The sequence below is a fragment of the Bos taurus genome, chromosome 20 (assembly GCF_002263795.3).
Source record: "Bos taurus isolate L1 Dominette 01449 registration number 42190680 breed Hereford chromosome 20, ARS-UCD2.0, whole genome shotgun sequence".
Taxonomy (NCBI): domain Eukaryota; kingdom Metazoa; phylum Chordata; class Mammalia; order Artiodactyla; family Bovidae; genus Bos; species Bos taurus.
This window is the reverse complement of record NC_037347.1, coordinates 6,245,220-6,317,308: the sequence shown is the minus strand read 5'-3', so window position 1 is coordinate 6,317,308 and position 72,089 is coordinate 6,245,220. Positions and strand designations below refer to the sequence as shown.

General features: G+C 43.5%; 1 non-coding gene and 1 pseudogene across 1 annotated transcript; one reads left to right on the top strand and one right to left on the bottom strand.

Annotated features, from left to right (window-relative positions):
- Window positions 1–26,300: 26,300 nt before the first annotated feature.
- On the top strand, window positions 26,301–27,851 carry LOC785458 (ribose-phosphate pyrophosphokinase 1-like; annotated as a pseudogene).
- A 1,285-nt stretch (window positions 27,852–29,136) lies between these two features.
- On the bottom strand, window positions 29,137–29,209 carry TRNAE-CUC (transfer RNA glutamic acid (anticodon CUC)). Its single transcript has one exon. It is a non-coding gene; the product is annotated as a tRNA-Glu (tRNA).
- Between the last annotated feature and the right edge of the window lie 42,880 nt (window positions 29,210–72,089).

The following is a 72,089-nucleotide window of genomic DNA, read 5'->3' as shown; positions in this document are numbered from 1 at the left end:
CCTTTTACAATGTTTGAATCCAAATGGTAAAATCAATATGATGTATACATTGTCTTAAGTTAATAAGATTAGTGATGTAAAAGATTGTACACTATGCTTATTTTTATATGTTTTAATATATAAATACAGTGATTCAATAAGCAAAAACCTTAAATAAGACAGAAAGGAAAGGTCTGATAAAGGAAAATTATAACCTTGCACTATTTATCTTCTTTCCACGTAAGAAAATAAAGAGGTATTCTTGTCTGATGTAGATTCATTTCTTGAGAGTCTCAGTTTTTAATTTTTACTCCCTCTTTTTATGTTAACTTCTGTTCATCTGTTGCTCTATCTGATGAGGCAGCCAAGGCTTTCCTTTGTTCTGATGACCAACCTACTCTGATGACGTGTTTAAAATATTGCTTCCCCAAAAGTAGATCTCAAATTTAGAGTTATAAAATTCTAAGGATATTATTAAAACATAAAATATCTTTGGGTTTTTCTGGATAGCCAGTGAGGAAACACAAAAACCTTCTCTCTTACCTTATAAAAAGAAAAGACAATAAAAGTAATTAGATTTATCTGGCATTTCCAGATTTTAAGTAACTCAAAATTACTGCAAGAGCTTATTTTATTCACCAACAGTGGTAAGAGTTTGAGTTTGTTATTTTTCTAATGGAATTTCCTTCTAATATCCTTCTAATAGAATGGTGCCCCTTCTATTAAGGTGCTGTGCTGAAAAGGTTATTAGCTGCCACAATAGGACATTCATGGCATTAATTTAATTAATTAATACCTTTACTTGAAAGAATGACATCTACCTGGATAATATTCAACAACCAACTTTGGGAAAAATAATGCTAGCTAAAAAATTTTCCAAGTGTCACACTGTAAAGTTTTGCTCATGGTAAATTATTATTTCATAGGAAATAATTAATAAAGCTCTTTTTGCTTCTTTTTGAGACATCAAAGAATATGTCCTTGTGGTTGTCGAACTCACTATACTATTTTCAGTTAAACTTTATGTATATTTGGTTAAAATAGCACTTTGATGCCTGAGAAGTCTACTTATGATATTTACCAAAACATCAGATGGGGCCCCCTGTGGCTTTGTCAATTTCTACCAAGATATTATCACATGACCCAACATGGGCTGGGGAGAGGGAAAGCTGTCTACCATCTGCATAGGCTTGGCTGTATCCATATGTAACGTGTGCCAATGTTGGGGTTCCACCCAACGACCTGGCTTGCTAGAGCAGATGTCCAGGGGAAGGAGAGCTGCTGCACTTGGTGCATGGGGCTCTCCCCTGGTTTGGGGTTCCTCATCAGAACATTGCTTTAGAAACTGTCCCTAGCAATGGCAGTCATACTGAATGACCTTGTCTAGAAGATGTCTGCTGGTCAAGCTCAACGGTGAGAGCCTTACTCACTTGCTTACTCGCAATGACTTTGGGCAATTGCATTACTTTACGTTATTTACTGACCAAACAAGGTAGCTTTTGTGCACTGGCTAACACCTCTTGTGGTATTTGGAGTAATGTTTCAGAATAAGTCAGGTGGTTCCTATATCAAATTCAAGAACAAGGAATTCCTTGTCCAGAGTGGGATGAACTGACCAATGGAATCTCTCCCCAGGACTACATAAGGGCCCGATTAAGGGGCATTTTAGTGTTAATTATACTGTTCTGTTAATTGTAGCTGTTGTCAAGTGTATTGTTAACAAGGTCTTAAATGCTGTTGCACAGCTACCTTCTTGTTGGTTCATACATCAGATGATTCTATTTCCAAGGAGACTTAAATAAGTGACATATTTAAGCACAATGGGATCTGTGAAAATAGCACTGAAGCAAGACTGTGGTGTGGTCCTGAACACCTGACATGTATCTGTGTTTTATGCTCTCCTTCATTACCTTGAGAAGGAGAACCAATCTGTGGGAAATTTCCATTTACAGTACCATCTGGCTGCTGCTGCTGCTGCTAAGCCACTTCTGTCGTGTCCGACTCTGTGTGACCCCATGGACTGCAGTCCACCAGGCTCCTCCATCCAGGCAAGAGTACTGGAGTGGGTTGCCATTGCCTTCTCCAATCATTTGTCTAGGTGATAACAAAACTGAATATTTGTCATTACAATGGCTCTAAAGAGTTAAAGCAGATGAATTTGAATTGCCTTGAACCACAGATTCTCAGAGGACATCACTGAAGATGTTCCTGACCAATGACAGCAGGACTTGCTTTAACCAGCTGTGTTCAGACCTGTGGCCTAGGTCTGTTCCATCCAGAGGACCAGCCTTCGATGCTAAATTAGACCAACCATCAGGAGCTCCCCTCTTCCAGGACTGACTTTTTTCCACCACACAGAGCTGCTCAGTGAATTTCTCCACTGGTGCATGATCCCTTGTCTGACAGGGATATATGCATAATTCTGTAACTTTCTTTTCTACCTCTGCTATTTCTGCCTTCTTTTTGACCCAGTAGTAACACATATAGTTTCTGAATTGAACAGATCAATCTGGTTGCAGATTCTGCTTCCTCACAAAAAAGAAAAAAATTTTTTTAAAGACAGGTTAACCTTGGGACAATTAAGGTTAAAATTTCCCCAAACTTATATACCTGGGTAACAAAGGTTGAAGTGGGAAAGTTTCAGCTTCATTTATCCATGTTGAACTCAAGTGTTTTGCTTAGTAATAACAAGTCTAGGCAGTGTTTAAAAGATTGTTATTTTTAATATAATATTTAGGACTTTTGCCACATTTATTTCAGATTTTTTTCTTTAAATTAACTCATTTCTCCTCATAAATAGATAGGAGTATTGCAGCATAAGTATAAAGATAAAAACCAAAGTACTTTTTAAAATAAAGATTTGCTTTGTGCTGTCTTTGCTGTTGTTTTAGTTGCTAAGTCATGTCCAACTCTTTGGGACCCCATGGATTATAGCCTGCCAGACTCCTCTGCTCATGGGATTTGTTAGGCAAGAAAACTGGAGTGGGTTGCCATTTCCTTCTCCAGGGGATCTTCTCAACCCAGGGATATAACCTGGGTCTTCTGCATTGGTAGGCAGATTCTTTACCAACTGAGCCACCAGGGAAGCCCTTTATACCGCCAGTGGTGTGGTTATCATAATTTGTAGATAACCATTGTGATCTAATAGCCAAGGCCTTAGGACTGCTTTAAACCATACCAACCCATTGCAATACCACAAGATCAGAAGTCAATAAAAACCAAGCATCCAGCAATCCAGACTACTTCCTCTTTCCCAAAGTCTCTTTCTCCACCAGCACTTGCTTTTTATATCTTTACGAATTTGAATCCTCTGCCTTGTCCCTCTCTCTTTGACCTGTGACCCCCATGGTCTTGAGTTTAGAATCTGATTTCCCAGTTTTAATCTTTCATAGTCAGTATATTCACTGTAACAGTTAAGATCCTGTGATGGCAAGCAATAGAAATCCAATTCTGGCTATTTAAACGACAAAAAAGAGATTTAGCAGAAGGATCAGGGAAGTTTGCAAAACTGAATGAGAAGCTGAAAAAATAAATTCAGTGTAAGGAGAGAACCAGGGCACTTCTGAAGAGCAAGGACACAGCAATTAATGTGCAATCTGTTTAGGAGATACTAACTCTCCTCACTCTTTGACCCTCTTTTGGTTGTTAGGGATCAACATCAAGGCAGATTCATCTTTGGTGTCTGGAACACCATACCCAGCTCTTCTGGTGGGAATATTGCAGAATTCCAGCCTCAGCATTCAAGGACTTGAGTCACTTTGGGCAATTCTCTTCACCTCTTTTAGTCTCAGTTTCCTCGTATGTGAAATAGGAGACCACATACGATTTGGGGAAATAGCTATGAAATGCAAAAGCACTCTAATGCAGCGAATACAAGCAAAGCCAATAAAGCTACACAAATCTAGGTTCAAATCCTAATTAAAACGTAAACACTAGCTATGTGTCTGTGCACAATTTATTATACTTCCATTCCTCATCTGTGAAGTGGGAGCAATAATAATATTTATTTTATTGTAATTAACCTTTTATCTAGCATATAATAAATGCACAGTAATGTAAGCCATACAAGGAAAAGAGGCAGCAGATGTGATAATAACCTCGTGAAGTTATTATCAATCATTCCTTTTTGAAGGTGAGTGGTGAAACCATACCTCCTCCCACATATTATTAATTGAACAGTTATGAGAAATTTCTGTCTTAATGTAAGCTTTTCACATAGGAGAATGGAAGCCCACGGAATGAAGGGTGGTACTAGATTTGCCTCTGTGTAATCAACAAGGATTTGCCTGCTCCAGTCTCATGTCTCTTCTGGAGCCTGAGGTGTTCTTGGCACATCTTTTATAAAAGTCAGCCTTGCTTTCTTCCTGTTGCAAATTGCATGCACATTTCTGCTCCCTGTGACCAGCCTCCATTTCTCAACCATCCTTCTCAAGTCTCCCCTCCCCCTCTCCTAATGAGAACGAGTTGACTTATAATTAAGGTCATATTTTATCTGCAGAGAAAGGCAGTGGCTGGCGTGGCTGGGGCTCCACAGCTCCACTCAGCGTTCCTCTGGCGGATTACTTGTGCGTTGATGACCATCAGTTGTTGTTTCAGGCTAGAGACAGAAGAATGGTTTTGATGGCTTGAAATTAACAGCCTGGTTTATAGCTTGTAAATAGTCCTTGTGGCGAGATTTTCCTTCTCTTCTCTAATCTCCTCTTCCCATTCAGACCTTATTTAGGGATCCCATGCCAGGAGCATGCAGACTGTTTCTAGCATTCCAAGTAGCTTCTGCTGAGAAGTCCATAAAGGGCTTCCGTGGCTTTTTGCACCAAATGTCCCCTTCTGGGATGGGAACAGTCCCACTGGTCCACTGCAGCCTACCTGCCCAGGTCCCCCTAAGATTGTGATCACTCACCTCTCACTCTTTCTCTTCTTGGCTCAGAGTGAGAGAATTTCTGATCCCTTCCTATTATTTTTAACTTATCTCTTAACTTAATGGTTCCTGCAAAAAGACAGGCAGTTTTCCCAGATACCCTGGCTGTTATGGTGATGGAGGAGCTGGTTTGGAAAAATGTGAATTTCCTCCAAACCGCTAAAGTCAATCTAGTGCCGCTCGAGGGATACTGAGAAGCCTGGCTGGCTTTGCCTGTTTGCAAGTTGCACTTGCTTCTCTGGCTCAGACAACTCTGCAATGAGAACTAAGCAGAAGTTGCTGGAGAGATCCCCTCTGGGAAAGGAAGTTTCCCATTAGAAGTGAAAGAAAGAACAATCCACGTCCAGACAGCTTTCTGGTCCACTGGTTGTGAGACTGGCGGATGAGCCAGTGCTCATAAGCAAACTGGACCAACTTGGACAGGAGGGACCCGGGGCTGGCTTTGTCCGAGTCACACAGCTGCAGCACAGTTGGCAGAGTGACTCACCCTAAACAGACGCCCCAAGAGCCAAGCATGGGGGACATTTAGTCCCTGCTTACTTGTTATCGATGGGAGCACAAGAGTCCCCCACCTCCAGCCCTCCTCCCAACCCCAATGTCAAACCAGAATGTTTTAGATTAACATCAGGGCTTTAAATGTGAACAGCATGTCAGCAAGCCCCCTAGACAACATTATTTAGTCTCCCGACGTCAGACGTTTGTAGTCACTGTACATTGTACCAGCACCTTCTTCAGAGTGACATTGACATCACTCTGCTTGAATAAGTTAATTTTCCCATCATGGACTGATTCATTGGGCAGAAACCGCAAGTTCACATGCCGACGCGTGGGCTGAACTCCATGACCCCTCTACTGCAAAATTGAAAGTATATCATTGTGTTTTCATGCAAACAAGCACTGGGAAGCAGTTCTCTTTTACTCAGTTAGGTTTTTATTTATCCTTTTCGTGGCAACATGACCTTTCATGACACCGGCTGAAAGTTAGCTCTTTTTGCAGCATTCTCATGGTGGAATTTGCCAATTACAGCCAATATTTATTGAGCTCATTAACCTGTTGAATTGTGCTGGGCAACTTCTAAATGCTATTTTATGTCGTTGTTAGAGAGACTTATCAGAATGGGTGGCATGGTCCTCTGTGAACCAAAGAAGAAATGGACATTCAGAGATATTAGAGAACTGTCAAACTCATGGATGAGCTCAAAAACTATGGCTATAAATGTCAAAGTCTAACAAATCATTTGATCAGTACAGGTGAATCAAATGTTGTTACTATGCTTCTATTTCAACTCTTCTCGCCTGCATCAAGATCCCAGTTCATTTCCCTTCTGGAAAAGTCTCTGAGCAGTTTGCTCAGGAGAAAGTACCCCAAAGCTTGAGACATCTGGACAGAACAGACGCCATGCTGATTCTTCAGGGTAGATTCTGCCAGCTGCGACTCAGGCTTCAACCCAGCAGGCTTGCCACTAGCTCTTTATCTTTTGACTTTAGTTCAAAAGAAAGAGATGGGTAAGTGTGCCCGACACCAGGGAGGAATGAACGAGCTTCAGCAAACGTGAGCCCACCCACCAGGCCCTCCTCTGATTGTTTAAGCCCGGCCCAAACCCAACGCTGCTCTTTGAAGCCTGCAAACTTTTCCTCATTACTCATCCCTTCTGATTCCCAGCCAACTTTCCACCATGGAAGTGCTGAAGGCCCAGAAGAAAAGTGCCTTCTTATCCTCGGGGAGGAAGTATCCTGGAGAGCTGTGAAAGCGCCTCTCAGGAGATTCCCCCTGCTGGCTTTTCAGATCCACCAGCTTGAATCCTTGGGGAAACATCCAAAAATTCTAGGCTCTCCTCCAAATGGAAACTGAATCCTGAATCTTTGCAACTGTGTCCGTAAGCATTTCAGACCACTCGCTGTGAACTCAGTTGTACCGTGGTGTGAAGTTTTGGTCTGATGGCCCATCATAATACTTTGGTAAAATATGAAATTTCATGCTTTCAGATTACAGTTTCCACATAGCTTCTACTCCCAGATGCCCTGTCTTTCGACAAGTGTTTTTTAAAATTGTTCCGCAGAATCAGCAAAATTAGATTACTGGTTCAACTGCCTGATTCCATTATGTACTTCTGTATCCAAATCCCACTCAAAAATGGCTTTAAAAACAAAGAGGGATTATTGGTTCAGGAAGGTGAAAGGTTCAGAAGCAGTTGTCATCAGGTGAAGCTTGGTCCAGGTGCTCACAGAGCATCATCAAGGCTCAGTTTAGCTTCACTTCTTTCCTCTGTCTTTCAAGATATCAGCTTCATCTTTAAGTCCCACACGCTAGCTTTCAGCAGTTGTAGGCTCTCGACAGCTACAACTCCTAATGCAGGAGGGGAGTTACATACCAAACTATCCAAGAGAAAAAGGAGAGATTCTTCTAGCAGTTCCCATGGAGAGAGGATCTCATACATATCCTGGAAGTTCAAGGCCAGTGTCTCCTTTTACCTCCTTTGACTGTGTTTGTGACCATCATCAAACCAGTTCTCACCATCAAAGGGAGGATATGTATTCGCTGGCTGAGAATAATGGGCCACCAGAAAGTTTCTGCATGGTCTGCGCCTCCAGTCACCAGCCATGATGACCTTCTCAGTTCCTTGAACTTGCCAGTCTCCTGCCTGTCACCTGACCTTCCCATGGACTGTTTCTTCCGTCTTCGCTCTCTACCTCATGGCTTCTTGCTCAGCGCTCATCCCCAAGGCCTCGTCCCTAAGGCCTCCTAACCAATGCAGCGTCCACCTGAGTTCTCAGCTTTTCCTTCCCTTTTGCTTCACCAGTTAAGTAGGTGCCCCCCACTGGGGAGTCCATTCATTTGTTCTTTCTAGTGGATGTTAAGTGAGCACCTCCTGGTTGTCAGGTCTCATCCTGGGTGCTTGAGATGGAGCTATGAATAGGAAAGACTTTATGGAGCAGATCCCTCATTACATAGCTCCAACAGGGAAGCATGGATAACAAGAGCACCTTGAATCACAGGCACCAAACAATGACTGATGGACAATTACATTTGAGGTTCAACCCTCTGATAGATATTCTGGGTGCCATTACTAGCCTTAGAAGCTGTCTTATTCTGGGCTTGTATTAAAAATACACACTCCAGTAGGAAAATTAAATTCCTGAATTCATTTCTGTGGGTCCAACCTGTACTGAAGCCTCCCCCGCTCTCTCCTGTGAATTTGGAATGGTCTTGGAGATCCAGGAGAACAGGAGCTTAGTCCCCTTCACCTCGGACTCCCAGCACGCCTTCTGCCTCAAAAACATCAGTTCGATCAGCCAGTGGCCTGCCTGCCTCCATCTCCTTCTGCATCTGGTCTAGTCCCCACCTGGTCTTTGAGTGATCTTGTTCTCATGGATGGGGCCACCTGGCCAAGGAGATGTTAATGCCCATTTGACAGTAAAGGGAACTCAGACTCCAGGAAGCAAGGTTAAGTTCATGGATGTAAGGTCATGCCAAGGAAGGGCCAGGACATGACTGTGTCTGTCTAGTGTCACATTCAGTCTCTTTTCTTACAACACACATTGGCCTATAGCGTGTCATAAACCAGGCAGGGGGCTCCTCCGTGGAGTGTCAGAAACCCAGTGAACATTCAAGATTTTGTGCCAAATTTGGGCATGTGAGCACAGGTCTGCAGAAGGAAGATCACAGCTTTAATCAGATTTTCAAAGCTTTCCGGAACTCAAAACCATTAAGAGTAACTGGCTTGGGGATATTTTCTTTCTTGCTTTTCCTTTTGACTGAGACAGATGCTGATACACCACTGCGTCACACCAAGTTGTCTTAATAGTGGGTTTCACGCAAAGCTGGGGTTCCTTTCTTCCTGGTCACCACCCGGCTGACCGCCATGGACATCTCTGCCAGTCCAAACAGTGTTGACTGCCTCTGTCCCATTCCTGAAGAATTTGAATATTAGAAGGAATGGAGGATACAATGAGGTAAATTTCCAGACAAGATAAATACAGACAGTAACATAATCCTGACTTGAAGAATAAGGCTACTGTTGGAATCGCCTTGCTACGAAAATGTACCAAATTACAGAGGCACACCCAGTTGGAATTCTGGTTTTCACAGTCTTTTTGCTTGTCAAACTTAATATCAAGGAAAATAAGCTAATTTGATTTGGCAAAGGCTCATGCAATATGGAATTGATATCTGTGGCAGCGACCTTTGATGTTTTGTATAAACAGGGTTTTCCCTGCTGGGGAAGTGAGAGTTGAATAATAAACAGCGTCCTTCCCACTCAAGGCCTTCCTTCCCATCAGTACCAAAAGAAAAAAAAAAGAAGAAGAAAGAAAGTAAGAAAATAAGTCTTTTCTGTGACTCACAGAACTCAAAGAGCAAAATGGTATAGCCATCATCAAATAGACAACAATGTTGGCTAATTTCTCACCCTGACATCTGGGGTCACATGGTTCTTCCTTGGCAAGTGATGGGTGCTATGTTTACATTGTAGGGTGTTTAGCAGCACACCTGGCTTCTGCCCACTGGGTGCCAGCCACACTACCTTCCTCCTCCAGTTGGGACAACCAAAAATGTCTCCAAACATTGACAAATGTCCCTGGGGAGCAGGCTGATCCACCCTGCGCCCCCCACCCCAAGTTGAGAACCACTGGCATACAGGCGTGTGTGTGCCTAGTCGCTCAGTCATGTCCAACTATTTGTGACCCCAGGGACTGTAGCACTCCAGGCTCCTCTGTCCATGGGGATTCTCGAGGCAAGAATACTGGAATGGGTTGCCATGCCCTCCTCCAGGGTATCTTTTCAATCCAAGGATCAAACCCAGGTCTCCCACACTGCAGGCAGATTTTTTACCATCTGAGCCACCAGGGCATACAGATAGGAAAGAAGATTAGTAAAGAAAACTTTTTCTTTTCTCTCAGTTTCAGGCACCAGTTTCCTTAATCAAGCCTTCTGCCTGGAGTCTCTGGAGGCCCTGAGACCCAACAGTTCCTTAAGAACACCCACGTTTTTCTTTAGTGTGACATTCCTTCACCACTTCCCCACCCCCACCCCCTGCCATGCTCCAAGAGGCTTCAGGTCTGAGTGTCACGTACCTGTCTGGAAGGGGGCAGCTCTCACTGTCTCTTGCTGCTTAACCACTCAGTGCATCTGGTCTTGTGAGGGATTCTCTTCCTCAGCAGATTTCCAAAGTTTGAAAATTGCATGGTGGCAGGGGCACACTTTATGTCCCTTCTTTGTGTAACTCTAGGGAAGCATGGCACAGAGTGCTTACCTGGAGTTGGGCAAGTTCAAGTCCATGATGTTCTGGAGTTGGCTAGCACCAGCTCATGGGAGCTGATTGCTAAATCTTTAGGAAATCTGTCAACTGTGTGCAGTCATTTTTGTAGCTTGACGTGACCCATTATGAAAGGATTTACACCATAGAAATTGGCAAATGGTACACATCAGAGCTCTCCTGTCCCCTCATCTATACCTCCAACCAGTTAAATGTCTACTCGTTCACCACTAGTTCAGGCTTGAAAGTAGGCTAGCAGATGGGCTCACTGCTGACCCAATATCCCTTCTCTCCTTTGTTTCTTATTTAAGGAATTCTAGTTTTGTTTAGCCTGGCAATGAGTCCATTTATATCTGCATTTCCTGCCTCTCTTGCGGTTAAGAATACTCAAATGACATAACTCTAGCCAATGGCATGTGGATGGAGTTTAGGGTTGGGCTGTCTAGAAACTCCTGAAAAGGGGGCAGACTAACTGGCCTGAGACTTTCACTCTCTGCCCTTTCCCTACTCCCCGTTTAGACTGTAGATGCTTGACCGGATGTGGATCCAACGTCTCACCACCACAAGGTGACAACCCGAGGATAAAGGTCACGCTCTGAGAGTGGCTGAGCGGACAGACAGGAGGCACCTGGTCTCCGATGGCTTCCGGGTGTCAATGCCCCAGCCCTGGACTCCCTGCCACAGGGAGGTTGGGGGGCTTCAGTAATATACCACCAGATGCAATCCCCAACTAGGACGTTATGCAAGTCAGCATAGCTCCCTTATATATAAAAGAGAAATAGGAAGAACTGAATTCATAGGATTGCTCTGAGGGCTGAGTGATACTATGCATGTGAAGAGCCCAGCGCAGTCCTAGCATGCGGAAAGCACTTCGTGGGTGCAGGCTGTTGTTATTACTATTCCTCATCTGTGCTCATCACCCTGGCAGTTATCATGTGCTCAGGGGTTTTCATCTCCCTGCAGGCTTTGTCTCTTCAAGCACGATGGCCATGTCTCACTCACTCTCTGTTCTTAGTCTCCAGCCTTGGTTTTGTAAGGCACAAACTGAGTTCAGTTGTTACTACAGGGCAGGCTAGAGATAGGAGTTATACTCAAACAAAGGATAACTAATTTGTATTTTATTGTTTGAGTATAACCCGTATCTCTAGGGGTTTAGCACCGATTGAATTTGAGTCATGCTTACTGAACACAGATTGTAGTATTAATACAATGAACAACACACAAAAAATGAATAAAGCATTGCTATCTCTGTCCCACTCTAAGGAACTTGGTACTCAAGTTGGAAGCATAAGAAGGGCCCCCATGTAACTGTGATACACAGGAGCATACGGGTTCTCAGACAAAGATGAAGCCAAGTGCTGCAGGTGACCGATGGAAGCGAGGGGTAAAGAGAGAGCCACATGGAGGAGGAGGAGGCCTTTATAAACAGGCTTTGGGGGATGGTGTGTTGAGGTTTCCATGAAGAAGGCATCACGGATATCATAGACCATTAAAGACAAAGGTAGTGTGGCAGGAAACCCTGGCTCTTGTCTCTGTGAATGGGGTTAGGTGGAAGGCTGGTTTGGAGGCTTCTCACGGAAGATTTGATTGCCAGGCTGAGGCATTTACATTTCTGCTCACTGGGCAGTGGGGAGCCACTGAGGCTTTGAAAGCTGGGAGTGACATCAGAATTGGGATTTAGTTAGATTAATGCAGTAGTCACGTGGAGACTGGTTGGAAAGGAAGACAGAGAGGTAGGAATGGGTAGTCTGTCAAATGGATGAAAGAGGCACATACTCTTCCAGCTCTGTGAGCTATTCCTTCACAGGACATGAAACAGTTCTAACTGTGTATTTCTTTGGGTAATCCTTTGATTAATGTCTGCCTTCACTTCTAGATCAGAAATCCAGGATAGAGGGGCCTTGGTCTGCGAATCTCAGCACCTCGATGACAGGTGCTCCATGAATAGCTGTTGAATGATAAGGTCAGAGGGGACTGGGGTCAGACTTGTGTCTTCCGAAGCACTGCGAGTAGTCTGTTAACCTTGGGACATGTAGCCAGGTACCACCAAGAAGGCTAGTGGGTGTCCTGTCCTGGAGGAATGGTGGAGAACATCTGGTTGGAGCCAGGAGCTGAACCCCAAGTGCCAACTTCACTGCAACTTGCTGCAAGACCCTGGGAAGTCCCTTAACCCTATCTAGGAACCTCAATAAAACGCAGAAGTTGAGACCATGACCTTGAAAGTCTCCTCTAGCCCTGTTCAGTGTAAAGGGAGGAGGGAATTGATTAAATACATCCTGCAGAGCAAGGCACTGAGCCCTGGGCTTTCTCTCGTTGAATCTTCAGAAGATCCTTGAGATTGATAAATATATTGGTGGACTCAAAAGACAGCCAGGTTATCCTGCCTCTTGTGTTCTGAGTCACTCAGGCCCAGGGACAATTTAGGTTCCACATTTTCATGTCTGTGTATCCTTGGGCAAGTTAGTTAGCTTTTCTGTGCTTCAGTTTCCTCACTTCTAAAATGGGTCCCCCAGGATATCATGTATCTTACAAAGGAACTGGAGAAGCTTCATGAAATAATGCATTTAATTCCTATCTTGTCCTTCTGGTTGGTCCTTGGAGATGAGTAATGTCAGTCCTTCATATAATGATAGACCCAGTGGAAAATCCAAAGCCATTTCCAAGAGTTGCATGAGTTGGTAGGGGACTCAACATCTCATGATCCTCTCCCTGTAACTAGGTGTTATGATTTCCTCACTATAATTTAAAAAATCACTTCACTTTTAAAAAGGCAGCTAAATCTATTCCAAAAGCCTGCAGATGGCCACTCAATGGACATGCAGTGACACCTGGGATATGAACAAGGTAATTAGAAAAATAAATACCACAAACCAAAGTCACTTAGTCATGTCCAACTCTTTGCAACTTCATGAACCTGCCAGGTTCTTCTATCCATGTAATTCTCCAGCAAGAATACTGGAGTGGGTAGCCATTCCCTTTTCCAGGGGATCTTCCCGACCCAGGGGTCGAGCTTGGGTCTCCTGCATTGCAGGCAGATTCCTTACCATCTGAGCCACCCGGGAAGCTCACAAAGATGATATAAAAGTCTGACATTCTAGCTGGCTCCAGCTGCCTGCGGAAGGCTGTGAACTTGTGTCCTCTTGTCAATGAGCAACATCTGCAGGGTCAAGAAGGTGGTCAAGGGCAGTAGCACCAGATTGAGACAGAACTGAGAAAGGACCGTGTTTTCATTTGGTGTTCCCGAGTCACTGAATCAATCCCACCTAAAATCACCCACCGTCACCCCACCTGTGCAGTCTGGTAAATGCTACACCATGCTTTCCTGCTTGAGGCAGCTTCTCAGAGGGAAGGCCATTTCCCCAGGTGGTATATACAGATGCTTGCAGCCAGGCAAAATACCCACGGCACACTTCTTTCCTCTGCTCCTCTTCTCTTTTACTTGATCTGGAGCATTATTGTGGTTGCAAGCAAAGCAGCCTATTTCTTTCATCTGTTGCATAATGGAGGAAATTTTTTTAATCCTATAGTTTTCTTTTCATCTCTATTACCAGTGTTAACTGCTTAATTTGTCAGGTTCCTGCTAGCTGCCTATTGATAATTGATAGATTGTTCCTTCCTTCCCAATTTCCTCTATTAGTCAGTCCAGGAAGTTTATTTGTGCTTTGCATGTAACCCAATAGGATGGAGAGTGCCTGGCCTGTTTGTGGGCCTGTGTAAATTAATACTGTTTAGCCCTCTGACCAGGAAGCTCTCCGGTTGCACCCTAGTAGGCTCCTCTTCATTGAAACGACCTATAGCAAACACAGAAGGACTGCCCTTGCTCTAATGGCTTTGAGTTGGCCATCTGGGGAGATCATTGATGCCAGGCCTGATCCTCCCTCTAAACCTCGGCCCTGTACCTCAAACCTGGGGCTTTTACAAGGTGGGGGTGGGGAGGTCTTGCTAAGAATATCCTGTTCAAAAGAACTCAGTTTCTCAGCCTTGTCCAGTTCCTCCTGTTTTTTTTTTTTTTTCCTGTTAGTTTTTTTTCCTTTTTCCCTCTGAGTTTATTCAGGCATGAAGCATTAACTACAAAGAAGTCTCTTTGAGTGTGACTTTGATTTGGGGGTGAATTAGTACTCAAAGTTACAAGTGATTGTCTATAGGCTATTGTGGTCTGGCTCTTTAAAACAGCTATGTAGTGAAAGTCTGGAGGTTGGATTGGAGCCAAAGATTTGGAAAATTTTTGCAAATTTTTGGCTTCTGTTAAGAAATTGGAAGAGACATGGTCCACATTTCTACAGGAAAAAAGATAAAGTAGCTGAGAAATGGAGTTTCATGTCAACTGGGATCCACTCTCCTGCTGAGCACAGCCTCCAAAAATGGGCGGTATAAGACCATGATCTTGTACCTGAAGCAAGTTGCATGTGCGTATGACTTTCTGGGGCCCCGTAAGTGCCTGAGTTTCAGACCCCTAGTCTATGCAGCCCAAACCAAAGAGGCATCACTCCTTCAGAGAACTTTGGATTTGGTCAGACAATTGTCGGATTTCTACTCGTGTTCATTGCATTCTCTATTAATATAACTTTAGCCCCCTCCCCTATAGTCCTCTCCTGAGAGAAAAGAAATTGCTGACCTTCTCATTCATTCACTTTATGGACTTAAAAAGGAACCACTTGTCATCAGGGCCTCTGCTAGAGTTTGGGGATCTGAAGATGAGTTACTTTTGCCTGCCTTCCCCGTGGAATGAGGGCTGTGAGGCCAGGATGGGAGCTAGCCTGCAAAGAACCACTGCAAACCCTAGTATCTAGCACATGCCTGGCTCCTCAAAGAATGAAGACAGGGAAGAACAAGTAGGTGAATGAAGGGCATGATCTCTGCCCTCAGGGAGCTCACTATCTATAAACACATCACCTTAACACCCTGCATGCAATAAAGGCTATGAAAAGGGAAGAACAAGGGACTCTGGACATTAAGTGAAGGGTTACCAGTTGGTGGGGGAAATGTCAGAAGCGGCTTTAAGGAGGAAGCAGTGATAAATGAGTACGTGCTTGAAGGGTGAGTATAGTTCAGCCAAAAACAAGGGGAGGTAGAGGGAACCATATGTACATATGGAAGAACAGCACCTTCATGCAGCTCAAATATGAACTCCCTCACTTGCCTGTGGGCTGTGGGTTCCATTTTGTTCACCCTGTATCCCCAGAATCTAGACATTGGCACAGAGTAGACCTGGAGTAAGTGTCTGTTAATTGAATTCATGAAGGAATGACACTTTACCCATAATTGAGATGTGGCGTTGAATCAAGCTTAAATGCGTTTGCACGCTGAAGCTGAGGACAGAGAAGAAGAGATGGTTCTAAGGGTGGTTTGGAATTTCAGTGATAGTAAAGAAGAACTGATGCATTTGAACGTGGTGTTGGAGAAGACTCGAGAGTCCCTTGGACTGCAAGGAGATCAAACCAGTCAAGCCTAAAGGAAATCAGTCTTGAATATTCATTGAAAGGATGCTTAAGCTGAAACTCCAATACTTTGGCTACCTCATGGGAAAAACTGACTCATTGGAAAAGACCCTGATGCTGAGAAAGATTGAAGGCAGGAGGAGAAGGGGATGACAGAGGATAAGATAGTTGGATGGCATCAACGACCTGATGGACATGAGTTTGAGCAAGCTCCAGGAGTTGGTGATGGACAGGGAAGCCTGGTGTGCTGCAGTCCATGAGGTCACAAAGAGTCAGACACTACTGAGTGACTGAACTGAACTGAAAGATGGGTTGGCTGAATGAGCATGTTCGTAGACTTGTCGTGAGGATCCCAAAGGCTCCCAGACCCAGAACCTGAGATCTTCCAGGTTAATCTCAGAAATACCCCACCTCCTGAGGCATTTTGTAGTTGGGCAGTAGATTCTGGGCCATAGTCAAAAGTCTGATTTCAAACTTTCCCTGATTGGAGCCCATCAGCCCAACTTTAGGTGTTGGAGGCAAAAGAGGTCAGTTAGCATCTGTTAATATCATGTTATTTTGTCCAACTTAGGGGTAACATTTTAACAATTCTGCTCAATACTTAAGATAAAGATAGGAAGGGGAGGGGAAGGAAACACACTTTCCTTCACTAAAATTCCTGATGCATGTTCATCCCTGCCATGTTTATCGCATCTCTGTGAGGCAAGTGCCACGTGCACTTTTTACTCCGAGAACTGAGATCTGAGCCTGGAGCCTGCCTCCACCCTTGGTGATGACCCTACTGGACTGCACCCTATAAACTCACCTTGTCACCGTCCATAGGGCCCCTATTACTTCTGAGCCCCAGCTGGGCCAGAGAGAAGAGGTTTTTCCCAAGAAGCAAACTTACCTTTGCCCTTCACTGAGAAACTTTGTCTGAGGTCGGTGCCTTAGAAGCAGAGCTGGAAAGGGGGCTCCTTGTACAGGTGATGGACTGAGGATGTGATCTCTCCTGAAGCCTGGGCAGGAGCAAAAGAAGCAGGATGGGCAGGGAAAGATCAGCAAAGATGTGATTTCCAGAAAAGTCTAGTTGGGTCCAATGAAGAAGACTGGAGTGTGAATTACACTGCGGAGGTTACCCTGCTCAAAGGCAAAGGAACAGGGCTATAAGTCCTGGCCATGGGCAGAAACAGGCCCATGGGGGAGAGGGAGGGTGTGTGTGGGGTGAGCCTCTGAGGCAGTTCTGAACAGCACTGGGTGCATTTGGTTGGGACACTGACAGTATCTGCTGCACACATGTTTCAATCAATGGAGACAAGTATCTTCAAGGTTACATGTCAGCAAATGTGTGCTATGCGGCTGAGTCACTTCAGTCATGTCTGACTCTTTGCGACCCTATAGACTGTAGCCCGACAGATTCCTCTGTCCATTGGATTCTTCAGGCAAGAATGTTGGAGTGGGTTGCCATGCCCTTCTCCAGGGGATCTTCCTGATTCAGTGATTGAACCCAGTCAGTTTTCAAACTCAGCCAGGTTTCTTACATTTCCTGCATTGGGAGGTGAGTTTTTTAAAAAAATAATTTTATTTATTGATTGGTTTTGACTGTGCTGGGTCCTTGTGGCTGCATGGCCTTTTCTCTAGTTGCAGCAAGCGGGGGCTACTCTTCATTGCATTGCGCAGGCTTTTTATTGCAGTGGCTTCTTTTGCTGCAGAGCACAGGGTCAAGGGCACCAAGTTTCAATAACTGCTGCATGTGGGCTCAATAGTTGTGGTTCCCGGGCTCTAGAGCACAGGCTCAATAGTTGTGGCCAATGAGCTGAGTTGCTCTAATGCATGTGGGATCCTCCTGGATCAGGGATCAAATTCCTGCATTGGTGGGCGGATTCTTTACCACTGAGCCACCAGGGAAGCCCATCAGCAAATAGACCCAGCTTTAAAATCCAGCTTCTACACACACAGTAGGGATCTTCAGAAAGGTCACTTCAATTCACAGAGCTTTGTTTTCTCTTGTGCAAGATATGGATAATACTTATTTTCATCTTCCAGGATCATTGTAAGGACTTAACAACACAATGCAAGTAAAAGGGCTCAGCAGACACCTGCTCATAAGTCCTCACATTGGCTCTTATTACAGCTACTGCTATTAATAGGCCCAAAGCTAGAAAATGTTCTGCCCAATTGGTGCTCTTATCTTTTGGTGAAGAACTGCTTATTCCTCTGAAGCACAGAGGGGTGTTTCCTTACAGGGAACACTGAGAAATACACAAGTGTATGGACAGTGTGCATATTCCACCGCCCCAACTTATTTATTTTTATTGAAGGAAAATTGCTTCACAAAGTTGGGTTGGCCTCTGCCATGCACCAACATGAGTCAGTCACAGGTACACATGTGTCCCCTCTCTCTTTAAACTCCCTCCCACCTCCCACCCTTTCCCACCCCTCTAGGTTGTCAGTAAGTTTTTTTTTTTTTTTAAGGGGAACCTAGTTACAAATCCAGTGGGCACATGGCAGAGTGTGACTCATCTTTGGGGTCTGAAGGCTCCTGAGAAGTGCTTGGAAAGGACTCAGTTCTAACAGCCTTCTCCAAGGAAGTGTGTCAACCATCAATACCTTATTTTTTCCCTGTGAGCATCATGGAAATATACAGTCTTAAATTGCCTGTAAATTACTCTGCTGCCAGTTGCCAGAGTAATTTTAGGATAAGCCTCCCTCCCTAAATTCTTAGTGAGCTTTTGAAATGAAATGCAAGGGTAATTATTGTTAAATTAAAAATGGACCTAGGAAAGACCCATTCTAGAAGTGTCGATTCCACTTCATCTTTATTGGTCATTCTTCTACATGGAACACCTTCTTTCATTCCTTCAAATCAATCTGTGTGTTAGCTAGTTGCCCAGTTGTGTCTTACTCTGCAAGCCCATGGACTATGGCCCGTTAAGCTCCTCTGTCCATGATATTCTCCAGGCAAGAATACTGGAATGGGTTGCCATTGCCTTCTCCAGGGGATCTTCCCAACCCAGGGATTGAACCTGGGTCTCCTGCATTGTGGGCAGATTCTTTACTGTCTGAGTTACCAAACTAGGATTTGAAAATAAATCAGACTCAGAATTTTCTAAGTAACTGTGGTGCCCTTTTGGGCAAAGGAGAGTTCGTTGAGTCCAGTGTTTGGCTTAACTTCTTGGGTCCCTATGTTCCAAGGGATTACTTGCTCACAGAAATCAGTACAGTTCCCTTGGCTGGCCCTCTGCATCCCCCTACTCCCCTTCCCCTGCATACTGGGCTTCAGTACCCTCAGGAGAAGCACGGGTTACCTTATTGCTGCCCAAAGAAGGAATACTCCAGGGTACCCTTGCTGCTTTCTATCACACTTTTTTTGGCAATTGTAGGACGAAAAGAGAAGTTCTATAAAATACTAACTAAAAAATTGCAATAAAAGTGCAAACTAATATATAGGGGCAAAAAGCAGAGCAGTGATTGTGTGTGGAGGAGGAAAGGAAGGGATGGATTATAAAAGAATATGTAGAAATTTGGGGGGAGGTGGATGTATTTATTATCTTGATATTTGCAGTTTCACAGATGCATACCTCTGTCAAAACTTGTCATGCTGTACTTTTAAAATGTGTAGTTTATTAGCTATCAGTTACACCTCAATAAAGTTGTAAAAACAAAGTGAATTACTTCCTTTGTTTTTAAATAGTATATCTATTTTTTACAATGAATTAGTTTTAGTGTTTCCAGCTTAAAGGATAAGAGAAAGGTTTTCAGCCAAGAAGCTAGTTAGACATGTAGTTAAAACCTATGTGCCTCTGAAAGCACCTGAGATATCCCTGAGTAGGTGAGTAGGGAAATAAAGTGTGGCATATCCAGACAAAAGAATATTATTCAGCACTAAAAACAAATGAACTATCAACCTGTCAAGAGGTCTGGAGGATCTCTGGATGTAAATTACTAAGCAAAATAACAAAAGACAAAAAACCAGCCAATCTGAAAAAAGCTACATATTCTAGAGTTCCAGCTATGCAACATTCTGGAACAGGCAAAACTACGGAGGCAGTAAAAGGGATCAGGGATTGCCAGGGGTTTTGAGGATGGAAAGAGGGATGAATAGGTGAAGCACAGAGTAATTTGGGGCAGTGAAACTACTCTGTATGACAGTATAATGATGGATACATGTCATTGTACGTTTGTCAAAGCCCATAAAATGTACAACAGCAAGAGTGAGTTTACCCTAAGGTAAACTCTGGACTTTGGATGATAACAACATACCCATGTAGGTTCATTGATTTAAACAAATATATTGCCCTGATGGGGGATGTTGATAACAGGGGGGATTGTGCAGGAGGTATGTGAAACTTCTCTGTACTTGCCTCTCAGTTTTTCTGTGAAACTAAAACTTCTCTAGAAAGTAAAGTCTTCAAACAATCAACCAATTAACCAAGCAAAAGTCCTTATATGCTTCAACATAAGCCCAGGGGTTATCTGTCTGCCCATCCCTGGACAGTGGGTAGGTGAGCAATGTTCTGGGAAGCTGGTAACTTTCCAACTTAGCCTGAGTTGAAGGGAAGCATCTTGAGGTTCTCCCAAAACCTACTCAACTCTCATTAGGTGGTTGGTCAGAGGAACTGGATTAGATGTTGATTCCGAAATGCAGGACTTGGATGCAATCTCAAAAATGACAGAATGATGTCTGTTCGTTTCCAAGGCAAACCATTCAATATCACAGTAACCCAAGTCTATGCCTTGACCAGTAACACTGAAGAAGCTGAAGATGAACGTTCTATGAAGACCTACAAGACCTTCTAGAACTAACACCCAAAAAAGATGAACTTTTCATTATAGGGGACTGGAATGCAAAAGTAGGAAGTCAAGAAATACCTGGAGTAAGAGGCAAATTTGACCTTGCAGTACAGAATGAAGCAGGGCAAGGGCTAACAGAGATTTGCCAAGAGAACTCACTGGTCATAGCAAACACCCTCTTCCTCTACACATGGACATCACCAGATGGTCAATACCAAAATCACATTGATTATATTCTTTGCAGCCAAAGATGGAGAAGCTCTATACAGTCAGCAAAAACAAGACTGGGAGCTGACTGTGGCTCAGATCTTGAACTCCTTATTGCCAAATCCAGACTGAAATTGAAGAAAGTGGAGAAAACCAATAGACCATTCAGGTATGACCTAAATCAAATCCCTCATGATTGTACAGTGGAAGTGACAACTAGATTCAAGGGATTAGATCTGATAGACAGAGTGCCTGAAGGACTACGGACGGAGGTCCATGCCATTGTACAGGAGGCAGGGATCAAGACCATCCCCAAGAAAAACAAAAGTAAAAAGGCAAAATGGTTGTCAGAGGAGGCCTTACAAATAGCTGAGAAAAGAGGAGAAGCTAAAGGCAAAGGAGCAAAGGAAAGATATACCCATTTGAATGCAGAATTCCCAAGAATAGCAAGAAGAGATAAGGAAGCCTTCCCCAGTGATAAGTGCAAAGAAACAGAGGAAAACAATAGAATGGGAAAGACTAGAGATCTCTTCAAGAAAATGAGAGATACCAAGGGAAATTTTCATGCAAAGATGAGCACAATAAAGGATAGAAATGGTATGGACCTAATAGAAGCAGAAGATAGTAAGAAGAGGTGGCAAGAATACACAGAAGAACTATACAAAAAAGATCTTCCTGACCCAGATAATCATGATGGTGTGATCACTCACCTAGAGCCTGACATTCTGGAATGCAGAGTTAAGTGGGCATTAGGAAGCATCACTACGAACAAAGCTAGTGGAGGTGATGGAATTCCAGTGGAGCTATTTCAAATCCTGAAAGATGATGCTGTGAAAGTGCTGCACTCAATATGCCAACACATTTGGAAAACTCAGCAGTGGCCACAGGACTGGAAAAGGTCAGTTTTCATTCCAATCCCAAAGAAAGGTAATGCCAAAGAATGTTCAAACTACCGCACAATTGCACTCATCTCACACACTAGCAAAGTAATGCTCAAAATCTTCCAAGCCAGGCTTCAACAGTATGTAAACTGTGAACTTTCAGATGTTCAAGCTAGATTTATTATTATTTTTTAATATATTGCTTATTTATTATATATTTAAAAAATAATTTATTTATTTTAATTGGAGGCTAATTACTTTACAATATTGTGGTGGTTTTTGCCATACATTGACATGAATCAGCCATGGGTGTACGTGTGTTCTCCATCCTGAACCCCCTCTCACCTCCCTCTCCATCCCATCCCTCAGGGTCATCCCAGTGCACCAGTCCTGAGTACCCTGTCTCATGCATTGAACCTGGACTGGCAATTTATTTCACATATGATAATATACATGTTTCAGAGATAATATACATGTTTTTGAGATAATATACATAATTCTCTCAAATCATGCCACCCTTGCCTTCTCCCACAGAGTCCAAAAGCCTGTTCTTTACATCTGTGTCTCTTTTCCTGTCTCATACATAGGGTCATCAGTACCATCTTTCTAAATTCCATATATATGCATTAATATACTGTATTGGTGTTTTTCTTTATGACTTTCTTCACTCTGTATAATAGGCTCCAGTTTCATCCTCCTCATTAGAACTGATTCAAATGCATTCTTTTTAATAGCTGAGTAATAGTCCATTGTATATATGTACCACAGCTTTTTTATCCATTCATCTGCTGATGGGTATCTAGGTTGTCAAGCTGGATTTAGAAAAGGCAGAGGACCCAGAATCAAATTTCCAACATCTGTTGGATCATTGAAAAAGCAAGAGAGTTCCAGAAAAACATCTACTTCTGCTTTATTGACTACGCCAAAGCCTTTGACTGTGTGGATCACAACAAACTGTGGAAAATTCTGAAAGAGATGGAAATACCAGACCACCTTACCTGCCTCCTGAGAAATCTGTATGCAGGTCAGGAAGCAACAGTTAGACTGGACATGGAACAATAGACTGGTTCCAAATTGGGAAAGGGGTATGTCAAGGCTGTATATTGTCACCCTACTTATTTAACTTATATGCAGAGTACATCATGAAAAATGCTGGTCTGGATGAAGCACAAGCTGGAATCAAGACTGCTGGGAGAAATATCAATAACCTCAGATATGCAAATGACACCACATGAAATTAAAAAATGCTTGAAGACCCCACCACCCTTATGGCAGAAAGAGAAGAAGAACTAAAGAGCCTCTTGATGGAAGTGAAAGAGGACAGTGAAAAACTTGGCTTAAAACTCAACATTCATGAGATCAAAGCATCTGGTCCCATCACTTCATGGCAAATAAATGGGGAAACAATGGAAACAGTGACAGATTTTATTTTTGGGGCTCCAAAATCACTGCAGATGGTGACTGCAGCCATGAAATTAAAAGACCCTTGCTTCTTGGAAGTAAAGTTATGACCAACCTAGAAAACATATTAAAAAGCAGAGACATTACTTTGCCAACAAAGTTTTGTCTAATCAAAGCTATGGTTTTTCCAGTAGTCATGTATGGATGTGAGAGTTGGACTGTGAAGAGACCTGAGCGCCAAAGAATTGATGCTTTTGAACTGTGGTGTTGGAGAAGATTCTTGAGAGTCCCTTGGACTGCAAGGAGACCAACCAGTCCATCCTAAAGGAGATCAGTCCTGAATATTCACTAGAAGGACTGAAGTTGAAGCTGAAACTCCAATACTTTGGCCATGTGATGCGAAGAGCGGACTCATTTGAAAAGACCCTGATGCTGGGAAAGATTGAGGGCAGGAGGAGAAGGGGATGACAGAAGATGAGATGGTTGGATGGCATCACTGACTCAATGGACAGGGGTTTGAGTAAACTCTGGGAGTTGGTGATGGACAGGGAAGCCTGCAGTCCATGGGGTCGCAGAGTTGGAAATGACTGAGCGACTGAACTGAACTGATAATGCAGATAGGTTCCATGCCAAACCCAGACGTTGAGGTATCTTCTAAACTTACCCCTTCTCCCTGCTGCTAATGGTGTTACTATTCCCATGTCCTGGGATTCCTGTATGTCTCCCGATCTAAGTTTATGCTACAAACATGTCACATACACACACACACACACATGCACAGATTCATTGATACATATGCACAATGATGAGGTTTTATTGGAAGCAGCATCCATTTATCCAAGAATTCTGCTGTCACCTATTCAAGCTAAAGTGCAAGGGAGTGGGTGGGTGATCAAAACAGACACAGTGCCTACCCACAGGGACCTTACATTCTAGAGGGTAATTTAGACACAGTAATCAAATAACCAAAACCTAAAGTAAAGTGGCAACAGGAGTAAGTGCTAAAAAGCAAAGGTAAGTGGCTGTAGGCAAAAATAACAAGGAGGTCTGCCTTATTCATAGAGATAGCGAAGGATGACTTTCCTGGAGAAATGACAAGTGAGGTGATCTGAAAGAAGTTTAGGAGCTAACCAGGTAAAGACAGTGGATGGGAATATTTCAGACAAAAGGAGTGGTCCGAGCAAAGGCCCTGTGGTCAGAGGAAGCATGGTAGGATCAAAGAACTGACCAAGTGCCTCTGTGGCTGAAGTTCAAAGAGCTATGGTGAGAGAAGCCACGACTTTACATTCCCTGGAAAAACCACCATGAAACCCCCAAATAAAACAGAAAGCACATTGATCAAGCAAAGCTAAGTTTATTAGACCCACTGCAATAGATGAGAGCACAACCTCGACAAGAGTTTTAGTGAGATCCCAGAAGGTGGAGGTTTGGGCAGGCTATTTATAGAGTTTTAGGGCCTGGGTTTGATGGTTTTAAGGCTGATTTTACCAGGCAAAGAATTAGTTGGGATTAAGCAGAGTTTTACAGTGTGGGCTTGTTTATGCCTTGAATTTGTGAACACACTGGAAAGAGGGTCTTATAGTGAGTCTTGCTGTTCGTCTTCCTATCTAAGTTATTTCAATTGGTTCACAAATTTCTCTTCCATCAGCAAGTCTTTTTTTTAGAGCACATAGCTAAGTTATCTTTGCTGATGGTCAGTATTGCTTAAACGTGGACAGGAATGTCTAACCAAACAGTATTTTTTAATACAGGAACAGAGAATTATGTTGCTTTCAATTCTGAGGTCTGATTTCACTGTAAGTGCAGTGGGAACTCATGAGTGGATTTTATACTCCCTCTGTCCTGCCGAACTTGCTGTGGGGTGATGGGTCACCATCACCATATCACCTGGCTGAGTCACTCTCTCCTTGTGGAATTCGGTGTTCTTATCTGTCCAGTGGGGGCAACAGGAAAAGATGACTCAGAAGGCTGTTGCAAAGTTGTTGTTTTCTTGGGCACATGTCCTTCTGCGTTAGGAGTGGTTGAGAGTGGACACTCGAGCAAACCAGACCTATCTTCCTTGCCCAGCTCAGCTGCTTATCATTTCTGACTGTCTCCTCTCAGCAGTTCCCTCAACTGCAAAGAGAGGATAATACCTTTATTAGGGTAATTCTGGGGATTAAACAAGATGGGCAAGTACATTCTTAGTATTGCCTGGCACGTGGCCAGCATTAATTACTCTAGGGTTAATCACTATTGCTGCTTTCCAATTTAACCACAGAGCCGAGGTCTCCAGAAGCCCCTGTGTTCACTCCTGACCCTCTAAAGGGTCAATAATGTACGGAGGATTCTTGTCCTAAGTCACTGCTCTCAGTCTGCTCTTATATCTCTATTATTAATTTGATGTTTGGCCTATAGCAATGCCTTCTGTTTCCCATATCTAGGATTCGAATTATCTGAATTGTCCTCTGGGTCAAGGCTGCCAGCAACCAGAGCGCAGGGAACAGGTTTGCTGTCATTTCTTCCCCCACCCAGTAAGAGCTTAAGAACTCAGATCACTCCAATGGCAAGCTCTAAGTGCCAGGCCTAGGCCCAGGTTGGCTGCTGCAAGCACAGGAATGAAGCAGACACAGATTTCTTAGGGAGTCCTGGGTTTGGAGAAAAAGAGCCCAGTTATTACTCTTGGTTGGGATAAAGTACTTACCAATAGATGGATGTATAAGGTTCAGACTGAGAAGTGATTCATTCTACCCTGGGGCATTAAAGCAAGCTTCTCAGAGAAGCTGATGCCTGTGAAAGGTTTATCAGATCTCACTCGTTCATCATTATTATTTTTTACATAAGAAAAACATGCAAACAGAAAAAAATAGAAACAGCTCCAAAATAGTTTAGAGTAAAAGTAAGTCTTCTTTCCAATCCTTGAGTTTCCCTCTCAGAGGCCCCACCTTTTGTAGGGTCTGGAGTGGGTAGCTGTTTCCTTCTCCAGGGGATCTTCCTAACTCAGGGATTGAACCCATGTCTCCCACGTTGCAGGCTGATTCTTTAGCAGCTGAGCCACCAGGGAAGCCGTTGGTAGGGTCTACCTGTGAATATCAGTACAGGTGTCACATAATAACATCCCCACAGCATATTATACTGTTTTACTTAGGTAAGTAGCTTGAGGACCATGTTATATCAGGATGTGTTGATCTCCTTTATTGTTATGATTAATTGCTTATACATAATCAGCTGCCTATTGACAGAATGGTTATCCCCCTTTTTATTTATTTATATTTTGTTTTTTGCTGCTATAACAAATAATTTAATGAATATCTTTGAGCACTTACGTGAGGAGTGCATAGGTAATACAGAACAATTTCCAGAAGTAGACTCTAAGTATATATGCATGTTAATTTTACAGGTTGCCTTTCCAAGAGGATATAACCACATGCGAGTCTTACCAAAGAGCAGAACTTGGGAGACGGGCTCATCTAGAAGGTTTTCAGGTAGCACAGGGGGAGGGGGAAGGATGGGAGGGGTGAGGAGCCCAGGGAGGAAGGGCCTGGAGGCTGGGGGAGCTGGGTAGGTGGATGGAGCAGAGAGGAGCGGGATGAGTTTTCAGGGCAAGAAGGCAGGAGTAAGACAAGTGGGCCGAGGAGACTGGGCCAGGCCAGGAGAAGCCTGAGCATGGTGCAGTGCTGTTGGAATGTTCCTCGGAGACAATTGGGAAACTGATGGAGATTTTAGCAAAAGTAATGTGATCATATTTACTTTTAAGAAAGAATAATTTCAGCAGAGCAGAGTAAGACCCAGACAGCCAATCGGTTGAGGGGATGTCATCATGATGCTGATGGAAAATGGTGAGACTTGAACTAAGGAAGAGATTTTGAGAGTCCAGAAGAGGGAATGTTTCTGAGAGGTGTTTAGGAAGCAGACTGGACAGTCTTAATTTGTCTAATCCTGGGACAGTTTAGAGTTGCACACAAGGCAGGAATGGAAGATGACAGAGTAGCAACTTCAAGTGCCTAGTACTGAGTCTCTGGGCCAACTTGATTTGGGTCTCGGCAGCAGGAGCGATCACTAAGCAAAGAGGGCTTAGGGTAGTTGGCCAAGATGCCGAATATCAAAATCTTCAGCAGCTCCCACCAGGACCTATCCCAGAAGACTGCTGCCCTCCCTGGGCCTGTGGCTAGTCAAGGCGGTGACTGTGAAATTCAGCAATCAGACCTATGTGGAAATCGGTGAAAAAGTGCGTGGAAAGGATGTCTACATTGTTCAGAGTGGCTGTGGTGAAATCAAGTTAATTGAATGGAAATTTTGGTTATGAATAATGCCTGCAAAGATTGCTTCAGCCAGTTGGGTTACTGCGGTAAGCCTGTGCTTCCTACTTATGTCTGGAAGAATAAGAAGGATAAGAGCTGGGCTCCAATATTAGCCAAGCTTGTGGCAAAATGATCTCTGTAGTAGACAAGGGTCATAGTACCACCAGGGACCTGCATGCTCCTCAAACTTTTGATATTCCAGTGGAAAATTTATTTGCAGAGTCAGCCGTCCTTAAGTGGATAAGGGAGAAGATGTCTAAGTGGAGGAACTCCATGACTATCTCACCTGATGCCGGAGGAGCTAAGAGAGCGCCTTCTGTCTCAGACTGGTTGAATGTGGAGAATGGAGGAAGGCTGATGAAGTGGACTGCATGGTGCTGGTGGGCGACGTGAAAGCCTGGGTGGCTCTCCTAGTGGATCACATGGCTGACACCTGTGGTTCAATCTGCCATGCAGCTGACAAACTTCTCTCCCCTGGAGTTGTGTTTATGCTGTGCTGACTCATGGAATCTTTTCTGTTCCAGCCATTTCTCACATTAACAATGCATGCTTTGAAGCAGTAGTAGTCACCAAAACTGTACCTCAGGAGGATAAGATGAAGCATTGCTTCAAAATACAGGCGATCCCTATCTCCATGGTCCTTGCAGAAGCCATCAGGAAAATTCACAATGGGGAATCTGTCTCCTATCTGTTCAGCTATATCCCTTTACAATAGAATAACTGAGGATTAAAAATAAATAAATAAATAAATAAAGTGGACCCCGCCCCTTGTTTTCCTTTGGTATTTGATGAAAAATCCAGCAGAAGACCCAGCTTGTTTCAGCATAGCTTTCTACATCCCATATCAGTTATATGAGCGTTTCTCCTATTGGGTTGACCAAAAATTTTGTTTGGGTTGTTCCATAACATCTTATGGGAAAACTTGAATGAACTCTTTGGCCAACCAGATACATTGGAGAAAGCTAGATTGAGATTAGCTTCTGGGATTTCTTACTTGCTTTGTCTCTTCCTGGCTTCTTTGATCCTGTGAGCCTTGCAGCTTTAACTACAGCTCAGCTGCTGCAAGATGGGAGACTTTGGAAAGCTTGTTGTAGGGTGTGTAAACGTGTTTGGGGAAGCTCAGACTACTTTGCATGTGAATGCTTCAGCCCCCACACCCCAACATGAGACAAGTTCTCTAAAGTCTATACTAAATTAGAGCAAGAGCCTGGGGCAGCCTGAGCCCAACTCTGGCTGCTAAATCCCTGTAAGCCTGGAGCAGCCCTATTTGGTCTGACCTTTTTTCCTGGCCAAATATCTACTTGTTCCCAAGTGACCCCTGTGCCATAGTCTTCTGGAAAGCAAACTCAGTTTCTGCTCTATAATCTGGAGCACTAACATGAAATTATTTCACTGTAGCTTAATCTTCCTTAGCTTACTACCACCATGGAGGTAGGTTTTAGGTGGTGCTGCAGTGCCTTTTGATTATTTAACTGTCTAATTATCATCTTCCTTCCTTGGATCTATTTGGCCTCTCAAATGATCTGAGATTTTTGTTTAAAAAAGTTGATGTTACTGTCTTGTAGAAGAAACTAATAAAGTTATCTGCCTGATTATGAAGAAAAAAGGTCTAGTACTTTAAGATTCATTAACTCATCTGATTTTTTTTTAAGAAAACCTCTGAAATATTAAAAAATTATTTTAATGTTTTATGTAAATCTGGTAACTTTTTTCACTAATAGTTACTTTGCCTAATCAGCCCAGAATACTATGGGAGCAGACCAAGATGGAGTGAAGTTGGTGTGGTGGTCTCTGGAGTCTTGAGTGTGGCCATTCAGAAAGAATATCTAGTTCTCTTGGGGTGGGTAAAGGCCATTAGGATGCCAGGATGGGGCTGAAGCATAAGCCATCGCAATTTTCTTGAGGGTTCACCAAAATTCCCCTCCCTCATGAGAAAGAAGAGTCATCAAATAACTTTTCTGCAAGCCCTTCTCTGGCCACAACACGCAACTTGTGGAATCTTCGTTCCCTGACCAGGGGTTGAACCTGGGTCCTCATCAGTGAGAGCATGGAGTCTTAACCACTGGACCACCAGGGAATTACCTCTGTAAGTCTTTCAAAACACTTGACACCATTGATAATGATATGAAGTGCCTAGAGATCACAAAGAATCATTTTTAATTATGCACAGGCTTCTAGAGTCACTTTACAAGAAGAGGTTTAAAAAGACAAAGTAACTACAGACTCAGGAATCGAGACTAGTTCAATAAACCATAAACAAGCGCTTGGGAGATCTTGGAGACTTGGGAGATGAAGTGGGGTCTCTGTCCAGGAAGTTCTCAACCAAGATCCTTTGGAGCCAGTTGAAAGAGCGCTCATTAATCTGTTCCCAAAGTCTCTTGGCGATAACAAGAATGTTTGGGGGAAAGCCATCAACCCCCAGATGATCTAAGCAGGAGGATCTGCTTTCAGAAATCACCATCCTGCAAGCATGTTTTCAGAAGCTATTGGGCCCTTAGGGCTGTGTTGAGTGGTATCTGATTCTTGTACAACAATCATTTGACATTAATTCTCCAAATGAATGTCAGTGGGCATAAGGGTAGTGGGGCAATTCCAGGAATGACCTGGGGAGATTCTTGAAAGAAGTGTAAAGAAAAGAGTCAGTTGTTGTGAGCTGGTGCCCATGACCTCTCTTTTGAACAACACCCCAGTGTGAATGAATCTGATGCGAGTCGTTTGAGGACCCCACCGTGAGGAACACTGCTGTACTTGAAAGTCCTAGTACTTGGAGCCCAGTTAAATCTAACACTGTGTAGGACCGGGTAGAACCTAGAGTCAAGATAGGTGAAACGAACAAGGGAGCCACCTCACAGCTGGTATTTATGGAGTCAAATCTGGGGAGTCAGACAGTCAGCTAATGAATTAGCTACGTGCAAGAGTTGGATCGGTTTTTCCTGGCAAAGTGTTGGCTTGGTCTGGGGAGGGGAGTGAGACATGAGAAGGAGGGTCACTGAATATGGAGACGAAGAAGGTCTTCATTTCATATCAAGCAGAACACCTAGTCTTTGCTGCAGCTAGTTCTGGATGCTGGGGACACAGTACGAATCTGATGTTGCCTCCAGGAGTTGGTGGTTGCTAGAAACAAGGGAAAGGAACCTTGGCAAGGTTCTTATTTGTGAGCTCCAGCTCTCTAGAGTGGTGCAGCACACAAATGATGCTCTACCCTATTTTTAATTCCGAAGGAAAGACATTGATACTTGAAATCTGTAGGGTACCCTGCAAACTAATAGCTCAAGGTAGATCCCAGTTGCAACCTTAGACTGTGCTATATCCCTTTTGACAATGCCATAACTTTGATTTTCAGCAGTTACTGTAATAAAAGACAAGGGCAGCATGAAAATCAGTGTGAAATAGGATACGAGGGTGGTGGTGTTTCATGTACTTTTCAAGGTTTGAGAAGGTGTGTGGTACCCAAGGGCTTCCCAGGTGGCTCAGTGGGTAGAGAATCCACCTACAATGCAGGAGACCCAGGTTTGAACCCTGGATTGAGAAGATCCCCTGGAGGAGGCCATAGCAACCCATCCCAGTACTCTTGCCTGGAGAATCTCATGGACAGAGGAGCCTGGCGGACTCCAGTCCACGGGGTTGAAAGAGTCAGAAATGACGGAAGAGACTGAGCATGAATGCACATGGGACTCAAGCATATCCCTTTGGAAGTAATTTTGACTCTTTAAGAATAAATAAAAAAATATTAGTTTTCTTTTGATTTATGTATACTATTTTTAAATGAATGTTAAATTGTTAGGACATAGATAGTTATTAAATTTGTAGGTGGAACTAACTGCTTAATTAATAACTGGAGCTATTAGGTGTTTCCTTTCATTAGGGCACTGTGGAAAAATTACCTAGATGCTCAGACACCGTGAGCAGAGTAAGTCCAGGAACTTTTGGATTCCTCTGTTCTTGCAGAATTTCATTCTTTTTAATCTAATTCTTGCCATAATGGCATTTGTTAGGTATTATTACTCATCCCCACTTACTTTAGAGAAAACTGAAGACCAGTGACGATTAGTATCTCACAGCTAGTTAGTGCCAGAGGAGCAAAGAAATCTGAACCAGTCTGACAGTGTCCCTGTTCTTGGCCACTATACTTAGCACTCACATACTTAGGATGTCTAATTAGCCAGTGCACCCTAAGCATTAGGAAAGCTTAGTTTTACCGGGTTACTAACAAGGCCACATTATTCTCTCATCCTATTAAATCATAGCAGTGTCTCATCCTCCAGTTTGAAATCCCTTAATGTCTGGGCGGTGCAGCCCCATGAGTCAGACCACTGGCTCCGCTGCTGTGATCATGGACAGGAGCAGGGCCCTGAGGACCTGTGAGGGAATACGGCTCTAAATATGGTCCTGACCAGGCCCTTTTCTAGGCACCAGGAGGTATTCTTCCTGAGGAATGAGGAACACTTGGAGAGAGTTCAGAAAGAAGCAGCCTCTCTGATCACAGGGTGGGAATCAAAGAAAATTACAATGCTCAGAACCAGCTTATCATCCCCTCATGACACCAAGGAGAAGATAGGCCCAGGAGGGTTAAGACACTCACCTAAGGCCACACAGGGCATTGGTGGCAGACCCAACACTCTTGCATAAGCCATCACTTTAATTTTATTGAACCATAACTGATTTACAAAGTCATCTTAACTTTTGTCGTACCCTGAAGTGACTCAGTTATGCATATATGTATATATACTTTTTCACATTCTTTTCCATTAAGGTTTGTGACAGGATATTCCCTGTGCTATATGGTAAGACCTTGTTTATCCATCTTATATATAACAGTTTGCATCTGCTAATTGCAAATTCTCAATCCCTCCCTCCCCCTTGACTACCAGAAGTCTGTTCTCTATGTCTATGAGTTTGTTTCTATTTTGCAAATAAGTTCATTTGTATCATATTTTAGATTCCACATATAAATGATATATTAAATTTGTCTTTGACTTCACTTAGTATAGTAATTTCTAGGTCCATCATGCTGCTACAAATGGCGTTATTTTTTTGTATTTGAGTAATATTCTATTGTATATGTATCACATCCTTTTTATCCATTCTTCTGTCAATGGACATTTAGGTTGTTTGCACAACTTGGCTATTGTAAATAGTGATAAGCCATCACATTTTTTTCCCTCGGGTATAATTCTTTCATTTCTCCCATTCAGATCCCCACACTTGGACCCCCGTGCCCCTCATGGAGGGCTCCCCTGCCAGGAAGGAAGCTGCCTTTTGAGGCTCCCACCTCCTTGAAAGAGGCTGAAACTCAGGTGGAGTGCCTGCCAACCCACCACAAAGGCATCCAAGGCCGTCACCACAGAAAAACGTTCACTCTTGACATCAGCCTTTGGGCAAAAATAATAGCCAAGAAGAAAATCTCAGAAGCCTCAACTAACTACTGAGGCTTTATATGCCTGCCTCCAGGTTAGCTGGAGATGGACATATCAACCTCCAAACTCCATGGTGGCCCCAAGGGTTTCCTTTTAAGAGTTAACATGGATTGGGCCAGACCCTCTGTGCTGCATCTCACGTCTATTACCCTCACCGTCACACTTAGTAGCCACATTTTAAAGACCAAGCCACTGAGATTCAAAACAAAGAACACTTGAAAGTTAGGGAGTAAGTGAGATGGGCGGTCAGACGAGCTTTCCGTGTCTCATGTTGCCTCTCACGCAGGTCTTCCAAAGTTCTCGGAGGATGGGAGAGTGTTGTAGAAAACCATTAGCCGCCATCACCAATACGGTCATCTTAGGATTTTCCGCTCCCCTTTGGACTTCAATTCTGAATACACAGACCTCTTCACTGCCAGCTTCCAGTTGGGAGAGCACCTCAGGTTCTCAGATGGAAGAAGGTAGCCCTCATCTGTTTAGTTCAGGAGCTGGCCAAGGTTTTCTGCAAAGGGCCAGATAGTAAATATTCTAGGCTTTGGAGGCACCTGTTGTCACCATTCAACTTTTCTGTTGCAGTAGGAAGGCCGCGATGGGCAATGTATAAATAAGCAGATGTAGCCGTGCTCCAGCACAAGTTTATTTGCAAGAAGAGGCAACACATTAGTTTGCTGCCTCCTGGCATAGTTGGTCCCATATCTAGCAAACAGACTTTTTCTGATTTAGCTTTGATGTAGTCCTCCTCTTTGCCTGAAACTCATCTCGGCACTGAAGCACTTGCCTTAGCACTCTTTTGTCTTGGGGGGAGGGTGAAGGAGGCTGTCCCAGAGCCCACTGAGATCCCCTAAACCCTCTTCTAAGGAAAATGCAAGTGTATGCAATTCTGCATGCAATTTCAGTGGGGCTTGTAGACACAGATTCTCTTTATCCTTGAGAGACCAGTGAATGCATCTTGGCTTTCTGGAAACTGCAAGTGTTGGGGACAGCTGATTGGCATGAGAACATCAGTCTGAGAATGCTGTAGTCTGAGGAAGATTTAGTGGTGTGCCAATGTGCTGGTTCTTGTGGAATTCTATCTCAAAACAAGCCCCCCTGGCTAATGCCTATATGTCCCAGCCCTCCTGGTGGCTAAGTCTAGCCACGTGATCTTGTTCATACCATTGGGTGAGAGCAGAAGTGATAGGCACCACTGCCAGCCCTGGCCCTTTAAGACTGGCTATGTGCTTTCCAGGCTACTTTCTCCTTCTCACTGATTGAAGGCAAGTGAGAATGACACAATCTCTTTGGATCCAAAGGGATTGGAAAGCCACACCCTGAAGATGGAAAAGCCACACTACTGTCTGAACAACCTACCTCTGGGCTGCTATGACAGAGAGAATTAAATCTCAGTCTTATTTAAGTCACTGGATTTCTGGGTCTCTTTGTTACAGCAGAGAAACTGTTCTTAGCACTGGCTACATAATTTGCAGGACTCAGTGAAAATGAATATGTGGGATCCTTGTTCCAAAATTGTGAAGAATTTTGAGATGGAGCATTAAATCACAATCAGGGTTCTTCTAAGCATAGGTACCTATGTGATGGGCCAGGTTTCATGCCCATAAAGACCATACTTGGATATAGGTGGGAGTTCATGAAGCACAGGGGTTGAATCCTCAGTGCTGGGTCATTTCTAGTGACTGGAAGGCACCATGACTCTGACAATTTTCTGAGATACCACACCCACCATGGTCGGGAAGGAACCAACCAGGGACCTAGGCTGAGGCTCCCTCTCATGATAGGGGACCTGGGGCTTATGCCCTCATGGGAAATTTTCAGATTTCACTCTTCTCCATACTTGGGACACATCAAGAGAATGCACCTACCTGGAGGGCAAATCAGAGGTGACAAATGCCACAGGTCTCAGTGGTCGCCATGGACAGACCTTGGGCCAGTCCTTGGTGAGGTTGGATCATCAGATGTTGTCATACCAAGGTCTGGACAAGCATTGATTTGGTGGCTCCCTGAGATCTTCCTTCACAACCCAGCAGCTACTATTTCTTTCTTCTCAGGAAGGTACTATTATTATTGCAGTTTGCAAACTAGGAAACAGGGCCTTCTGAATCAATAGGGAACCTAGATATGAGCCCTGGCAGTTTCCTTCAGGAATTTAGGCGCTTAACCACTACCCTAAGCTTGATCCAAAAGAATCTACTTATTTTGCAGGCATTACTGCCCATTTTCCACCCCCCTGAGGGAGTTGGCTTATTCTTCCCACTGTCTGACACCTGTAAGGGGAGGGCCTTTGAGTCAAGAGGTTACTGGGGCAGGTTCTGGAAGGCAGCCTCCAAGGTTCAATTTTCGGCTCCATTACCTACTTACCAGCTCTTGACCTTGGGCCAACCTCAGTTTCCTCATCTGTAAAATGGCAATAATCATAAAAGTCCCTGCCTCATTAATTTGGTATGAGGATGAAATAAAGATCATGCAGGCAAAGGACTTGCTATTTAGGGAGTCCTTAATAGATGCTCATTCTGATTACTGATGTGAAACACAATATGCTACTTTCAAATGTTTTCAGACATTTATCTGCATCTGCTGTGTTCTCCCCAGGCCCCTCTTTCTTCTACTCTTGTCTTTGAATCCTTCCTTCTACCCCCTTCTCTTCTTTTGCTGTCATGTTAAACTAGGCAGGTGTTTTTTGTTTGTTTTTGAAGCACCGCAAAATGGTTATATTTAACTGAGTCTAATTTATTTAAATAATTGTCTTAATGAATACTAATTATTAAATGTCCACTTAGTTATGTGCTTCCCTTTGCTGCTACATGTACTTCATATGAGTCATTATGAAACAAGACAGGCAGCAAACTGTGTAATTACAGACAAAGCATTTCAGACACAAACCAATAAAAATCAAAGGTAGGAGAAAAATGCTTTGAAGAGACATGACGATTAGTTGGGACTTCCTGTGTCCTGCCAGGAACCCTGGCAGGGGGCAGGGGTGGGGTGGGGCGTCGGGTGATGGCCCCGGAATCTGGTGCCAGCCCTCTCCACCAAAGAGAGGAAATGAGAAGTTGTTTATAGAAAAGACCAGAGGGGCCATGTACATCTTTTAACAAAAGAGATGAAACTCTGTTCTGACACAGCCGTTCTCTCAGGGAGAGTCTATGAAAACACAGCACGAGAAGTCAGGTTTGGGATGGATTCTTGCTTTCTCCACGCTAACAGTTTGCTGAGTGACTGTCATGGGCTGAACTTCGTCCACCAAATTCACATGATGAAGACCCAACCCCGTCCCTCCCTACCTCAGAGTGTGACCTTGTTTGAAGATAGGGTCTTGCCAAGGTAACGACCTAAAGCTGACAACATTAAGATGGGCCCTAGTCCAACAGGACCATTCTCTTTACATAAAGTACCAAAACGAACACAACACTGAACGTCAATTATAGTTTAATTTTTAAAAAAGTACCGCAAACTAGGTGGCTTAAACAACGGAAACGCATTGTCTCACAGTCCTGGAGGGCAGGCGTCCGGTAGCAGGGTGTCCATCGAGTGGGTTCCTTGTGAGTGCTGTGAGAGATGTCCGTCACAGGCATTGCCCCTGCTCCTGTGGTTTTCTGCCAGTCTTCGGCTTATAGAAGTATCACTTCAATCTCTGCCTTCATCTTCACATGGCATTCTCCTTGTGTGCCTGTCTGTGTTCAAATTTCCCCCTTTTGTAAGGACACTGGTCTGTTGGATTAGACCCCACCTTGATGTCCTCAATTTAACTTGATTACCCTGCTTTCAACTAAGGTCACCTTCTGAGATCCTGCGAGTTAGAACTCCAGCATGTGAATTGAAACAGTGGGATGTGGGGGATGGCAGGGTCGGGGGGAACCACAATTCAGCACATCCCAGTGACCTTGGGCAAGTATCTTCCTACCTCTAAGCTCAGTTTAACTATCTGCAAGATGATGTGTGACCATATAACCTCCAAGGACTTCTAAGCCCTCGAGTTCCACACAGGTCAAATAAATCTCTGGAGAAGGAAATGTCAACCCACTCCAGTATTCTTGCCTAGAGAATCCTGTGGACAGCAGAGCCTGGTGGGCTGCCGTCTATGGGGTCGCGCAGAGTCAGACACGACTGAAGCGGCTTAGCAGCAGCAGCAAATAAATCTCAGCCCCCAGACCCAGCCTTGCCCCAAAGGCTGCGGAAGTAGATGCAGAGATATCAACTTACCACCAGGCTTTTGGGGTTGGAAACTGCCTTCCAGAGAGAACTAGGCAAGGGTGTACTTCCTCAGGAGTCTTCCTGATTTGCTTGGCTTGGGGTGAGGAACAACTAACTCCCCCAGTCCCTGTGTCCGAGTGCTGGGCTGAGCTGGGCAGAGAGGCCCCAGACCTGGACCTGGTCACTTGAGACCAATTACCACTGTGATCCAAGGTTGGGCAAAAATCTCAGGGGCAACAGAATTAGGTCACCAACCCTCTTCACTTAGGTCATCAAAAAGCAATGGGCTGGGCAATAGATGTAATCACCTGCACTCAGCTGCACCCAGTTCAAGCCAGAGGCCACAGAGGAGGGGTTGCGGGGGGTGGCGGGGGTGGTGAGAATAAAGGTTCTTTTCTCACAATCCTCTCTGCACATTCCGTTCCCACTGTGCTGCTGCTGCTGCTGCTAAGTCGCTTCAGTCGTGTCCGACTCTGTGCGACCCCAGAGACGGCAGCCCACCAGGCTCCTCCGTCCCTGGGATTCTCCAGGCAAGAGCACTGGAGTGGGTTGCCATTTCCTTCTCCAATGCATGAAAGTGAAAAGTGAAAGTGAAGTCGCTCAGTGGTGTCCGACCCTCAGCGACCCCATGGACTGCAGCCCACCAGGCTCCTCCATCCATGGCATTTTCCAGGCAAAAGTACTGGAGTGGGGTGCCATTGCCTTCTCCGCTGTTCCCACTATATTGTCCTGGAAATGACCCAATTTTATCTCAGGCCCCCTGAATACTGACCATGACAATGGGTGAGAGGGCTCTAGGACCACAGGTACGGGACGATGCAGAGGAGGTTTACACACCAAACTTGCTCTAATGCAGAGAGATAAAATTTGCTGTTTTGTCTAAGACTGAGAGGTAAGATATATAGGTAAACAGGAGGTGCATTTTCAAACCTGAGGAATCTGGGATGTTTCATTTTGAAGATGGGCAGTGTGGAGATGTGTGCGTACCACAGAGGCTGTGACTGCACGAGGCCATCAGCCTCAGCCAAGCACAGTCAAAGTCCTCCCCCAGACCATTTCCACCTCAGTCCACCTGCCTGCCTCTTTTTCCTGCCTCATCTATACCATCTGCACCTACCCTATGGAGAACAACTTTCTCAGTTGTATCCCTAAAACTACCCCCCTCCCAAAACCTGCCCTGGTCCCCAGCAAAGTGGGACGGCTGGTCACCCTGTCTCTCGGACTGACTCCCCCCTCCACACACATGCACACGTGACAAATTTGGAAACACCTGCAGTTTCTGAAACAGCCTGATTTCCTCCCTGAACACTCCCCTGCCGTTTGAGATGAGTCTTCACTCTTTGCTCCAAGCTGCCACCCAATTGTGCTCTCGGAGCCCACCCTGGCCCGTGAGCTGCTCAGCTCATCTCCTTGTAACTGTCTCCTCCTCACCTTGTCTATCTCACCAGACAGATTAGAAGCTCCCCCTGGGCAGGGGTCTGGAGAAGACTGGGCACTAGAAAGAAATTGCCTCTTGGACATCAAGACTAAAGCAACACCCCACTAGCTGTCTGTGGAAGAGACCCTGCCACCTGTCTAGAGAGGGCAAGCACTAACACCAGGAGTTGTGTTGTCCTGAAATGAATACAGTGTGTATCAAAGTTATACAAGCTAAAGTCAGTTTCCTGTCCACTTATTACTCCCACATCTCTTTCCTAGACACAAGCACAAGGAAGCACTTTCCTGTGTATCCTTCTAGGGATACGTTGTACAAAGGTCAGCACATCTTTAAAACACACACACAAGAAAGAAACTTACAGACATAGAAAAAGAATGGCACCCCACTCCAGTACTCTTGCCTGGAAAATCCCATGGACGGAGGAGCCTGGTAGGCTGCAGTCCATGGGGTCGCTGAGGGTCGGACATGACTGAGCGACTTCACTTTGACTTTTCACTTTCATGCATTGGAGAAGGAAATGGCAACCCACTCCAGTGTTCTTGCCTGGAGAATCCCAGGGATGGGGAAGCCTGGTGGGCTGCTGTCTATGGGGTCGCACAGAGTCGGACACGACTGAAGCGACTTAGCGGCAGCAGCAGCAAGGGAAAAGGTTGGGGGAGGGATAAATCAGGAAGCTGGGATCAGAGCTAGGGTTTGGGTTGAATTAACATGTACACATTACTGTATATAAAATTGATAATTAACAAAGACCTACCGTATAGGACTAGAAACTTTATTCAACACTGTGTAAAAATCTATATGGGAAACAATTAAAAAAAACAATAGATGTATAGTCAAATCATTTTGATGTATAATTGAATTGCTTTTCTGTATACCTCAAACTAACAACATTGTAAATCAACTAGTTGCTCAGTCATGTTTGACTCTTTGCAACCACATGGACTGTAGTCCACCTGGCTCCTCTGTTCATGGGATCCTCCAGGCAAGAATACTGGAGTGGGTTGCCCTGCCCTCTTCCAGGGGATCTTCCCAACCCAGGGATTGAACCCAGGCGTCCCACATTGCAGGCAAATTCTTTACCATATGAGCCGAAGGGAAGCCCAAGAACACTGAAGTGCATAGCTTATCCCTTCTCCAGGGGATCTTCCTGACTCAGAAATTGAACTGGGGTCTTCTGCATTGCAGGCAGGTTCTTTACTAGATGAGCTTCCAGGGAAGCCCAAATCAACTATACTCCAATATAAAATAAAACTTTTTAAAAAGATGCACACACTGATAAGAATATAGTGCCCATGTCCTCTGCTCCTTGCTTTTTTATCTTTGTTGACCATATTTGGTATCAGAACATACAGCTCTGCATCTTTCTTTGTAATGACTCTCATTCAATAGACTTCAGCTGGGGCTGGCAAATTTGCCCTTCTAACAAGTTCTTGGGTAATGCTGATGCTGTTGCTCCAGGAGCCCCACTTTGAGAATCACTCACTAGACTGTGAGTTGTCTTAGATTGCACGGGAAGCAAAGAGGAGGTTTTAGTCACTAAACTATCCTCTGTGCCTGGCACATATAAGGTAGACAGTTGATACATATTTGTTAGATGAAACATGAATAAGGACTTGCACATAGGCTGTAAACACTTTGTGTGCATTGGTGTGTGTGTGTGTGTGTGTGTACGTGCTCAGTTGTGTCAGATTCTTTGTCCCATGGACTGTAGCCTTCCAGTCTCTCTGTCCATGAAATTTTCCAGGCAAGAATACTGGAGTGGCTTGCCATTTCCTACTCCCGGGGATCTTCCCAACCTAGTGATCGAACCCGTGTCTCCTGCACTGGCAGGCAGATTCTTTACTACTGTGCCACCTGTGCACTTGTCTGGGGTGAAGCTTAGGCTGTCTTGATAGAGGGCATTTGACAAAGTTGCAGTGTAAATCAGAGATGTGGCCTTGGACTCATCCGGTCAGACAGGTTGGCCCACCCCATCCTCTCCTTGCTCCCAGCGTCTAACCTTCGATGCCACTGACTCTTCTTCATACTTGGATCATTTTCTTCCAGACATGGGGTTTCCAACATGTCCCCTTCTCTCTCCCTCATTGTCCTGATCAGCAAACTGGGGAGTTTCGGAGGCAAAGTGGTTTGTTAGGTTCAAAGAGCATTTTTGAAGTTGCCCAGCTAGCCAGAGATCGGCAGTGCTGAGACAATCCATGCCAAAGATAAAGCCAGAGTGACTTCTTTTTCTGATGAAAATTTTCAGTCTTACATGAAATTAATGTTCATCATTCATTCATTCATTCAAGAAAGATTTATTGGACGCCTACATGCCATGTCAGAGACTGGATATCGAGGATACAGTGATAATAAAACAGCAAAGTTTCTGCCTCCATAGAGCTTCCATTTGGGGAGAGAGTGCAAATGAAAACAAGTAAATAATTTCAGATTATGATGATTGAATGCAAAGAAGAAAGGGAAACAGTCCAAAGTCTGAGGGCCCATGCACTGACTAAGGCCAACTTGTGGTGGGCAGAGCTGAAGGGGTTTTGATGTGGTGAGTAGGTTTGCTGGCTTTTGGAACATCCCTAAATAGAAATACTTTAAGCCGTGGAGTCTAATAGGGCAGAAGACCAACCAGGCAAGGCCATGAGGAAGGAGCTTCCTCTTCACCAGGTACCTTCCATCAGGTTTTGTACTGGGTTGGCCAAAACATTTATTCTTGTTTTTCTATAACTTATGAAAATACCCAAATAAACATTTTGGCCTACTTAATACGAAGAGTAATGCCTTTGCAACCTAAATGTCCACTGACAGATGAATAGATAGAGAAGATGTGGAATACTACTTGGAATATATACAATGGAATACTACTCAGCCATAAAAAGGAAATATTGCCATTTGCAGTAACATGGATAGACGTAGAAATTAGCATACTAAGTGAAGCAAGTCAGACAAAGACAAATATTATATGACATGACTTATAGGTGTAATTAAAAAACTAATACAAAGAACTTATTTTTTTAATTTTTAAAATTTATTTGTTTTTAAATTGAAGGATAATTGCTTTATAGAATTTTGTTGTTTTCTGTCACAGAAATAGACTCACAAACAGAAAACAAACTTACAGTTACTAAAGGAGAAGGAGTGGAAGGGATAAATTAAGAATTTGGGATTAACAGATACATAAGCCTATGTATAAAATAGATAAACAAAGTCTTAGTGTATAATTCAGGGAACTGTATTCAATATCGTTAACAACCTATAACAGAAAAGAATCTGAAAAAAGAATGTGTGTGTGCATGCATAGTGTGTGTGTATAACTGAATCATTTTTCTGTACATCTGAAACACTGTAAAGCAACTATATCTCAATTTAAAAATAAACTTTAAAAATAAAATGCAGGAAAAAGGAGCAATGCCTTCAGAGCCAGAGAATTCTGGGCTTAAATCCTATCTCAACCACCTTTTAGTGGCATGATCTGGAGCCAGTCAGTTTGCCTTTGGGTCCTCAGCTTCTCTGTCTGTGAAATGGGACACAATAGCAAGAACTACTGCTTAAAGTCAGAAGAGAAGGGATTGAGTCCCAGTTCTGCTAGACCCAAATAGTGAGGCTTGGGCAAATGACTTGACTTGTCTGAGCCTCAGAAAACATATTCATCCGTCCACTCTTTCAAACAAGAAAAATAGATTTATTTATTTTTCTGAGTTTCAGCCAATTTATTCATTCATTCAAACAAGAAAAAAAATGATCTTAAAAATAGGCATGATCATTTACATTTCACTGGGATGTCATAAAGTTTACACAAATCCATATATGGAAATTTCATCCAGGAAATGGCTGTTCCTGTGCTATGTATTCCCAAAAGGAGGAAGCAGCCTTTCTCCTCCATCTCATCCCACAGAGTTTTCCAGTGCTTTTTGCTTCTTTACATGTTCCAGTTTTGGCCTCTCTTTAAGCCACCTAGGCAGCAAACCTCCAGAATCTAAGTAAGTTAAGTAAGACTTGAAAGCAAGGAGGAAGGTGCTTGAGTGAATTAGACGAGGACAGGGTGTATCAGTACCCAAACCTGAGATAGTGGGAATATCACTCCGGGCTTGGAGTCAGACACACCTGGAGGTGAGCCTCAGTGACTGTGTGACCTTAGAAAAGACATCTCACTCCTCTGAGTTTCTATTTTCCTCCTTTGGAAAAGAGAAAAGCCCATTCCTGAATGCAGGTTAGCATTGTTACTGTACTGATTCTAAGAAATAACAAAGGCTATAGTGGTAATAATGATGATAATTAATAATGATAATTCTCATTGCTATTATTACACATTCATTGACTGCTAGCTCTGTACCGGAGAAGGCCATGGCACCCCACTCCAGTACTCTTGCCTAGAAAATCCCATGGACGGAGGAGCCTGGGAGGCTGCAGTCCATGGGGTTGCTAAGAGTCGGACACGACTGAGCAACTTCACTTTCTCTTTTCACTTTAATGCATTGGAGAAGGAGACGGCAGCCCACTCCAGTGTTCTTGCCTGGAGAATCCCAGGGACGGGGGAACCTGGTGGGCTGCCGTCTACGGGGTCGCACAGAGTCGGACACGACTGAAGCGCCTTAGCAGCAGCAGCTCTGTCCCAGGCACTGTTTTGTGTGATTTATGTGCTTTATGCCATTTAATCCTCATAATTACCTTTTAGTAACTGCTGTAAGTCCATTTTACAGGCAAGGAAAGAGACAAGGAGGGTCCAAAGTACCTGCCACAGTTATTCAGCTACAAGTGGCGGAGCCTGAATTCCTGCGCTGGTTATCAGCTCTAGTGCCCATACTTTGAACGACCACACTGCATCACTTCCTGCAGTGCAGTGGACTTGCAGCCCTGGACGTTTGAGTTGCTCAGAACTGGGTGGCTGGGCTTCCCGTTACCATCACCATACCATCAGCTCACAGGTGACGTCACCAGATGCCTTCTTGCTGCTGGTTGGAGAGGGGCCTGGGGCTGATGCTGGCCTGGTGGCCAGCAGTGCCTTTGGCTCTATTTGTCAGGCCTTAGGGGGTAGCCTCATTCTAATTTTGGAACCTAGATTTATAAGGCCAAGTCTCTGAGTAACAGGATTCTCTTTGGAATGTAGATTACAGTCTTTAACTAGCTTTCTTAAATATGGAACTTCATCCTGGGAGTCAGGAAGACATTTATTTTTCCTATAATTGTAAATTCTCAGATGTTTCTAATTTCTGGAAGGATGGAGTGAATTGGTTTAAATGCTTCAGTTGTCTGTGACTGACATTAATATCCCTTACAGTGATTGCAGTTTCTAAATTGTTTGACTCAAATAGAATGGTTTTAACACACACAGAGAGAATACAACCAAGTATTCTTATTTCTATCTTTTAAATACATATTTACCAGGAAAATACTTCAGCTTCCTGCAAGTCCAGGAACCATGAATCCTCCTCAGGCAGAGCCACCCATGTTGAAAATGTTGAAATGTAGTATGGTCTCCATCAACTGTGTTCCTCACCCAGGAAGAGGTTTTGGGAAGAATTTCAATGGTGTGAAAAGGAAACTTTGCAGCTAGACATGCTTCAGACATCAGTCACTTGTTTTCTCATTGTTCTTACTGTTTGCTTATTCTCTTTCCATTTCAATGTCCTTTTATTTGGCAAGCTCCTGCTGTGCAACTAGTCACCTCAAAACTTAGTGGCTGAAAATCATATTTATTATTTCATAGCTTTCCTAGGGCACAGTACAGCTGGGCCCCAGCTCAGAGTCTGTCCCAGGCTGTGATCAACGTGTTGGTCGGGGCTATAGTCATCTCAGGGTTCAACTGGAGAAGAATTTGCTTCCAAGCTTACCTATGTGGTCACTGGCAGGATCCAGTTTCTTGCAGGATATTAAACTGAGGGCCCTAGTTTCTTGCTGGCTGTTGGCTGGAGGCCATCCTTAATGACTTGCCACATGGGCATTTTCAACATGGCAGCAAGTTTTCTCAGGTCAAGCAGGAGAGTAAGACGGAAGTTACAGTCTTTTACAATCTGTGTCTCAGAAATGACATCCTATCATTTTGTTTCACTTGGTTTTGGTTTTGTTATTGTTGTTTCTGTGAATTTCTTTTTATTTTGTTGTCTTTTTATGTTTAAACTTGAAAAGAATTAAGTTGTGGTAACATATGCAAAGAGTTGGACAAAACTGAGCATCTGAGCACAAAATACACATAACATAAAACTTGTCCTCTTAAAAAAAAATTTGCCCCCTTAACCATTTTAACCCAAACTAAGCTGCAGAATATAGTTTAGTGTTAGGCACTCTCACGTTGTGTAAGCCACTTTAGAGCTCTTTTTATCTTATAAATCTAAAACTATACCTGTTACATAGTAACTCCTCATTCTCCCCTCCCGCAGCCCCTAAACTGTCATTTTTCTTCTGTATTTATACAATTTTCTGTTCTAGATGCTTCATGCAAGTGGAATCATACAGTGTATGCCCTTTCATAAATGGTTTAATTCACTTACCATAATGTCCTCAAGGTTCAGTCATGGTATAACATGCATCAGATTTCATTCCTTTTTGGCTACTATTCCATTGCATGTATATAGTACATTTTGTACATGTATTAATCAGTGGACACTTGGTTGATTCTACCTTTTGACTTTTGTGAATACTACTATTGTGAACAAGAGTGCACAAATATCTTTTCAAGAACCTGTTTTCAATTCTTTTGGGTATACTCAGAAGTGGAATTGATGGACCATATGATGACTTTGGAAGCATCCCCACGAACAAAGCTAGTGGACATGATGGAATTCCAGTTGAGCTATTGCAAATCCTGAAAGATGATGCTGTGAAAGTGCTGCATTCAATATGCCAGCAAATTTGGAAAACTCAGCAGTGGCCACAGGACTGGAAAAGGGCAGTTTTCATTCCAATCCCAAAGAAAGGCAATGCCAAAGAATGCTCAAACTACCACACAATTGCAGTCATCTCACATGCTAGTAAAGTAATGCTCAAAATTTTCCAAGCCAGGCTTCAGCAATACGTGAACCGTGAACTTCCTGATGTTCAAGCTGGTTTTAGAAAAGGCAGAGGAACCAGAGACCAAATTGCCAACATCCGCTGATCATGGAAAAAGAAAGAGAGTTCCAGAAAAACATCTATTTCTGCTTTATTGACTATACAAAGCCTTTGACTGTGTGGATCACAACAAACTGTGGAAAATTAATTCTTCAAGAGATGGGAATACCAGACCACCTGACCTGCCTCTTGAGAAATCTGTGTGCAGGTCAGGAAGCAACAGTTAGAACTGGACATGGAACAACAGACTGGTTCCAAATAGGAGAAGGAGTATATCAAGGCTGTATATTGTCACCCTGTTTATTTAACTTCTATGCAGAGTACGTCATGAGAAACGCTGGGCTGGAGGAAGCACAAGCTGGAATCAAGATTGCCAGGAGAAATATCAATAACTTCAGACATGCAGATGTCACCATCCTTATGGCAGAAAGCGAAGAAGAACTAAAGAGCCTCTTGATGAAAGTGAAAAAGGAGAGTGAAAAAGTTGTCTTAAATTTTGACATTCAGAAAACAAAGATCATGGCATCTGGTCCCATCATTTCATGGCAAATAGATGGGGAAACAGTGGCAGACTTTATTTTTGGGGGATCCAAAATCACTGCAGATGGTGACTGCAGCCATGAAATTAAAAGACACTCCTTGGAAGAAAAGTTATGACCAACCTAGACAGCAGATTAAAAAGCAGAGACATTACTTTGCCAACAAAGGTCCCTCTAGTCAAGGCTATGGTTTTTCCTGTAGTCATGTATGGATGTGAGAGTTGGACTATAAAGAAAGCTGAGTACCAAAGAATTGATGCATTTGAACTGTGAGAGTCCCTTGGACTGCAAGGATATCCAACCAATCCATCATAAAGGAAATCAATCCTAACTGTTTATTGGAAGGACTGATGCTGAAGCTGAAACTCCAATACTTTGGCCACCTGATGCAAAGAGCTGATTCAATGAAAAGATCCTGACGCTGGCAAAGATTGAAGGCAAGAGGAGAAGGGGATGACAGAGGATGAGATTGTTGAATGGCATCACCAACTCAATGGACATGAGTTTGAGTAAACTCCAGGAGTTGGTGATGGACAGGGAGGCCTGGTGTGCTGTAGTCCATGGGGTTGCAAAGAGTCGGACACCACTGAGTGACTGAACTGAACTAATTATAACTTTATTTAAAATTTTTTTAGGAATGATTTTTCTGTTTCCCACAGTAGTTGCACTATTTTACATTCCTATCAACAGAGCACAGGTCTTCAATTTTTCCACATCTTTGTTAAAAATACTTGCTATTTTCTTTTTTTCCTTTTTAAAAAATAGAACATCCATTCTAATGGGTATTAAGTGATTTCTCACTATGATTTTTACTTGCATTTCCCTAGTGATTATGATGGTTAGCATCTTTTCATGTGTTTACTGGCCATTTGTTTATCTTCTTTAGGGAGATGTTTATTCAGGTTTTTTGCCCGTGTTTAAGGTTGGGTTGCTTCCTCTTTATGTTGCTGGGTTGTAGGAATTGTTTATATATTCTGGATATTAACATCTTACCAGATATATAATTTTCAAATATTTTATCCTATTCCATAAGTCATCCTTTCATTTTCTTGGTTTTATCTTTTTATGCACATAAGTTTTAAATTTTTATATAGTCCAATTTATTTTTACTTTTGTCTTCTGTGATTTTGGTGCCATAGCCAATAAATCATTGCCAAGGAAAATGCTTCAGAATTTTCCCCTGTGTTTATTTTCTAAGAGTTTTATAGTTTTAGATATTATGCTTAGTTTTTGATCCATTTTGAGTTAATACTTGTATGTGATACAAGAGAAGGATCCAAATTTCTTCTTTTGGATATGGATATCCAGTTCTTTCAGCCACATTTGTTGAAAAGACTTTTCTCATTGAATGGTCTTGGCACCCTTGAAAAAATTATTTAGCTAAATAAATGAGTTTATATTTCTGGGCTGCCAGTCCATTCATCTGAGGGTTTGTTTTATGTCGGTACCACACCATGTTGATTACTGTAGCTTTGTAACATGTTTTGAAGTCAGGAAGTGTGTGATTTCTTTGTTCTTCTTTTCAAGATGCTTTTGGCTCTTTGGGGCTTTTTGAGTTTCCATATAACTTTTAGGATGGGTTTATATATTTCTGCAACTGGAATTTTGATAGAGATTGCATTTAATCTGTGGGTCACTATGGGTGGGTACTGACATCTTAACAATACTGTCTTCTAATCCATGAACATAGGAAATCTTTCCATTGATTGTTGTAATCTTAAGTTTCCTTCAGCAATGCTTTACAGTTTTTGGCGTCTTTTTCAGTCTTTTACTTTTTGGTTAAACTTATTCCTAATTATTTCATTCTTTTCAATGCTATTGTGAGTGGCACTGTTTTCTTAATTTCCTTTTTGAATTGTCCATTGCTGGTGTATATAAACAAAACTGATTTTTGTATTGATTTTGTATACAGCAACTATGTACATTCATGCATTAGTTCTAATAGGTCTTTTGTGGAATCTTTAGGGTTTTCTCTATATCATGCTATCTCTGAACAGAGATAATTTTCCTTTTTCCTTTCCAATTTGGATGTTTCTTGTCCCTCTTTCTTGTGTAGTTACTTCATCTAGGACTTTCTGTACTATGTGGAATGGAACTGGCAAGTGAACATTCTTGCCTTAATACTAATCTCAGAAGAAAAACTTAGTTATTTACCAACATGTAACATGTTAGCTATGAGGCTTTTAGCTATGAGGCTTTCATATATGACTTTTACTATGTTGAAGAGATTTCCTTGTATTCTTAGTTTGTTGAACTATTTTTTTCCATGAAAGAGGGTATAATATCATTTTTTGCATCAACTGTGATGATCTTGTATTTTTCTTTTCATTGGTTAATATCGATCGGTTTTTTAATATTGAACCATGCTTGCATTCTAGGAATATATCCTACTAAGTCATGGTACGTAATCCTTGCAATCTGTGTTGAATTCTATTTTCTAGTATTTGTTGAGAATTTTTGCTTTACTATTCATCAGAGATATTAGCCTGTAGTTTTCTTTTCTTGGAGTGTTTTTTTCTGTCATTGGTACCATCGCTGGTTTTATAGAATGAGTTTGGAATTACCTCCTTTTCACTTTTTTTGGAGAGTTTGAGGAGGATTGGCATTAATTTAAAAAAAAAAATGTTTGGTAGAATTCACCAGTGAAGTCATCTGGTCCTTGGCTTTTCTTTGTTGGAAGGTTTTTGACTATTGATTCAATCCATGGGCATCCCAATGCATTCGTCAGAATCTATTTGTTAGAAGCAAATCACTAAGTATAGTCCACATTTAAGGGGTGGGGGTTACCAGCAGGAAGGTATGATTTGTACCATGTTAGAAAAGTATCTGTCATAGTTGTCTGTAAAACGCAGCTATTCTGAATCAACTGATTAAAGCAGATGCATGTAGAGAATTTCCACACCATGCTTGCTATCCCAGAAGTATTCAGTGAAAGGAGACTTGTCCTCCCATTTGACTGATGAACTTTTTACATCTTTGTATAAAATCCACACTTTGACAAAAGTTCCTATTTCCCTAAAATCAATGCAATTTCAAGGAAGTTTGTGCTTATGTTTTCAATATCAAGCAATTAACAGGATAAGCATCTTAATCATGATTTCATAATTTTAATTCATATACTACATCTCATCCCTGACCCCTTAAACCTGGCTACAGCTCTTCCTATATGACCCTAGACACTCTGGGTTTCTTTTCACATGGTATTTGTCCAGGTATTGTATTTGTTTCAAGTGTTTCTCTTTTTATAGATGATGAACTAAGACCAGAAATAATGTCTTTTTTCCTCTTTGTATTCCTAGACATTCTGGATACAAAATAGGTCCTCAGTAGAAACTCGTTACTTAAAAGAATACGTGTAAATAAATAAGTAGGTAACTATTGCCATTCTTTTGCTAGCCTTCCAGACTTTGACTCAGTCTGCACAGCATCTGACCGGCATGAAGCTCAATAAATGTCACGGGTTAAAGAAGAGAACGACAGCTTAGCATCTCTTGCCAGCTACTGTAACCACTGGACGAAATTGGAAATTTTTATCTGTTCAAAGGAGCCATATACTTGAGATGTCATTGCTCTAGTTTCCTTATCATAGGAGCCAAAGTCTCAAGGCCAGAGACTCCTTAAATCGTTTTACCATAATGAAAAAGAAAGCTTTTACAGTTGGACTCCCCGCAGAAGCTGACCCTGAGACAGGGATTTGAGTTCAAGCCGTGTATTTGGAAGAGGATCCCAAGGAAGCATGGTTGGTGGGGAGAGAAGACAGTTAGGGAAAGGACAGAATTCAGCACAGGTTGCATTAATGAACAGGTGACTTCACTGGGCACCTGAAATACCCCCTCATAGTGGATCCCTTTGAGATTTTGTGGAACACACTTCAGAGCTGTTGCTTTGAATTGCATGGGAACTGTAATATTTACATCAACTCCTGATCTCATTGTCTTGACACTTCTGGTCTGGCCTGTGTGCAGAGGAGCATGCTTTTGCAGTCAGAGAGAGTCCTTAGGTGAGGGTCCCCAGTGACTATAGGAAGAAGCCATCTGGACGCTGAGTGCAGAAGGGCGTTGGAAGGGAGATGGAGAGTACCACCCACAAAGATTCAAAACTGGACGTACAAACTTGGACCTGAGACCTGATTTTGTCCCTGTCAAGCAAGTCAAGTCCCTTCCAGCTCCCTAGTCCTCAGTGTGCCCATCTGTAAAGTTCTGTTCTGCTCGGAAAGTGCCAGGAGTTTACTCTCCCATGAAGAGGTATGACTTGGGACCAAGGCCTCCCTTGTCAGAGCTCAGGTAGAGTTTCTGGCAGTCAGGCTTCCTTGCACTGCTCTGTGCTCCACAACAGAGTTCGGAGCTGAGGTCGAGCGGTAACTGACTGCTCTTCGCAGTCGATCTGTGCATGTCTAACCGTTGCATGATTCACATTTTGCTGTAACTGTGGTGTTTATATTACTTGATACTCTGATTACTTTCTTCAAAGTGATCTCATTTGTTTATGAGCACGTGTGAAATCCCCAGCCCCCTTGAAATCTCTGCTCTCCTGTCTCCTGGGCAACTCACCCTGCAGTCAGAGTTAAGACCTCTGCTGGAATAACCCAAGGGAGGGCTAAAACAGCCTCATCAATGAGTCACAGTCTTGTGAATTTTTAATCAGACCAGAGTGAGAGAAAGAAACAAAACAAAAGCAACACAGTTGCGTCCAGTCCTGTTAGTATTGATACTATGTATACAGATTTAGATGTTGGCAATTCCCCATCACAGCATGTATCTTCCTCTCCTTGCTGTCATCTCTTGCCCTTCCACCCATATCTTCATCGCCACTTTTTTAGGAACAGATAACTGCCTTCTATTAATAAATGTTCCATGGGAGGTGAATAAGTACCAGGATAAAAAAAAAAGAAAAAAAAGCTTCCAGAGTCACATAAGTTTGAGGAAGGCTGGAACCAACAAAATAGAAAGGTATTTTTATTTCTGGACTTCTTAGAGCCTTGAATCTGCTAATGTGCATTGGACTGTTGGTGAGGACAGGGTGAGCAGCATTTCCAAAATGAACGTGACCACAGGGCACTTTTTGTTAACTGAAGAAATGCTCTGCAGAAAGAAGCTTTGGAGGACTTCCCTGCTGGTATAGTGGATAAGAATCTGCCTGCCAATACAGAGGACATGGGTTCGATCCCTTATCCAGGAAGATTCCACATGCTGCAGGCAACTAAAACCTGTGAGCCACAACTAACGAGCCCCTGTGCCACAACTGCTGAAGCCCATGCTCCCTAAAGCCTGTGCTCTGTAACAGGAGAAGCCCATGCTCTGCAACAAAGAGTAGCCCTCGCTCACAGCAACTCTAGAAAGCCTGCATGCAGCAACAAAGATCCAGCACAACCAATAAATAAATAAAGCTTTGGAAATGCTTTCGTGGATCATGCACTTGCCATGGAGCTAAAGAAACACTGTTAATTCAGAAAGCTTCAGGAGTCTGCACGTGTTTAGAGGATTCACCAAAATACTGCCATAGCCCCTGCACGCACTGACTCTCTTGTTTATTGAGTATCTACTATGTGCTGAGTACTTTACTCTAGGAAAACAGCTTTGGGAAAATGGAAATGAAGCTAGTCTCAAGGAAAATGCTTCCTGGCAAGGTATTTGGAAGAACCAGGGAGGACTGGTGAGAGTTTGGGGTAACTTCACAGAAGCTTAGTGGGACTCCCTCCCCAGAACTGCCCTTAGCACCAGGACCAGTTACCAGTGCATGATGACAACAAAAATGACCAAGAATTCCAAGATGACAGAGAGAGTTAAAGCAAGCGCGGGGCCCTTCTAACAACAGCACATTTCATACTGACACGCACAGCTTGGACCTGTGGCAAGAACAGCAGCCCTGGCCCTCTAGGGAGCCAATCAGATCATGCCTACCTTCACCTCCTCCTCCTCCCTTCCCCTCAGGTGCTGCTCAGAGACTGGCTTTCTCCCCTCCTTCTTGTCAGGAAGCTCGTTCTTCCAGCTCTTCATGAGCCAGCTACTGATTAAGCACTGTGTCTGGAGATGACTCAGAGGCAACAAGAAATGGGGCAAGAGATTGGGGGTTCAGATCCTGGCTTCTTTCCTCTCCCCTCTCAATGATGGTGAGCAATTTTATGTCCCTTTCCTGGACAAGGGAGGCCTGGTGTGCTGCGATTCACGCGGCCGCAACGAGTCGGACACGACTGAGCGACTGAACTGAACTGAACTGTCCCTTTTAGAACGCTCCTCTGGAAAAAGACAGGAATGGCTGTCCTGGAGAAAGGATGGTGTCGGGGCCAATGAGGGTGACGACGCCTGAACACACCCTTTGCTGACGGCCTACTGCTTCTCAAGTGTAAGGTTTTGTGTATCTCCCCTTGGAGACTCTTGGTCACTCCTCTCAATTCCTTACTTATTCATTCATTCAGGCAGAATTTGGGAGGTGGATAGGTGGAAAATGGACAAAGAAGGACAAAGGCGCTCCAGGAGGGAAATCACCTTTGCAGAAATCCCATGGTTGGAGGAGTCTGGAGCACAGGGAGGAAGAGTCGGGGTCCAAACAGGTCCAGACAGCCTCCCACCACCCCTCACTGCCTTCTGAGCCTGGAGAAACTCCACTGACACTAATGGTAAACGAGGGCCATTGGGTTGTCTGTGGATTTTCATCATCTTCACATCCCCAAAGGCACAGTAGCCCAAATAATTGATTGTTGGCCACCAACCAGCTTTAAGAGTCTCCAACCTCCTGGGGCCGTCAAACATCTCCAGCAATTAGGCTCAGCGTGACAGTTGTTTCTGAAACGAGGAGCCAAATGAATAGAATTAATCTCCCTGATTGAAATCCATTAGTGCCTGTGATCTACTGGTTCAGGCATTTAAGAGCCACTTCACCTCACCCGGTCATGCCCATAGGGTCACAGGCTGAGTCACAGTTAATAGTGGGGAAGGCTTTAATGGAGGGGAAGGCTTTGAAGAAGGGCAGGGTGTGTTCCGAAGCTTGACGGTTTAATGCATTTTTAATTAAATGTGCTTTAATAGGATTCAGCACCAACTATCATGTCACTGCAGATAGTCTCATTATATTTGTTCAGTTAATTACGCATGTGTTACTGCCCAAGTGTCAACTCTGATGATCTGGAAAGAAGCTTGACTTCGAGGGACACCCAAGAGTTCTGCTGGCCCTTTGAGGAGGAGATTAAACTGTTCCCCACCCTCCAGTCTCCATATTTACTCTTGTGCATCCCACACCCCACACCCACACCCACACATGGGCACATGTGCATACACTCCAGCAGACATCCAGACACATGTGTGTATCTCCCCACCCCACCCCCCTTCAAAGAGGAAGGGATAGTAGGAGGTATTGAAGTCAGGGAAAAAGTGTTTCCAGATTGGGCTCCATCCTATTATCAGCTGCATTAAAAAAAAAAAAAAAAAGGTTTTTTTGGTTGAGTCAGGCAACATGTGGTCTCTTAGTTCCCCAGCTGGGGATCAAACCCCAGTATCTTGCTTTGGAAGCTTGGACTTCCCTTAACCACCAGGGAGTCCCCTCAGCTGTGTGTTTTCACACAGATGTTGAATGGTTCTGAGCCCCAGTGTTGCTCCTCTGTAAACCGTCGTGGCAGCAGAGTATTAATAATCATATCTGCTAGCTCCACTGTCAGCTTCCAGGAGATAACACCCACAGAGCATTCGACTGCGTCAGATGCCCGGAGACCTGCACATGCCGTTTGCAGCTAGGAGGTGTAACCAACCCGACAAGAAGGCATCCAGTGAGGGCTCCGCTGTCTGCGCTCAGGGCACGGGGTGCTTGCTTTACCCCGAGTTTGCACGCCAAAGTGTGGCTTTGCTTGCTCACTCAACAGACGTGCACTAAACACCTCGGTTATGACTTTCTGAGTATCACTAAGTGTCCGGCTCAGGGTCCCAGGCTTCCACCTGTTTCTCATACTTGGTTGTGTCTCCATTAACAACCAGAGGAGTATTTACAGGTTACAGATGGGAAGCTGAAGCTTAGATAATGGATTTATTCAGCACTGTTCATTGGCTGTTCATCACGTGCCAGGCATTATGCCTCAGGGGTTGGAGATAAAGTTGGGGAGGGGGGAGGAAAGAGAAGGGGCTCTTGCTTTTGTGGGCTGATCTTCTCACAGGAAGTTTTTGGCGTTCACAAGAAAGTGATTCTGGGCTTTTGGTTTTCTCTGGGGTCAAATCACAGCGTGTAAAAACTGTGTGTTTCATATGTAGCTTGGTTGCCTGAGCACATCACTGCCTCCTCCCACAGTGCTGGTTCCAAGTTCAGGGCACAACCGAGCTGGAGGGGGCTTGGGAAGGGGGCCCCACTCATTCAGAGGAGGCTCTCAGAGATAAATTCAAAGGCGCTACCTCTCAGATCATCGTGTACTTCTACTCTCCCAGGGAGCTTGTTAAAATGCAAATTCTCCCCCAAACCCTCCTCTCATCCAGGCTGGCACGTAACATTGAGCAGACTTTCATGTGCTATACAATAAGTCCTTGTTGGTTACCCATTTTAAATATAGCAGCGTGTACATGACCTTCCCGAAGTTCCTAACTGTCCCTTCCCCCCTGGCAACCATGAGTTCGTTTTCTAAGTCTGTGAATCTCTTTCTGTTTTGTAAATAAGTTCATGCGGGAGAAGGAACACACGTATATGTATGACTGACTCCTGTCGCTGTTTGTCTGAAACTACCACAATGTTGTTGATCGGGTATACCCCCATACGAAATAAAAAGCTTAAAGTCTGGAAAAAAAATTTTTCAATGCAGATGCTGATTCAGTAGGGTTGGGGGTGGGAGAGTGTGATGGCATATTTCATGTCTCCACTTGGCTAGGCCATGCTACACAGTCGTTTGGTGAAAACACCAGTCTAGATGTCTCTGTGAAGGTCTTTGTTAAATGTGATTAACATTGAAACCAGTGGACTTTGAACAAAGCAGAGTATCCTCCATAATCTGAGTGGGCCTCATCCAATCAACTGAGGGCTTTGAGAAAAAACACTGAGGTTCCTTGAGGAAGAAGAAATTCTGGCTCCAGACCACCTTTGGACTTGGGCTGCAACGTTGGTTCTTCCATGGGTTGCCAGTCTGCCAGACTGCCTTGGAGACGTTGGACTTGCCAGCCTTCACAATTGCATGAGCCAATTCCTGAAAATCTCTCCCACTCTCTCTCTGTAGTTAGATAGATAGATAGATTGATGATACCTATAGATAACATATATATTAATTTTAATAATATATTTTAATGTTATGTACTTAATATATTTTATATTTAATGATATATTATTAAATACATTTAATAGTATATTTTAATTTTAGTTTATAATTTTAATAACATATAATAAATAGTAAATTAATTTTAATAATATATTTTACTTAACAGAAAATACCCTTTGACTATTTCTATTATTAATAGAAATATATCCTATTAATGCTGCTGCTGCTAAGTCGCTTCAGTCGTGTCCAACTCTGTGCGACCCCAAAGACGGCAGCCCGCCAGGCTCCCCCGTCCCTGGGATTCTCCAGGCAAGAACACTGGAGTGGGTTGCCATTTCCTTCTCCAATGCATGAAAGTGAAAAGTGAAAGTGAAGTCGCTCAGTCATGTCCAACTCTTAGCAACCCCATGGACTGCAGCCCACCAGGCTCCTCCGTCCATGGGATTTTCCTGGCAAGAGTACTGGAGTGGGGTGCCATTGCCTTCTCCGATATTCTATTAATATAGCCTATTAAAATGGCACCCCACTCCAGTATTCTTGCTTGGAGAATCCCATGGATGGAGGAGCCTGGTAGGCTACAGTCCATGGGGTCGCAAAGAGTCGGACACGACTGAGTGACTTCACACACACACACACACATACACACACACATACACACTGACTCTGTGACCCCATGAACTATACAGTCCATGGAATTCTCCAGGCCAGAATACTGGAGTGGGTAGCTTATCCCTTCTCCAGGGGATCTTCACAGTGCAGGAATCGAACCAGGGTCTCCTGCATTGCAGGTGGAGTCTTTGCCAACTGAGCTATCAGGGAAGCCCATTTTATATTTAATAATATATTACTAAATATATTTAATATTATATTTTAATTTTAATAAGATATAATAAATAGAAAATTAATTTTAATAATATATTTTACTAAACAGAAAAAACCCATCATTATTTCTACATGTCATCTATATAAACACATATTAATGAGATATAGATATATATGCATGGGTAAATATGTATAGAAAGATATCTTGTCTATATATATGAAAGTGAAAGTGAAGTCGCTCAGTCGTGTCCTTTTGTGACCCTGTGGACTCTAACCTACGAGACTGGTTCCATCCATGGAATTTTCCAGGCAAGAGAACTGGAGTGGGTTGCCATTTGCTTCTCCAGGGGATTTTCCCGACCCAGGGATCAAACCGGTGTCTCCCACATTGCAAGCAGATGATTTTATCACCTGAGCCACCAGGGAAGCTGGTCTGTATATATAGATATCTTGTATATGTATATACTGGTTCTGTTCCTCTGAAGCGTGCGTGCTTGCTCAGTCACTTCAGTCATGTTTGATACTTTGCCACCCTGTAGACTGTAGCCCCCCAGGCTCTTCTGTTCATGGGATTCTCCAGGCAAGAATGCTGGAGTGGGTGGCCAATGCCCTCCTCCAGGGGATCTTCCCAACCCAGGGTTCAGACCTGCATCTCCTGTGTCACCTGCATTGCAGGTAGGTTCTTTACCCACTGAACCACCTGGGAAGCTGGTTTCCCTGGAGAACCCTGACTAATACAGGGGATGGGAGATTCTGCATTTCCTACAAGTTCCTGGGAGATGCCATCCAGACTCCAGGTAAAGTCACAGACAATGATGTGTCTGCAGATAGGGTCTCCATCACATGAAAAGCAAGGGCAAATCTTAAATAGGATTGAAGAGGCTCGGTTTGGCTGGAGCTATTTAGCTTGTTCTGTTCTCTCCAGTAATGAGTTTCCGCCCGATTTTCTGAATCCAATAATTTATTCAAGTCAGTGAGCCACTGAAGTCTCCAAGAACGTACCCTGCCTACTTTCAGTCTTGGGGTTTGCAGTTGTATAAACACAGCTTTTCCCACACATTTTCAAGTCAAGTAGAGGCGGCGGTCCCCGCTGCCAAACAGCTGGATGGAAGCTGCAAAAAGAAATCAGAGTTGGTGCAGAAGTTTTCCAGCAGCCCAGATGTCTGGCATCCCACAAACACCAACACAGGCCTCAGCAACCCCCTGCCTTCCCTGACACCTCTTGAATGCCAGCACAAGCTGGCCGTCAGTAGGAGGGCTAGACCAAAATAATGAGAGAGAATTTGCAGCTATTGCAAATGCAAATGGAGCAAATGACAGTTGGTCCAAAGTATGCAGAAGAGACAGCAGCACACTCATATAGACGAGGAGGAGGCTGGCGGGGAAGAGGAGAGTCTTTCTCTCTGAGAGTCTGACTGTGTGAAGCTGGTGGCAGCCAAGTCCCATAGAAGGTGCTGCTGCTGAGTCAGCTCCAGCTCTTGCTCTGCCTGGGCACAGAGCACAGAATCCGGGGCCAGCCAGCACTGTCCAGTAAAAAGACAACACAAATCACATAGGTTTTTTCAATTTTCTAGTAGTCACATTAAAAAAGTCAAAAGAAATAGGTAAATTAATTTTAATGATAAACTTTAATTGAACAGAAAATACTCTAAATATTGCTATTTGAACTTTTCAGCAGGTCATCAATATAAAGACAGATGAAAGATATTTTACATTTAAAGGCAGACCTCTTTTTATCAAGCTTCCATTTGTTGCGCTTTGCAGATACTGGGTTTTTTACAAACTGAAGTTTTGTGGCAATCCTGTGTCTAGTCTATGAACACCATTTTCCCAATAGCATCTGCTCATGTCTCTGTCCCGTTTTGGTAATTCTTGCAATATTTCAAAGTTTTTCATTATTTTTATATTTCTTGTGGCGATCTGTGATCAGGGATCTTTATTGTTACTGCCCCCACTCACTGAAGGCTTAAAATGATGATTAGCATATTTTAGTAGTAAGGAATTTTTAAATTAAAGCATGTATCTTGCTTTTTTCAGGCATAATGCTATTGCTCACCTAATAGACAACAGTATTGTGGAAACATAACATTTTTGTTTTGGTTTCTAAGGATTCGTTCATTTTATTTATTTATTTTTTATTGAAGTATAGTTGATTGACAATGTGCTAGTTTCTGGTACACAGCAAAGTGATTCAGTTACATAAATATTCTTTCTCATATTCTTTTCCATTATGGTTTATTACAAGACGTTTAATATAGATCCCTGTTCTATAGAGTAGGTCTCTGCTGTTTATCTATTTTATATGTAGCAGTGTGTATCTGGGCTTCCCTGGTAGCTCAGTTGGTAAAAGAATCCGCCTGCAATTCGGGAGACCTGGGTTCAATCCTTGGATTGGGAAGATCCCCTGGAAGAGGGCATGACAGCCCGCTCCATTATTCTTGCTTGGAAAAATCCCACGGACAAAGCAGCCTAGTGGGCTGCAGTCCACGGGATGACACAGAGTTGGACACAACTGAGCAGCTAAGCCCAGCATAGCACAGTGTGCATCTGCTAATCCCAATCTCCTAATTCATCTCCTCCCGCCGCGAGCTAACTGTAAGTTTGCTCTCCACGTCTGGGAGTCTGTTTTGTTTCATAAACAAGTTCATCTGTATTTGTATTTTAGATTCCGTATATAAGTGATATCATATATTTGTCTTTCTCTGTCCTACTTACTTCACTTAGTATGATAATCTTTATGTCCATCCATGTTTCCACAAATGGGATTGTTTTGTTCTTTTTCATGGCTGAGTAGTATTCCATTGTATACCACATCTTCTTTACCCTTTCATCTGTTGATGGACACTTAGGCTGCTTCCATGTTTTGGTCATTATAAATAGCGCTGCTATGAATGTTGGGGTACAAGGGACCTTTTTGAATTAGACTTTTCTCTGGGTATATGTCCATGAGTGAGATTGCTAGATCATATGATAACTCTATTTCTAGTTTTTTAAAGAACCTCTATACCTAAACATAACTTTTATATGTGTTGGGAAACCAGAAAATTTGTGTGACTCAATTTATTGCAATGATCTGGAACCAAATATACAATATCTCCTAGATATGCCTGTACACTTTTTTGCACGAACTCTTGGAAATCTGGTATCCTGATAGTACATCTCAATGGGGACAATCCACATTTCAAGTGCTCTTTGAGCATATGTGGCTGGGAGCTGCCATGTTGGACAGTGTGGTCTGGATTCTCAATAACCAGCACCAGGTTGGAGCAGAAGTTCAAGCTGGTATTTGCTGCCTGTCTGCACCTTCCCCCCAACATAGAAAACCAAAAAATACCCAGAAAAATAATCTCTGGTTAATTAAAGATGCCAGACAAATCATGTCAGGTTAACGCTCACAGAGGAGTGAATAATAACAGTGGTTCCACTCAAGCAAGCACCAAATAAGCAAACATTCTTTAAATAAACAGAAATGGAGTATATTTCAGGAATGAATTTACTCTGTGGGTCACAGAGGAGGTTAAACAAAAATTTGTTTTAAAAACGTCTCCCAAAGGACACCCTGTGCTGTGTTCCCAACACATGTTGTTAGGAGAAGGGGAGGGTCTTGGTGGTGGGAGCCTGGTGGGCTGGTGGACTGAGAAATTGAGTTTGTGTGGATAGCAGGGCCTCCAGACACCTCTGTCTGCCATTGCCACTCCCAGCTCTTACAATCAAACGCCAACATCACATGCAGATCTGCAGGAAGAGTGAAATTCCCACTTGGGAAAAACTTGAAAAGTGAAAGTCACTCAGCTGTGTCTGACTCTTTGTGACCTCATGGACTGTAGCCCACCAGGCTCCTCTGTCCATGGGATTTTCCCAGCAAGAATACTAGAGTGGGTGGCCATTCCCTTCTCCAGGGGATCTTCCTGACCCAGGGATGGAACCTGCATCTCCCACATCTCCTGCATTGCAGGCAGATTCTTTACCATCTATCTGAGCCACCAGGGAAGGGAGACATTTTCTGGCAGACACTTTCAGCAGATGTTATGCAAACCTGATCGGAAGGATCAGATTGGAAGGAGGCTGAATCCCACACATTGAAGTTGATTCACTTCTCTCTTTCTCCCTCTCCTTCTCACATTGTCTTGGGTTGGATTCCCTGCTAAGCAGAGGGGAGGTTCATGAGAGTATAACTTATGACCAGCACTTTAGGAGGGAAGGGGCAAAGGGGACGGGGTGAAGGGGGACAGACGGCTGTGAGGCAGTCTAGTGGAGTCCTCAGTCGTCCCCAAGAAAGCTCTGAAGCTGGGATGAGCCTTCAGAGCTCTTCTAAGTCGGGTGAAGCAGGCCCAGTCTTCACGCCCGCAGGCTGACCAGCTGTCGGATGTGGGCTGCCCTGGGAAGGGAGTGTGGTGAAGGGAGGTGGCTTCTTCTGCTGAGAGCTGAGCGCAGTCTGCTGGCAGTACTGCCAGTGTCTGGGGTGAGAGGTCCTCACTCCTGAGGGGCCATGTGGATGGTGCGTCACAGTACCCACCCCACACACCCTTCACCACGGCCACTCATCTGTGCACGCATGTCTCTGAGTTTCCCTTCATGGCTCACTCATTCACCCATTCAGTCATTTTGTCATTCATTTATTTAATGTATGCAAGCTCCTTTTCTGCTTAGAACCTTCCAGTAGCTTCCCTTGGCATTTCAAGGCCTTCCTGATCTGAGCCCTGGTTGGGTATGAGCTTCACCCTGTCTCTCTCACTCTGCTGTAGCCAAGATTTTTGAACACCAATCTCTTTCCTGGTTTAGTTACCACTGCCTGTATTTTTTTCTCTGTCTTAGATCCTGCTCCCTGGGATGTTTGTAGCCTGGGTCCTTTGCATCATCTGGGTCTCAGCTTGGAGCTGCCATCTTCAGAGGAGCATTTGCAAAAAACTGTAGACAAAACCTTGTCTACAGTTCACCCCCAACCTCTCCTGTCTCCCTCCAGCCCTCTTCCCTGGTTATTTTTTTACACTGTCTATCACTATTTGAAATTATCTTATTCATTTACTTATTTGCTTGTTCTTTCTCCCTTCTCCTCTGGAATGCAAGTTTCATAAGGGTGGGTTCATGTCTGACTATCCTTTCTGAGCGAGAGTGAAGTTGCTCAGTCATGTCTGACTCTTTGCAACCCCTCCTCCATTGATGAGATTTTCTGGAGTGGGTTGCCATTTCCTAGGGGATCTTCCCAACCCAGGTCTCTCGCATTGCAGGCAGACTCTTTACCTTCTGAGCCACCAGGGAATCCCATTTATCCATTTTGGTTACTTAAATATTTGTAAATATTTGTAGAAAGAACAAGTGAATGACTCAGCAATTTGCTTACTAATGAAATTATTTCACTATATATATATTGACTTTGTTATTCATGTATTAATTTGTCCATTCATTCACTTACTCAATATTTTTATACCTATAAATATAGAATTTTATTTGTTGAAATATTTAAGATACTTATATAAGTATATAATATGCATATAATATATAGCCTTCCCATGTGGTGCTAGTGGTAAAGAGCCTGCCTGCCAATGCAGGGTTGTAAGACATGTAGGTTCGATCCCTCTGTTGTGAAGATCCCCTGAATGAGAGCATGACAACCACTCCAGTATTAGACTCTCATGGACAGAGGAGCCTGATTGACTACAGAGTCGCAAAGAGTCAGAAACAACTGAAACGACTTGGCAGGCATGCATATATATAATGTATATATCATACACACATATGTACCATAACAAATGTGCATTATATATAAATGTGTAATATACAGGTTTATGTAAATATCTATCACGTTTAGTATGAATGCAATAAAGGTGATCTTAGTAACTTTATTGAAGGCAACAAAAACAAAATTATATGAAAAAGCAAATAAATTAGAGTCACCTTGAGTTTGCCTAACACTAGGGAATGGCTGAGGAAATTGCAGGGCATCCCGATAGACCCCTTTGTTATAACTTCATGACAGTGTAACATGAACAAGGCAAATAAGTACATGAGAGGTGGTGGAAAAGCAAGTTTGATGGACAGGCACATGCAGTAGGAGGGCAGCCACGTCAAATGTATCTGTTTTCTGGGGAAGACTAAAAGGATGACAAGAACTAGAATTACTCTCAGGTAGTGAGATGCGGGGGCTGTTTTTCAAGCACTTCTTTGAGAGTGTATCACATTTCTCAGTATGGGAAATATGTTTCACAATTGTATGGTCCTCAAGCAAGACACAAGGATATTCTGAGACCTGGTAAGAAGTACAGTCAGCTCTCTGTATCTGGGTGTTCTGCATCCAAAACCAACTGTGGATGGAAAATACTAAAAAAAAAAAAATCCAGACTGTTTCAAAAAGCAAAACTTGAATTGTCTGCATTGGCAACTATGTACATAGAATTCATGTTGGCCTTACAATTATTTACATAGCACTCATATTGTATTAGGTGTGATGATAACCTAGAGATGATTTAAAGGGCATGTGAGGTACTATCTCATGCGTGTATATATGTGTGTGTGTCCTAGAATAATGGCTCCAGACTTGTGAGTCTGTCACCTTATATGGCAGAAGGGACTATGCCAATGTGATTAACTTAAGGTTCTTCAAATGGATTGGTTACCCTGGATCATTGGGCTGGTCCAATATAATCACAAAGATCCTTACAGGATGGAGGCAGGAGGGTCAATTTTAAAGATGAGAATTGGACCAGAAAGGAGGCTGAGTGCCAAAGAATTGATGCTTTCAAACTGTGGTGCTGGAGAAGACTCTTGAGAGTCCCTTGGACTGCAAGGAGATCCAACCAGTCCATCTTAAAGGAAATCAACCTTGAATATTCATTGGAAGGACTGATGCTGAAGCTCTAATATTTTGGCCACCTGATGTGAAGAGTAGACTCACTGGAAAAGACCCTGATGCTTGGAATGATTGAGGGCAAGAGGAGAAGGGGGCAACAGAGGATGAGATGGTAGAATAGTATTACTGACTCAGTGGACATGAGTTTGTGCAAACTGGGAGATAGTGAAGGACAGGAAAACCTGGTGTGCTGCAGTTCATGGGGTTGCAAAGAGTCAGATACGACTTAGCAACTTAAGTACAACAACGATAGAAGCAGAGATTGGAGAGAAGCAGGGCTACCAACCAAGGAATGCAGGCAGCCTCTAAAAGGCAAGAGAATGGATTCTACCCTGGAACCTCTAGAAGGACTCCAACCCTTTTAGATTTCTGATTTCCAGAACCGCAAGTGAATAAATGTATGTTGTTTTAAGACTCTAAGTTTGGGGTAATTCTTTTCAGTGATGATAGAAAATTAATATAGTGCATAAATTGAAGCTGAGAAAGATTAAAACAAACAACAACTTGTCCAAGGTCAGTGGTATAGTTAGGATTGATTCAGTGATCATAAAATTTTACCTGTTGCTCCCTATACCTGTCTATGGAGCATAACTGAAGCTGGAATTCTTTGCTATGAATTATCCAAAATGTTCTAGATATATGCAGGCGCCTGGGTGCTGCCTTAAATTTTGGAGTTTCTCAGGATTCAGTTCAGTTCAATTCACTCAGTCGTGTCCGACTCTTTGCAACCAGACGTCAGGCCTCCCTGTCCATCACCAACTCCTGGAGTTTACCCAAACTCATGTCCACTAAGTCGGTGATGCCATGCAACCATCTCATCCTCTGTCATCCCCTTCTCCTCCCGCCTTCAATTTTTCCTAGCATCAGAGTCTTTTCAAATGAATCAATTCTTCACATCAGGTGGCCAAAGTATTGGAGTTTCAGTTTCAACATCGGTCCTTCCGATGGTAGGCATCCACATTTAAATTTCCCTCCTCCTTCTCTTTTTTCTTCTTTTTGTCTCTTTCCTTCCTTTTCCCTCCCTTGTATTTATTGAGCACCTGTGCCAGGCTCTGTCCCAGACTCTGAGAATACACCAGCAATGTGATAAACTGTCCTTGGGAACATCATGCTGAAATTTTGCCAAGATTCTGCAAATATCTAGAATTTGGTGGTTAATTTGTGCTACAGAAGTCCATTTTCTGCTTTAGTCCCATACAGATATGGGGAGGAAATAAAGGGTTGAAATTTTGGTCTTTTCTTCAACCAATTCTTACCCCTCCAGGAGGATGTCAGAAAATAATGAAACTATGCTGGAAGGCCATGGGAGGGAAAAGATCTGGATTTTCCCCTTCTGAGCCCCACTGCCTCCCAGTGTCTCCAGGGAACTTTTTGTCTCCTTGGAGTTTAGGGAGGATTCCAGGCTCCTTTGCTCAAGAATGTCTGAAGGGACCCAAACCAGGAAGGAACATAAGCAGGCCTTGCATGTCAGGAGGTGAAACAAACAAATGCAGAATAGCATGGGGGAATCAACATTGCATTGGGAGTCTGGAGGCATTTGAGTTCCACCTCTGCCTCTCACTCTCTCCCTATGCGACCTTGGGCTGGTGTGCACCGCCTTGGACCTCAGTCTCCTTATCTGGTCAATGGGGATAATGCTGTTACTTAAGTCTCCTCTGTTCCAGGGCTGGAGTACAAATGAGAAAGTATGTGCAAGGGAAACTGACGCAGTGATAGATAAATGCTTGTGGTGTTGGAGAAGACGCTTGAGAGTCCCTTGGACTGCAAGGAGATCCAACCAGTCCATTCTGAAGGAGATCAGCCCTGGGATTTCTTTGGAAGGAATGATGCTAAAGCTGAAACTCCAGTACTTTGGCCACCTCATGCGAAGAGTTGACTCATTGGAAAAGACTCTGATGCTGGGAGGGATTGAGGGCAGGAGGAGAAGGGGACGACAGAGGATGAGATGGCTGGATGGCATCACCGACTCGATGGACGTGAGTTTGAGTGAACTCTGGGAGTTGGTGATGGACAGAGAGGCCTGGTGTGCTGCAATTCATGGGGTCACAAAGAGTCAGACATGACTGAGTGACTGGACTGAACTGAACTGAACTGTGCAGTCTTGGATAAAAAGTGAACAAACACATGGAAACATTTTTAGCCTGCTACAGCTGTACTGATGATGTGGGTAAAGATCATGCTATACCATAAAGAGCTGTAGATACTGGTATGTGGAGTCCTGGTTCTTTAGCAAATCGTGTCCAACTGTACACACACACACACACACACACACACACACACACATATGCACACACACACACACCCTTACACCTACAGACACATAGTATGGTGCAGTGGAAAAAAATAATACAGTACAAGGAAGCATAAGATTCAAGTTCAGGTTCAAATTCTCTCTGGAGCCCAGTATTTCCATCAATAAAACAGAAGGTAGTCACAATCAGGGCTATGTGCCCTTCTGATTGCAGTTGAGTTCTGTGGGTCAGAGTGTTGAAAAAGTTTTAAATGATTGTCTATGTTTTTTTTTTTTTTTTTTTTTTACAAAGTAGAGACTGTGCTTTAAGAAAACGATCCGGATTCTCTTGAGACTCCTGAGGCCTGGCGGGAGCCTGGGGCTCCTGGGCCTCCTTCACCCATAGCCATACCTGCCTGGTGCTGAGTGGCAGCTGCCTCCTTCACTCCAGAGTGTTCTTACTGTGAACCACAGACCTCACCACTCACATATGTCCATACCCCGCCAGCTGCTCTGCTTTTCCAGCAGCCACCTGCCTGGCTCTGGGGTGACTGTGCCAGCCTCAGGTTAAGAATGTTTTGTTTCCCAGCAGTAGGCTTTGGGCACAGGGCAAACAGAGATCTACTGAGAGAGATAACGCCAGAAAAATTCAATTTTCTTCTACAACCAGGATACACATCTCTCAGAAGCCAGATATTTCTTGGGCAACTCATTTCCTTCATTTGGGCATCAGTTTCCCATCTGTAAAAGAAAGTGCTGGAACTAGATCTCCAAGGCTTTTCCACTTCTTTTGCTCTTTGGTGCATTTTCTCTCTCTTTCTCCACCCTCCCTCATACATATATATATATATTACCAGACACAGGTTCCTGTGCTAGAAGCACAGTGAGGCCAAACAAACAAAAATGTCACACTTCAGAGCAGAGAAACCTTTCTTGCAGGGTCATGCAAGGAGACAGGTGGCTCAAGCCCCCAAACTCTGAGCTCCCCAGGGGTTTCAGAAAAGTATTTTTAAAGGCAAGGTGAGGGTGGAATGTGGTTGGTTGTTGCAAACCTCTTGGTGTCAGAATCCTTTGTTCTTACAGCTGTGCATGTAGTTCAGGTCATGATGTTCTTGCAAACCTCCAACAAGGCAAATGTCTTTCTCTGTTCTGCAACTCTTTATCTCTGTATGAATGGAAAAAGTATTATACCCTTAGAGGTCAGAGCCTTCAGGATGGGCTATCCTGTATATTTCAGGCTATAGGCAACGTTCTTACCTCAGAGCAAAAATCAGATCAGATCAGATCAGATCAGTTGCTCAGTCGTGTCCGACTCTTTGCGACCCCATGAATCACACCACGCCAGGCCTCCCTGTCCATCACCAGCTCCCGGAGTTTACCCAGACTAATGTCCATCGAGTCAGTGATGCCATCCAGCCATCTCATCCTCTGTCGTCCCCTTCTACTCCTGCCCTCAATCCCTCCCAGCATCAGAGTCTTTTCCAATGAGTCAACTCTTCGCATGAGGTGGCCAAAGTACTGGAGTTTCAGCTTTAGCATCATTCCTTCCAAAGAAATCCCAGGGCTGATCTCCTTCAGAATGGACTGGTTGGATCTCCTTGCAGTCCAAGGGACTCTCAAGAGTCTTCTCCAACACCACAGTTGAAAAGCATCAATTCTTGGGCGCTCAGCCTTCTTCACAGTCCAACTCTCACATCCATACATGACCACAGGAAAAACCATAGCCTTGACTAAACGAAACTTTGTTGGCAAAATAATGTCTCTGCTTTTGAATATGCTATCTAGGTTGGTCATAACTTTCCTTCCAAGGAGTAAGCGTCTTTTAATTTCATGGCTGCAGTCACCATCTGCAGTGATTTTGGAGCCCAGAAAAATAAAGTCTGACACTGTTTCCACTGTTTCCCCATCTATTTCCCATGAAGTGGTGGGACTGAATGCCATGATCTTTGTTTTCTGAATGTACAGTGGAAGTGAGAAATAGATTTAAGGGCCTAGATCTGATAGATAGAGTGCCTGATGAGCTATGGAATGAGGTTCATGATATTGTACAGGAGACAGGGATCAAGACCATCCCCATGGAAAAGAAATGCAAAAAAGCAAAATGGCTGTCTGGGGAGGCCTTACAAATAGCTGTGAAAAGAAGAGAAATGAAAAGCAAAGGAGAAAAGGAAAGATATAAACATCTGAATTCTGAGTTCCAAAGAATAGCAAGAAGAGATAAGAAAGCCTTCTTCAGCGATCAATGCAAAGAAATAGAGGAAAACAACAGAATGAGAAAGACTAGAGATCTCTTCAAGAAAATCAGAGATACCAAAGGAACATTTCATGCAAAGATGGGCTTGATAAAGGACAGAAATGGTATGGACCTAACAGAAGCAGAAGATATTAAGAAGAGATGGCAAGAATACACAGAAGAACTGTACAAAAAAGATCTTCACGACCCAGATAATCACGATGGTGTGATCACTGACCTAGAGCCAGACATCCTGGAATGTGAAGTCAAGTGGGCCTTAGAAAGCATCACTACGAACAAAGCTAGTGGAGGTGATGGAATTCCAGTTGAGCTCTTTCAAATCCTGAAAGATGATGCTGTGAAAGTGCTGCACTCAATATGCCAGCACATTTGGAAAACTCAGCAGTGGCCACAGGTCTGGAAAAGGTCAGTTTTCATTCCAATCCCAAAGAAAGGCAATGCCAAAGAATGCTCAAACTACCGCACAATTGCACTCATCTCACACACTAGTAAAGTAATGCTCAAAATTCTCCACGCCAGGCTTCAGCAATATGTGAACGGTGAACTTCCTGATGTTCAAGCTGGTTTTAGAAAAGGCAGAGGAACCAGAGATCAAATTGCCAACATCTGCTGGATCATGGAAAAAGCAAGAGAGTTCCAGGAAAGCATCTATTTCTGCTTTATTGACTATACAAAGCCTTTGACTGTGTGGATCACAATAAACTGTGGAAAATTCTGAAAGAGATGGGAATACCAGACCACCTGATCTGCCCCTTGAGAAATTTGTATGCAGGTCAGGAAGCAACAATTAGAACTAGACATGGAACAACAGACTGGTTCCAAATAGGAAAAGGAGTACGTCAAGGCTGTATATTGTCACCCTGTTTATTTAACTTATATGCAGAGTATATCATGAGAAATGCTGGACTGGAAGAAACACAAGCTGGAATCAAGATTGCTGGGAGAAATATCAATAACCTCAGATATGCAGATGACACCACCCTTATGGCCGAAAGTGAAGAGGAACTAAAAAGCCTCTTGATGAAAGTGAAAGTGGAGAGTGAAAAAGTTGGCTTAAGAGCAAAAATAACAGAATGCAAACTTTAAACTAAAAGAAACAAATCCAATATGGAGTCAGATTTGTTCTTGCCTATTACATATACATGTGAGTGCACACAATATGTTGTATTCTTGTACACAGACACATTTACACATCTTACTGAACATGTTTTTCCATCTACCCATAGAACTGTGCTCCTGATAACAGTCCTGCAGTCTCTGTCAGGAATAAATCCAGCCATTAAGCTTCAATGAGTTACCTGCTGGCATTGTGTAAGGGCATGGAGCAGGATTAGTCACCTAATCTCCTCTCTTATCGGTGTTCTCTTCCAGCAGCAGACAACAGCACAGACTGTTCAGCAGGTGCCCAGAGCTCAGCTGGAGAGGACTCAGATCCCGCCCACTGATAGCAGAAGGAGGGCAGCAACCCGAGCTCTGTTCTCATCTCCCGCTGAGCTCAAGGAACTGCACAAAAGAGATCTCAGGGATCCTTGAAATGGTTACAGCAAGGTCAGGTTCTAATCCTGTCCCATTGTGGGGCTCCTGAGATAGGACAAGCCCTTTCCATTAGAGGGTCATTCTCATCTCCAACTCAAAATGCTCCAGAACTCTTCATAAAGAACAAAAGTTGACATTCCATTTCATATTCTGCTTTGCCATTTTCTTTCTGGTCTCTTAAAATTGGAGTGATTTTTGTGTGTGTGTGAGCGTCTGGGCATTATGAAAAAAGGCAGAAATGACAAATCAGAGTTACAAGTAGTGTGACATTAATTTGCATTGAATAATTCATGCTATTAACCAAGAATGTGACAATGAAATATAATTATGTTATTCACAAAACAATGAATAGTTTGTTTTAAAAATATTAGATGAGGTCCCAAAATGAGGCACAAATTTAAAGCTGTAAAGTGAACCTTTCTTTTTTTTTTAAATAGCAATGTGATGGACATATTGCCTTGCTTACTGCTAAGTCTGAATTGAAGCCCTCAGTGAATGAGCTACCTAGCTATAAAGGTTACCTTATCCTGGTCTGAGACGGACCAGGATTTCACTACCTTGACCTGGGAGCTGATTTGAGGAAAGTCCTTGTGAAATGGCTTCCGGGTGACAATGACCTTCATTTTGAAGTGGTTTCATTCAGATTTAGCACGGCAGTGTCAGGGCAGGACCCATCTGCTTATGCTGACGTCAGGCTGCTCCTCTCATTCTTTATTAAAATCCAAGTCCTCCTGGGAAGGGCTGCAGAAAATCAGTCACCTTCTACTGTGGATTAGTTCATCAGCCTTATTGAAATGTGGCTGTCACTTGAGAGAAGTTCTTCATGAAACAAACCCAGAGCACAAAACAATGGACAGTGAGGCTTGGCTCCATTGAGTGGGGAGAAAAACCCCATAGACTCAGGGGCCAAGATCTGGATTTTCATTCTTCCTAGACTAACTGTTAGCTCTGGAATGGTGATCAGACCGTTTTCCCTCTCTTTCTTCATGAGTGAAAGTAGATATAATATACTTCTCGTAGGATGGCAAGCCAATGAACCATTCCAGGTGTGAAGTTTACAAGAGAAATAGGCCTGTGCTCTCACAGTTAGAATAGGGAGGCAGATGAATGAGCGGTGAACTATTTACACTAAATGGTGGCACTTGTGATAAAGATACTAAAATCGAGTATTTGGATATGACTGGAAGTAGAGAAGCAACCTAACTGAGCATCAAGGAAATTTCTCTTTGAAGAAAGGACACTTGAGCCAAAGGAGAGAAGAAAGGGCCTTCCTATAAATATATATGGAATGAATGTTCTAGCAGAAAGAGCCACATGTGCAAAGGCTCGGAGCGGGTATGTATGTGGGTGGTGTGAGAAACTGCGAGGTGGCTGGGGTGGCTGGAGCACCATGAGTGAGGGGCAGCTTAGGGCTGGAGACCGGGGTGGAGCTGGCGTCCTATGGGGCCTCATCAGCCATGCTAAGGAATTTTTATTTTATTCTAAGTGACTGAGAAGCTGCTGGCATGTTTCTAATATACATAAAAGCATGTTTAATATAAAGAAAGTGTTTTGTAAACTCTAAAGTACAAAGGCAAAGTATTATTAGTATCATATGTGTGAATAACAACTTTCCATTGTAGTTAAAACGATTACATTGGCAGCTTGATCCTTTGGTTCCCTTAGGGAGAACTGGTAGCGCCAGGATCCTGAGCCACTAGATGTAAAAGGGTTCCATGGTCACCTCTTTGCCCCCCCGCCCCACCCAGGTCATGGGGCTGCTCAGAGAGTGTGGTCTGCCCAGAGCTTGGGCACCAGCTCCAGGCAGGACATGGCCCTTCCTGCTGCCCTGGTTTCCTCGCCTGGGGGTGGGGAGGGGCAGAGGTGTGATTTGCTGGTCCTCACGCCTCACAGGAACACTGCTGGCTTCAGTGAACACCTAGAAAGTTCTCTGGCTCCTGGGTCATCACACTTGTGTTACCTCAGAAGGACAACTTGAATCTCCTTTGGGGAGTTTTTGCTCACGTTTCTTTTTTTCTGATTCCCTTCAACTATCTTCAGTTCCTTACAGGTATATTCTGAACTCACCATACATTTATCACAGTTTGTGAGTCTCCATTTTTTCTTTTAATGGACTGAAGAATGCCTGACTTCCCCATGTTACTGCCAGTTCCTTGAGTCAAGGACCGTGCTTGAGCATGCTTACTTTTGTAGTCCACCGGTTTAGGCTGGATTGCTGCTGCTGCTGCTGCTGCTAAGTCGCTTCAGTTGTGTCCGACTCTATGCGACCCCATAGATGGCAGCCCACCAGGCTCCCCCGTCCCTGGGATTCTCCAGGCAAGAACACTGGAGTGGGTTGCCATTTCCTTCTCCAATGCATGAAAGTGAAAACTGAAAGTGAAGTCGCTCAGTTGTGTCCGACTCTTAGCGACCCCATGGACTGCAGCCTACCAGGCTCCTCCGTCCATGGGATTTTCCTGGCAAGAGTACTGGAGTGGGGTGCCATTGCCTTCTCTGTAGGCTGGATTAGGATGCAATAAAAAAACGACTCCTGATTTCAGTGATTTAAACTAAGAAAAGTTTATTTCTTGCTCAAGCGGCCCATCCACCACAGGTGGGCAGCGGCTCTGCTCAGCATAGTCATTGGCACCTAGGCTGAAGGATGAGTCTTCATTGTAGGGTGATTCTCAGCTCAGGGTTCAGGGTTCCCAGCAGGAGGGGTGGAGTCTTGAGACCGGGAAAAACTGCTGTGGACTAGAAGTCTGCTCATGTCTTACCAGCCAGGACCACTCACATGTCCATGCCAATCTTCAAAGGGCAGTGATGCGTAATGTCTCCCACACCCTGATATCCAGCGCCCATGTGTGGTCAGGCCACTCAAGATGGTTGTTCTCTTGCCGTTTGTGCATCTGCTCCAGCACGTCCTGGTTCACTCATGTGACCATCAAGTCCTTTTTATTAGCTTAATTAGTCCCTGGTCACTGATGAGCCTACCTGACGTCAGTCCCCCCATAAGCAATATATTAGCCCTGCCCCTTTCCCTCCAGACAGCTGCCATGTCCTGCCCACCATCTGCTGCACATGGTGGGGTATCTCTTCAGCACCCTTTGTCTAAGATCCCCCTGTTCAATAAACCACTGATGTCTCTGTCACTGTCTATGAGATCTTTCTTTGGTCTTGAGGCTGGGCAACTACAAGACTTGCCAGCCTTCAGGGTGCAGCCAACAGTCTAGCACCCAGGCACTCAGTAAATAATCTTGAAACTGTTGCAAAATGGTCTAAGTGAATCTGACTGACTGTGAATTTCTTTTAGGGGGCAAGTCAGGGAGGTGGGAACTGTAGATTCCCCACCTCTGACCTCACAGCTTCACTACTGGATTGCACAATATAATGAAAACAAGTCTCTGGCTGTATTTTGCTACATGAACATCATTTATTAGCAAATAAGGGAA